Source organism: Falco biarmicus, chromosome Z, assembly GCF_023638135.1.
Source record: "Falco biarmicus isolate bFalBia1 chromosome Z, bFalBia1.pri, whole genome shotgun sequence".
In the NCBI taxonomy this organism is placed as follows: domain Eukaryota; kingdom Metazoa; phylum Chordata; class Aves; order Falconiformes; family Falconidae; genus Falco; species Falco biarmicus.
In genome coordinates, this window is record NC_079311.1 from 9,807,858 (window position 1) to 9,879,946 (window position 72,089).

Below are 72,089 nucleotides of genomic sequence, written 5' to 3' on the forward strand. Positions count from 1 at the left end.
TAAATTGAATTTATTGTATTTTAATTTGTGCCTTTGGTCCCTGGTCCTGTCACTGGGTACCACTGAGAAGTACCTCACTCTAATACCTCATTCAAATGTACGTTTGGATAAGATCCCCCTTGAGTCATCTCTCCTCCAGGCTGAACAGTTCCAGATCTTTCAGTCTCTCCTTGTATGCCAGATGCTCACGTCTCTCCATCATCTTTGTGGCTCTAAAATATGTTTTCAGCTCAGACACGTTAGAACTGAAGCACTAATGGAAATAGCGCCTACTTTGTCATAACTGGAGGCCTCAGTTATGTCTTTTTTCTGAATAACAAATCACTAATGATCCTCAGTTGGGTCATATGCCCTAATGAATGTAGTAGTAAATGGCTCACAAATGGGGAAATTGGACAAGCACCATTGACCTACATAAATAAGGCACTGTGCAGAAACCTGCTGGACCCAGCTAATTACTGCAATTTCTCCTTCAATGATAGAAGAAGTACTATGGTCCCAGAGCTGTTATTCTTATTAATTCTTTCAAGGTCATAAGTTGGGTTTTTTTCTTCCTGTTTATTAAAAATAACTTTAAAGAATGATTAGGCTGGATTTGAAAAAAAAATATTTGGGCTATTGGACATAGATTTATTAATATTATTATTAATAATATTAAAAAAACCAAAAACACCACCACCATAAACTAGCATCAGTTTTTTTCCTTTTTTCCTGAAGACAATAAAGAGGGAAGAGGAAACCAAGAATTATTGAATTATTTTGGGAAGAAATAGGGATCACCTTCCAGCATGCAGATCCCTGGAGGCTGATTCTTTCCTTTTGTAGGCTAAGGCTCTAGCAACATAGTTAGACTAATATCTAACTTCTAGGCACATAAATTTGTAATATATTGATACATATATTGCACCAGGTGATTTAAGAAGACACATAAATACTGTGTTTTGAGCATGGATGTGAATTTGTGGTCTGGTGCAGGCTGGTCTAATCTGAGTTTATTTTTGGGAAGAAAGAAGGTACTTTCTAGTACAGTTAAAGGCAAAGTGAAATGGTAGGTAAGCATGGAGGGGAAGTGTGATTCAAGTAACAATGGGGATAGATGACAGAGGCCAAAGGAAAATCTGACAAAGTAAGAATAAATTACATTCATTCAGAAATACTCTACTCACATCTGAACAGCTCCAAACGAGGAAATAAGTGGTTAAGAATACTGTAAATTAATATATTATGACATGCTTCACATCTTGTATTGTGCAGGTACCGGAGTTATTTCCATTTTATATTTCTTGATATAACTAGTCAAGAGTTGTATATTAACACGCTTTCAGCTACAGGAATGAACAATTGCAAACACTCAAGACCACAAATTTCCCAGTATGAATGCTGCAAAAGTCATACGAGGGTGTAATAAATATAATCCTTAGATTTTTGTATAATGTTGTCAAAAATCTGACCACCAGACTGAGGATATAAAAAAAATAATAAAAAAATACTATCTTAGCTTCCCTGTAATATTTGCTTCACCTAATTGTCTCACAGAATGAGCCAATGGCCAACAGGATGCAAAATGTCTCACTCCAAGTTTCTTTTTCTTTATCATTTTGTATTTGCAGTTCTCAGCTTTCACATGAGTATTGTCATGATGAAAGTGGTGTAAGTTGCATAGTACAATTTAGAAACATTTGGTCTGTAAGTCAGTTTGCTTTTATTGTTATACCTTTCAAAGTACTACATTAATTCATTATGTTGTTTGTAGAAAGTTCTTATAGACTACATATCCTCTTCTGCAAATTCTTAAGCAATAGTCTATGAAGCATCATCAAAACCTCCTGTCTGAATTCAGCCAGTTCCTCTACTGCCAAGTACAGCTGTGCTTGGCAGTTGTCTCTAAAGCAACAATAATCTAGATGCTTTTTACCTGCTACCCATACCTATTCCCCATGCAATTGACAACTATAGCAGAAAATATATCCTTAGGGCTGAGAGCCAAAAGATATTCAACCATCAGCATCTTCCTCTTCAGCATTTGTAGCTGATTTGGACCCATTTACGTTCTTGTCGAAGTGCTTCCACACAGTTAAGACACTGCTGGGCAGCTTCCAGATTATGCTTCATTTTTCTTGTGTGCTAAGCACTCAATAACAGAGGTTGAACTTGCAGACTCTGTCTTTCATCAGCACTTTTGCCAATGCAGGCTGATTGGGGAAAAAAAAAATCATGGTGCTGATATTAAAGTCAAACAATTTAATTTTCCTTTTGACTCTCAATCTAAATGGATCATGATCATGAGCTCTTCTCTACCACTGCAAATCTACAAATGCTGGGAATGTGTTTTATCTGTTCTTTCTCCAATGACAGGTAAGGTAATAATTTTGTGTCTTTGGGACCTGAGATTCGGGGGCAGGGGGTGGGATGAGGGGGGTGGGGGTGGGTAGCAGTGTGTGTGTGTGTGTGTGTGTGTGTTGCACAGCTTTCAAGTGTTTCTGAGATAGTGATATTTTGGTAGTAATACAGTAATTCCCCTTCTATATAAGCAGTGCACCATCCAAGATAAGAAAGCATCTGTCTTCACATCCCTGAGGTCATTGCAGCACTTGAAATAGGACTGGGACTTGTATAGAGAGAATATAAGAATATTAAAGCTCTTTGGGGTGAGGAAAATGTACTAGATTTATGAGCATGCAGAAGCAAAGAGTAAGTGTAAAGACATGAGTTACTGACAAAATTTTATTTCCTCATAAGAAGCAGGATAATGAATATATTTTAATTTTGTTTTTAGCTTGCCTAATTTACTATGATTAGGTGCAATGGAGTAAAGTGAAACTAGAGCATGTTCAGAGAATGAACCATTTGGCTGTTAGCATTACTATTAATTGGGTAAACCGCTCACATAAAAGCATAGGTGGCCACTAGCCACACAACTTGGAAGCCATAAAAATGGGAAAGCTAAAGCTCACCTTGATTTCAGGGGTTATTTGGCACAGAGAGACAGAAAAGAAGCTGAAATTCAAGGCGAGTGGTACTGAAGCTTATAATTCATGAGGATATCCACTCTCTTGATTGAGATTTCTTGATAGAAAAATGCAGGTGAGAAAAGAGCGAAGACCTCATACATCAGGCTCATAAAACTAAAACATTAATACTTTTTGGATTGTAAATTAAAATTTAATAACAAAAGGAATCAAAATTGAGTGTACATATTCCACATAGTAATTATTTCTTATTTTATTACTTAGAGATTGAAAGCTGATATCAGTGTAGTGTTGGGACTTCCTGGTTTTCATGTTGCTAAGCCTTGCTACAGTACCTGATCTTTATTATAATGAACCACTATACTTGCATGGAGAGCTGAAAATGGGGTCTAAAACTACAGTAGTTTTGATTTACAGCCCAGTGAATTAAAACGAGCAATTTGGAAACACTTCAGTGTGAATGGAAAACTTGTCATTGGCATGTATTCAACTGAAGAGGAGAAAGCAGCTACACACAGAGCTGATGACTGATCTCTATTTCCTTCAGCTGTGTTCCTTTCCACACAATGGTTACACAACTGAATAAAACTCATGCCCACTCGGTGCCTGTGTCCACCTGGTTGTGATTAAGACAGGACTACTCTTGGCCCATGCTGGTAAGTAATGGGTGCCTGGTCTTGTGTTCAGAGTATAGCAATAATACACTTTTCCACATTGCAATGAAGAAATAGCAAATATTTCCTGATAGGAGAAGAGGGAAAATTAATTCTCTGTTTTCTCATAGCAATCTATGGTTCCCAAATAATTTCCCATTTTTTTAATTGTAAAGAAATGAAGGTTTTATTTTCCTTATAGTCTTACAATTTTCATGTTAGCCTTAAAAACAGCTTTCTGAAAATACAAAAGGAAAGTTTCAAAAAGCTTTACGGGCTGCTTAGTCTTTAGGGTAAGAGACTTTGCTTTTGGTTGCTTTGAGAAGACTGTTTAACACTAATTGCCATCAGATGGGGATGTTGTGGTTGCATCAGTAAAGACTTTTTGAAAACTCAGTAAAAAACATATCTGTTTGAAAATACTTCTGAAAGTACAATCACAGATTCTTAACACAGACCACAGGAAGAAAAGCAAATGGCAGAAATTATTTTTACTACAAACCACTAAAGTACAAAAGGATCTATCAGGCTAGAAATCAATTGCAAGCAATCAGCCAAATCTTAGTTGTTATTAATTCAGCAACTTACTCTTCACAACATATGAAAAGCTAAATTTAAAAGATATTTCAGCACAGTCAAGATTACATTTTAGGGATTTTATGGTAACGAGTAGGATCCTTAGTTGGCAACTTTTGCTAATTGAAAAACTTAATTTCAACTGTAAAGGTAAAAATTAATTTGCCTATTTCCTTTGTCTTTTAGACATATTTGCAAACATGAAGCAATGCAGTGCTTATAAATCAGTCTAATTTTTATTATTGCTTCCAGAAATGAGAGTTGAACTAATATAGTTGGCTCCAGCTGGTGCTATGCCATTGTTCTTCTCCACAATTGCATAAATTACTGGTAACTCTGAGGTAGTAGGAATGGAATAACACTGACGACCCAATAAGGATGAAGTGTACAAATTCTTGAAATAAATATGTAGGGATTTGACTATCCAAGTTGCTTAGGACTCCAGCCCTTCAACTGAAAACGTTGCATCCACTTCCTTGTTATTACGATCTTCCGTGGACATCTGTTATTGGCTGGTTGAAGCAACTGAGTTAGCTGGATCTCTGCAACAGTATGGTTATTACTGAGCTCCCAAGAAGATGGCTAGAATGTCTCTCTTGTTGCAGTGCCTTAAGCCAGAAGTGCAAAGCTTACTGCTTCTTAAAATTTACTTATTTTAACTATTTTCTTTCTTAGAAAATGGACAGGAAAGTAACCTTATTATTAAGATGCTGAGTAAGAACATAATTTTATCTGATGAAAGAAAATGAACTTTCTTTCCTGATTTTGTTGTTACACTCTTATGAAAGCTAAACCCCTCTCCCCTGGAAGCTCTTCTTAACCTGAGGCATGACCCTGTCTGTGCTACATCACAGCTGTGTAAGTAGATGTGTAGGCACCCCAGTTCTCACCTTGACCCAGACCTGCTAGCTGGGCTGGCTCAACCTCTGACTGCCTTGTTACTCAGCTGTGCCTGACCCTGACCACACTCTCTGGCTCTGATCCTGACCTGGTATTGCTGCTTTTCATCCTGACTCCTTGTTGGTCAGCTCACTGCTCACACCAGCCAAAGCACGGCTCCCTGCTCATCTGCCCTGGCAGAGCACCTAGACCCTTCCCTCACACCCTTCTGCATGGCCATCTAGAAATGGCTTTTTAAAGTGGGGTCAGGAGCAGAGGCAGAAATTCTGGTGCTGAAAACAGTCCATAACATTTTGTCGATAACACAGGGCTCCTTCACTTTTGATACTTGCTCATTGGAAAGCTTTGGGCTAGATTTTATGTGTCAGGGATGAATGTTGATATTAGACTGTAGTGGCTTAGAAGTGGAATAAGCTGTATATGTGAGAGCATACTGAAGTGCTTCAACTTCATCTACCTTTGTATTAAATTAACTTCTCTGTGGAGATCAAAATATTATCTTGTTGGGGCTGTGGGTTTCTTGCTTGTTTGGTTTTGCTAAGGAAAACCCCATAGAAAGCAGTGAGTTTTAGTTAGCATTTCTACACACACAACCAAACATAGATATGCTATATAAAAATTGAAAGTGACTAGGTTTGCACAGCTGAAGACGACTGTGAACTGGCAAAGGATAATCTCAAAACTGTGATCCATACATTTTACTCCACATATCTAACATGTTTTTCATGGTAGTTTGATTTACAAAAGAGATTAAACATTTAAATAGCAAAATCCACTATGATCCTAATGAGTTAAGTAAGGCTCAATGGAGCAAGATAACACAGTCTACGGAGTTGTGTTTTCAACATTTTGATTTTTGATAATGTTCAGGGAAGGCAGTAAAAACACTTTCAAGCAAAGATACTTGAGACCTACATGAACTCAGGATGAGGAAAGATTAATAAAACTTGTGTTTATTCTTTCCTTTGACAGGCAAAGCTGAGACAAAAAAAATCTGAAATGCATCCCAGATTCATAAGAGCACTATGGGTCTCCAAAACATATTTTGGTGAGTATGTACTAAGTTTTAACTAGGAGGTACAGTTTGACACCCCCTCATCTGATGGTGGGTTTGTGAGAGCTTCAGCCATCACAATTCCTTTTCCCTGAAACTGGCTCATGAATTTTATCAAGGACTCATGTTTCTCTTCCCCACTGAGGCTTGAGTGCAGTAATTCAGAGTAAGGCATCATTACCATTTGCACAGTTTAAAATTTTTCCTGGTTTCTGTATGCATTTCAGAATTCCTTGTCTCCAACATCCATATATTAATGGACAGCTGCTATACTACTGGAAATCTGACCAATGGCTTTCTGAAATCTGTGAACTTCAGTGTTAAATCCCTCTTTTAGTTGACATAGCATGTATCTTTCACTTCTTTGTTTTGACACTTCTTTGACTTTGATACTTACAATACCATAACGTTTTAGAGTCTTCTGCTTGGTATTCAAACAATGTGTTCAAACAATATTTGTGCATCCATGTTTTGAAATGCATTCTGCAGGAATTCTTCCAGCTGTAAAAACAGGCTGCACTTCATATCTTCCCTCATTTTCTGTCTTCTGGCAGTTATTAGAAGATACTGAACCAGGTTGCACATGCACACTTCCAAGAGACGACGCCTACATGTTACTGTATACTTTTATTGTGTTGTCCTTTTGATGTGTTTGTAAACAGCTGTGAACCATAGGGTACATATGTTTTTTTAAATCATCCATCAGATGATTCTTTCACTGTCCTTTTGAAGGGAGTGGAGGGGACAGAGCTGGTATAATCTGTTCCCTTTTTGCTCTTTTTTCACCTGAAGTTCTTGAACTTTAGCTCTTCTTCAACTTCATATCTGCTTAATCTTTCTTGCACCCTGTTATCTTCTATGGCTAATCTCCTCGTAACTACTGTCTTGCTGTCTAAAATTCCACTCATTTTTGCATTCCATAAATTATCACCACAATAGTTTTCTTATTCCTTGCTTTTATTATGCTTTGAGCTCTTTCTACATAAATACTTCCCTTACACAACTATGGTAAGTTAGGTGGTATCCGTGATTACTAATGCTTGAGCTTAATTTTCTTTTTCAATTAAAACCATTAAATTGATTGGCCAGGGAATCTATTAAATATTGCTCATATACTATAGCCAAACTAGAGAAGACTTTTGAATAGCAGTCAGTCAGGAAATATGTTAACTTCTGAGTGTACTGGAAGTTTATCTTGTAAGGGTAGTAGATACATCCCATGCTATTACCGCTTTTACAATTAACATAAAATTTAACCACACATAAAAAAGTTGGCCAGCGAGTTGGATGAAGTGTTTTTCTAACACCAAGGCACGTATGACATTTGTATTGCAATGATTGTAAGTTCATTGGTAAGAGAAGGAGTTTGCCTTCCATTTGGAGAAAGTTCACTCTGGGTCTCCAAATACCAAAAGAATAAAAATGGAATGGAACATGAACAAGACATTTCCAAGAGGAAAGCATGAAGCAAGGCAAAAAAACCTGTCCTGGAAGATGCAAGGTGCTTGATAATTTGGGTCTAACTAAAGACATGACATCAAAGCACCAGAGAATGAGAGCTTGGCACTTAGTACTAGCACAAATTTCGTCACTAAGTAAATTTGAATCAAAGTTAATAGCACTTCATACTGATAAGATTTCAATCAGACTTCACTAAATGAAATGACGATGGTGTTTGCTGCCGAATGTTCTTTGAGTTTCTTATTAGAAATTAACATAAAGCCTTTTTAAAAATGACATCTACCAGAGGGAAGGAAACTGTTACTTCGTTACTCTTGAGAATGTTCCTGACTTTGTTTATAGTTTTGTAAGCAGAATATTTTCAACTTTTTAAGAGCGGAAAAATCTTTTACAGTATATTTTCCCCATTTGTAAAGCTTAGGCCTGCTTGTAAATAATTTTGAAGGTGGATGACTGATATGGGAAGAAAAAGCAGCTGTAGCAGGCTAGCTTTTCCACTTCCTTTTGAGAAACGGGGCAAAGCAAGCAGTTTTTCATTTACATACAGAACCTTCTTCCACATAATTTCTGCTTTTTTATTATGAATGTTGCACATGATAGACCTAAGTTCTGAGACTGTTTCACTGCAGAAGATAGGTGTTGTTTCAGGAAATGTCACCACTTCATAAGAGGAGGACTCTCTTTCCTCAAATGTTAAACCTTGTAGTTAGGACTAAGAATTCCTGGAATGAAAGCTGGAAAGATATCCTTGTTTTTCAGCTAGTCAGTTCTAATTAATTACCTGTAGAGCATTTTCTGTTTTCTCTTACTCTAAAGAGTGTAAATTCACTTCAATCAAAGCAGTGCAAGACATCCCTTACCTCAATAGAGAAGCTTCATCCATTTTACAGAAATACAGTGATAACTGGAGGCTTGGGAGACCTCTTGCTATCACAGAAGTTTCCTTCTCTGAAACAAGAATTGCAAATCTATTTTAGGGGTACACAAAACTAAAACCAAAATGGAAAACAAAACCAAAACACAAAACCAACAACAAAAAAACACTTCAGGAAATAAACAAACTTGTTCGTTCAAGGACAGCATATATAGTGTTTCTATGACACTGTTTCTCAGCACTTTCACTGTCCTTCACTGCTTTACTGGTTCATGAATGTATGATCTGGAGTGGATTTGTCTTTGATGAGCAGGTCATTTGTAGCAGAGTAAAAAGGATATTTATTCGTCTGCATGTATTTTCTCACAGGGAAAACGGTTCCTTTCTAATGTCTGATATGTGGACACTCACTGGAGACTCAACTAAGTATGTATCAGGATACAAAGCTTAATACATAGTGAAACTTCCACAGTAAAAATAAACTATTGAAGGTAACAGATGCATCAGAAAGTGTATAATGCACAGGAAACATAATGGCAAACCCAGTTAGGCGGAGAGCTTCTGATTGTTTTGTTTGGGTTTTTTTTTTTTTTCATTGTGCTAATTGTGAATAGGGACACAGAGGTGATATACCCTGGATTAAGGCTCATTGATATAATCTTTGCTGATCATAGTAACAGTTACTGCCACACTGTAGACATGGATGACCTGAGGAAATGGCAGTCCATTACAACAACCACATGAATAAATATCTCATGATTCTGATTATATTTCTTCTTCTCACAACCGGGTTCCTTTTTTCCTGTGTGGGAGGTATAAATTAGTCTTTAAATAGGTGCTGTCCAGAGACACTCTTCAGTCATTTAGCTGATCTGCCATGTCATAGGTCGAAGAGCTTTGTTCAGTAACATATATATTGCACTAACAACTCCTTTTCAAAGAGACATCTAACCTTAGTGTATTTGCCTCTGCTTTCAAATGGCTTTCAAACCTTTTCTGGTTCGTCATAGACACTTTCTCTTCTGACCCTTTCAGTCAGGGTCAGAATCTCAGTCTCAGATGTCAGCTTCTCTGTAAACATGGACTGTTCCTGTTTGGATTCCCTTAAGCAATGTACTGAGAGACTCATCAATTATTACTGTGCATTAAACAGACACGAGGCTGCTGACAGAGAAGACCAAGTGTTACTCAATTCCTACACATACTATTAAGAATAAAGGGAAACCTCTGGAACTGGCTTATCAACACATGTTGCTGTACTGGAACCCTCCTGCAATTATTTTCCTTTTGTGCTTTCTTATTTGAACCAGCTGGATTGATGTTGTGCTATTAGAGACACTCAGCAACATCCACCCTGTATTTGAATTGATGTCTCATCCTGTCTGTCAATAAAGTGCTGCAGAGTTAGACGATACAGTAATGATGTCAAAGAAAGAATGTTATGTTTAACAGTGAGTTCAAAGGCATCTGGCCTTATGTATGTGTCAATATAATGAGCTATGGAAGACATTATTTGGACAAAGGACAGACCTATTATAACTTTTTTCTTTGGGAAAGCACCTGGGAGGTTTTTAATTCAATGAAAACATAAACATATGTTTTCTACAAAGTTTGTTCTTCTTTCACGTAGTTGTTTCTTCAAATCTGTTTCCTAGGTTGATACATGTATTGTTTATAAACTCTTTCTGGTATTTTTTTATGCTTTATAGAGACTATAGAACTCAGGAGCTAAAAAGAGAGGCTTTAATTTCTGTGTTGCCCATTCCATATGGTCCCTGTGTGTGTAACCCAAAATCATAAATATTGTATGAGACCTGGTAGTTTTATTGAAGCAATTTGTTATGCTTCTTCTATTTTGATTAGAGAGCATCACATGGGAAAGAGACTGGCAAATGGTCTTGGTAACATTATATTTGAAGGTCTTTACGGGCCCAGAATGAGAATGATGCTCTAGATAGAAGCCACAGACTTATATTGTCTTTAAAGTTCATGGGTATCCCACTGGTATAATGACATTGCCACACTACTGGCTTACTCATTCAGCTCATAACTTCTTGTTGTCTGAGCTGGCCTTTTCCAGTGCCTCTTTTGCCTGGGGGACAGAAAGAGCAGAGACTAATACAGGTTACTCTCCCTGTCTCTGGTCAATTCATGGTCCTTCGGCTGTTGGGTTTCTATGAAACTTAGAAATGTTGTAAGTTTTAATTCTTATTGAAGTGGAAGGAAAAACGTTTTTTAATTTGATGCAGTCAAAATGGGTGAGGAAAGCATGAAAAATCAGTGTTTTTATTTCATTTACCACCATACTTATCTGACAAGATCATTACACTTTTCTGTTCTTATTTCTTCCTTAAACTATTGAACACTGAACTGTCAGTTTCTAGCTGGAGGGATGTCATATTTATTCCCTTACTGCAACATATAATTGACAGTTAAATTCATTGCTGAAATAATAATTTTTACAAGTGCTTACATTCTGATACAAATAAGATTGGATTTAACCTTTCCAAAGAATAGGTTTTAGCTTCCTGTTGCAGCCTTGTGAATGAGGGAGAAAATGCCAGTCATTGTCTTCCCAATTCTATGAATTGTTATAGCATACTATCATGTCAGCCATTTCCTATTTGGGTCTAACTAACAGCTGGACATCATTATTATAATGATTTCATATAGCTAATAAACTAAAAGTGGGAACACTTAACAGCTGGATAGAATGCATGAGGCTTGATACTACATGTTTATTGAAGAGTTGCTTTGTCTTCAATTTTCTTATCACAGTCCTGCATCCTCATGGTATGTCTTGACCTAGACATGAACTACCAGCCCATCACTATGTCATTTGCTTCCACTTCATCACTGGACAAAAATAATTAATTAATGGAGCTGATAATAATACTTTAAAATGTTTGGATATTATGTTAGAAAATTTTGTGTAAAAATGCCTAGAAGAGTTCACTTCTTTAAAATCCAGGTAAATAAGGTAGACTGAAAACAGTGTGGTTCCCATTGAGAAAATATTTGTGTGTGTGATATTTTTTTTCTAGATACAGGAAGAACACCCTTGACACACAGACACACACACACACCAGCCTCCATCTTAATCAAGCAAGGGATCTCTTGAAAAAAACAGAGAAACCCTCAGGTAGTGTCCCAGTGTATTGGGTCCAGTTGTGATGGAGACTGTAATCATTACAGATTCACATTCTGGCCATACAGGCAACTGAACTGAACTGAGCATAGCAACACTCCTGTTGGTTTCTTTTCCTTTTGGTCAGACTTTGTGAAACCTACTGACGATCTGTCTTTCCTCCACTCCTCCTCAGTGGATATTCAGTGTCAACTCATTTTAAATTTTCTGTATAGCTTCAACAGTGGAGAATGCTTTGGATCTTACTGCACAACACTGCCTGACTGCATCTGCTCTCTATTACCCTCACAGGCTAAGTGATGCTGACATAGCACAGTTATCTGTTACTTCCTAACAGATTAGGAAGTAAAGCTCCTAAACTCAGTGAGCAGAGCTCTGTGATGTAGACTGCAAAGTCTAAACCTTACCAGTAACCAAAGATGACGGGGAAATAAAGCAATTCAGAAATATTATTTATACTTTCTTCTGCAATTCTGAATACTAAATTATCATTCAAGATATACCATCAATTAAAGTTGCCTGGCCAACCTTGATTCTGCTCTGGAGTGTGTATGCATGTTATGATAGCCCTTAGTGGTTTCATCCAAGACTGTTTACTGTCAGGACTTCTATCTCACTTAGTACTTGGAGCAGTTGGTTCGCACCCTGTGTAAGTATAATCAAAGAATTACAGAATGCTTGACATTGAAAGGAACCTCTGGAGGTTATCTGGTCCAACACACATACTCTAGCACGGACACGTAGAGCACACTGCCCAAAATAATGTCCATGTGTTTTTTTCACTGTCTCCAAAGACAGAAACTCTACAATATCCATGGGCAACCTGTGCCAGTGCTCAGTCACCTTCCAGTAAAGAAAGTTCTTCCTTATGTCCAGAGGGAACTTGATGTGCTTCAGGTCATGCCCATTGCTCCTTGTACTGTCAATGGGTATCACCTGAAGGAGTTAGACTCCAGCTTCTTTGCACCTTCACTTCAGGTATTTATAGACCTTGATAAGATCCCCCCTTCCTCCTCAGCCTCCTCATTGCAAGGTTAAACTGTCCCAGCTGTCTCAGCCTTTCCTCCTAGCAGAGCAGAAAGGCCCTTGGTCATCTTCACGGCCCTTCCCTGGACTCGCTCCAGGATGTGCACATCTCTCTTGTACCAGGGAGGCCAGAACTGGGCACAGTGCTCCAGGTGTGGCCTCAGCAGCGCTGAGCAGAGGGGAAGGACCACCTCCCTCAACCTGCTGGCAATCCTTTGCCTAGTGCAGCCCAGGATGCTGTTAACCTTCATTGCTACAGGGGCGCCTTCCTGGCTCACGTGTGGCTTTGTGTCTTCCGGGAGACCCAGGTCCTTTTCTGCAAAGCTGCTTCCCAGCTGTGTGACCCCCAGCATTATTGGCGCCAGGGCTTGTTCCTCCCCAGGTGCAGGACTTTACACTTCCCTTTGTTGAACTTCATGGGGCTCCTGTGGGCCCATTTCTCCAGCCTGTTGAGGGCCCTCTGGATGGCAGCACAATCCTCTGGTGATACCAGCTACTCCCCCCAGGTTTGTGTCAACAGCAGACTTTTGGAGGGCACGCCCTGCCCCATCATCCAGGTCATTAATGAAAATGCTGAACAGGATTAGGAACTGATGGGAGGCTGCCTGGCCTGTACTTCCCTGAGTTCTCCTTCTTTGCCATTTAGAGGACAAGAGATTAATTTGCTTTTGTCAGTGTTTTCTGGATATTGGGGTACCTTTTACCTCTTTCCCTGCCATGAATCAAGCCCCTGGAGTCTCAGGTAAAACATTCAGAAAAGAAATTCAGCAGATGTATTGTGAATGCAATAAGAAGAATTTTCACCCAGTAGTTCTGGAAGATTACATGAAAACAAAATTTTTAATTTTTTAGTTATTTCTGTGTAATGATCTTGTGACAAATGTACATTATACCACTAGTATGAGGGATTATCTACACAGGATAAGCATCTGCTATGGTAAGTGTGTAGCAGGTAGCAATCACAAGGACGTGGGCAGTAGCACACAGAAAAGTGCGTTCCAGCACACACTTTAACATAAGAGAAAAGTATCCACCTCAAAACCTTCTTTAGCTGAAAAAGAGCCAAATATTGATCTTGTGTAAAAAGATTTTCTGAGTTGTCTGAGATACAGAATCAATTGTCTGGGGAAGAACTTGGTAAGTGATGGGGTGGGTTGGTTTTAAAATCAAAATTTGATTTTTATTTTAAAAGTGAAAAAATGTGCATGTAAGCAAATTGCAAAAGGAGAAATAAATATTAACAAAATGCTTACTATAGACCATTTAATTAAAATTTAGGAGACTGCTCATGAGCAGAATAGATTCTTCAGTCAAGTATTCACAAAAGTGTTTTCAGTGCTTACTTCATTTTGTATGTCTTTACATAAGTTCTTAAGAGATAGTAAAACTTTTCTCAAAGGCATTTTCAGACATCTTTGATACTGAGTTGTTTTGTGGAAGCATGCTTAAGGCACAATGTGTTCCTTTCAACACAACATACTTAAAATTACTTTTTTTATGCCTTAAATCTGTTAGTTGACACATTCTGTTGACCAGGATTTGGCAAGCATGGTTGAATTTGTCCATTTTGTCACGGAGTGTGGTGAGGATCTTATATACCGCATTTCAAAGGAACATCACTGGAGGGACGTGTGGGAAAAGAATTAAATGAAGGGTTTGATATTTCCCAAACAAAACCAGATATTTTTCTCAGAAATCCTTCTTTCTGTCTTCTATGCTTGCCATTACCTATGACAACTGGGTTTGATGTGGAGGTTAAGCTGAGAAACTACATGGCAAAGAACAGTCTTATTAGAAGATTATTTCTTCACATGTGATGGACTCTTAGTGCCACTGAAATTAAAAATAACTTTACTCAGAACTTCTAATTTTCATCTGTCTCTACAAAGCAATCTGCTACTCAGCTGCTCATGAATGCGTTCAAAATGAGGTTATTTTCTTGTTTGTTTCTTTCCTTTTCCATGAACTATGGAAACATGATCTCCTATTTTGAGGCAAACTAATTGGTGACTTAAATTTAGATCTACTGTTCAACGGCATAAGCAGCAGTCATTTCCTAACTGGAGATGAGTATTACAGACACATGCCATAAGTATGTTTATAATGGCATACTTAAGAGTAATCACCTTGCTTAGTCTTTACCATTATTTGAAATTATGCACTGGTTCTCTGCACAACTTGAATATTGCATACTTTTTGTTCTGCTCATCTATCTGAACCCAGTTTTGTGACAGAAAAAGCTGGCTTTGTATTGAAGTAGAAGAATGGAAGAAAACTCCTGTGTCTTAAGCAGGTGTAGGAGGGCTGAATTTCCTTAGTATATGAATGAGTTGGATCTCATAGAATCTTAGAATCATTTAAGTTGGAAAAGACCCTCAAGATCATGGAGTCCAGCCATAAACCTAACACTGCCAAGTCCACCACTAAACCATGTCTCTAAGCTCCACATCTTCAAGTCCTTCAAATACCTCTAGGGATGGTGACTCAACCACTTCCCTTGGCAGGCTGTTCCAATGCTTGACACCTCTTTCAGTGAAGAATTTTTTCCTAATATCCAGTTTAAACCTCTCCTTGTGCAGCCTGAGGCCATTTCCTCTGGTTTTATTGCTTGTTACTTGAGAGAAGAGGCAAACACACACCTCACTACGATCTCTTTCGGGTAGATTATCTATACTCTGCAACCCCTGATACCAACTTTCCATGAAAACATGGTGTGGCTACTTTTCAGGTTGGGAAATGGCAACTCTAAGAATTTCACTTAACAACCATCCAAAAAGAAACATTGTCTTGGGGAAGAGACTACAGAAAGCATATCTGTGTACTTCCTTGAAAAAGCAGGGGGACAAAACCCACCAAAATTGTTTGATTAGCTTTTAGGAAGCAAAGTGAAGGGTGTATCAGTGCTAGTGTTAATCATCTCAGGGGAATGCAGGGGTGAAATAGAAGGACAAAGCCATACAGCTCAAGGACTTTAAAGTGTATTTATGAGGTGAAATGGGTAATAGCAGGTTGATTTCTAATCTAAGGTTTTCATTCTCTCTCTCTCACACACACACACATGCAGACACACACACAAGCTTTGTAGAGAAGGCACACTAGTCAAGGCATAAGGTCAGCTTGTGAGCAGCACTACATACTTGGGCAAACAGGACACTCATTCCAGCCAGTTGAAGTGTGTGTTCAACATATGGCCTGCCTTTTATGTGTTTCTCCTTGGGGTCAGCTCTGTGCAAGATATTGGATGTCTGTGGATGTATGCCCCATGAGAAAGCCTTTTGGTTTTATTATTTTTTGCCTTCTCCCTGAGATGATTGGCGTAAGGCACAAGATCATTGGTATCTGGGCCATTACCACTTTCTTCCCTCCATTCCAAATGCATCATGAGGATGTGATGGTATTCAGAGTTCATCTGCACTTCTTTGTTTCTTTCCTGTGCATATCTCAATGATCAGAGCATAGCAGATGTTGTACAGAGGTTTTGCTAAGCCTTCCTCATAACAACTGGCTGTGCTCTGCAGTTCTTTCCAGCATATACAAGAACAATCTGCTGAGTTACAGTGGGTAGATACACACAAGGCCCATTTTGCATGTGACATTCTCAGAGAGGATTTACCTTGTGACACCAACTGCACAGAAAAACACAGTGTATTTTTTTTAAATGCCATCTCTTTCTTCTTCACGTCATCTCTCCCTTGAGATTACCTTGTTCATACCTATACCACTCAAGACACTAGAACATCGAGGTCTCTGTAAAAGCTGCTACAAATAACTCCACTGCTGGTAGCTGTGTCAAGTCATGCTAATGACATACAGACATTGCCAATAAAGCCCTTTGCTGCCTATATGTTAAGGTTAATAATAAATTTCTTAGGATTTTGATATTTATATACAATCCTCAATTTATTGTAACGCAAATCATAGAGTCATAAAATAGTTCAGTTTGTAAAGGACCTCTGGAGGTCATCATATACAGCCTTTCTGCTCATAGCAGGAACAACCTGGGAAGTTTCATCAGGTTGCTCAAGTCATGTCCAGCTGGACTTTGAGTATGTCCAAGGATAGAGACCTACCAGCTTCTCTGAGCTCTTGTCCCACTGTTTGACCTACTCATGGCAAAGAATGTTTTTCTTTAGCTAATCAGAATTTTTCCTGCCACAGCTTGCATTTGTTCCCTCACATCTCTTTGCTGAGCATTTATAAGAAGACTCTGGCTCCACTTTCTTCATAGCTACTCACAGTGAGGTGAATATACCAATTTATTCCCCCCTTAGCTTTCTCTTCTTTCCACACAAAAATAATCCTCAGCTGCCCCGTACTGTTACATGCTACACAGTCCTGCAACCATCATTGTAGCCCTTGACTGGATTCACCCCAGTTTGTCAAAATCTGTGTGATTCTGGACACAGAACTACAGATATGGTCTTACAAGTGTTGAATAGAGGGGAACTGTGGGTTTCTATTGCCTTTGACTCTTTTATCTATAATTTTCATAGCTATGTGTATGTAAGGTATATACACACACCTAGTCATACATGAATATTTTATCAGCCTTCTGACTCAGAAGATCTAGTAATTTCTAGTAATGTTATTTGTCAAGAAGGTATATATGTTAAGGTTCATATGTCATTGTCAGCATCACAAACTTATTGAAACTGCAAAGAAAAAGAACCAGATGACATTAAAAAGAATGAACATATGGATTGTTGAAGGGACTATAGTAATTCTATAACTGAGTCACAGTATAGAATTTACAGCCCACTGTATAGAATTTACAAATAGAAAAAGGCATATCAAGAGTTCTGAACCTGAGATAAAAAGGTGATGTGTGCCTTAAAATGCTGGAGGAATATCTGAATATGTTCACAATAATAAATGGGTGCGGGTAATGACATTTATCCCAATCGGGACTGATATAAAGTATAAATGTTTTAAAGAACATTAGTTTAAAAGAAAAAGAGAAATATCAAAAAGTAAATAAACTGTAACTGAAGTGACTGCTCCTCTGCAAATGACTATGTGATTTTATTGAAAAATTAAAAAAGGAGTATTTTTTGTCTGTTTCATTTGTTTCAACAAAATTTAGCTGCCCCTTTTCTTTATTCATAGAAAATGAAATAATTTTTTAAGGATTAAATCTGTACTTTTGTGGCATTTATTAACTTGACTAGAAAAAGAAAAGTAGATTATATTGCTATACCAGGATTTTAGTGATTTTCTGTCTTCTAATCTCTTACTGTTACTGTTACTAATTACTGAGAACATGCTACTTTTACTGGAATCTCTCAAGACAAGCTAATTACATGGCTCTAATGAAGGGATTTGTTATGCAGATTTTAAACATTTCCTATTTCATAAAAGTGGCTTCATAATATTGTGAGAAAGAGGAAGTAGGTAATTCTAATGTAAGCAAATCTTGATTTTGCCTCAAAAGAAACAAATAGGAATATAAGATACTTCAGTGATACTTTTCTTCCTGAAGACAGTAGGATACTGACCGTATCCTGCTATTCAGTGTGTTTTTCACTTAGTAAATTCTGATCTTTCTAAGTGGAGGAATTTATAGAAACACAATGTAGTGAGAAAGATTTAAATGAGCTTTAACTCACATGACATCCTTAAGAGTGAGATATCTGAGGAGAAATTACCTATTAATCTGAACTTAATTTCTACTTACAAAGCATAACTCCTTCTGACATCACGTGCAAGGATTCCTCCTAAAAATGACTGGGAGACATAGGAGAGGTATTATGCATTACATTTTTTCCACGTCTTGGAAGTCTAGGGAAAAATAAAGTACATGTGTTTTTGAAAAATGGCTTTTAGATCAATGACATATATATAAAGATACTACATGAAATCATGTTATTATTACTGTAAGCAACTTTTCGAAAACTATTTCTATAATTAACAAGGTTTAAAATGAAGAAGTGTTAGTAGTAGTGTTTAGAAATGATACTTACATGATATGGCTACATCTTTCATATAGCAACATACATCCCTATAATGCCTTTATTAACACTTCTTATTTAACTTACATGTTTGCAATATAGCTAGCCTTGTCTCAAATTAATGTACGCTACATTACAATGATGTTGCAACATTAAAGACATTTATTACGAAATTAAGATACAGACTTATATATACCATTAAATCTTAATATGTGATGTGTTAACTCCATTAAAATGGTATCTACATATCATATAGACACAGCTTCTTTGTAGAAGAGTAGATCTCTGCTTGCACAACATTTTTGAATGCTTCAGATGTTCAGACCTTGGCATACAACTTTGTTCCAGTATATATACAAATAATTGTCTCACACAGCTTTATGCAATGATACTTATCCTTGGTATAAGAACATAAGTGAAAATCACAACCGGTATGTCTTTACCAGTTCTTTACTGGAACTAGATAGGAAGGCAAGCAAGTATTCTTGAATAATAATGGGTTTACGGTAGATGACACATAACCTGTGACATGACTATTGGCACTCAGATTTTTTTAAATTTGTCAGGATTTCTTTCCTTTTAAGACAGTCTAGAAACAACTTGTCTGATGGGAAAAGCTTGGAAAAGAGAGTTTTAAGTTGTAACAAGTTCACATCATTTATTTCCTTTTGTTCTTTTTCTTTTTTTATATTCTGTATTCTTTCTTTACCAAAGTAACAACATGCTGCTTTGCTGAGCTATTTGGTGTAAAGTGTAGGTATTTCATCACCCAGGTGAAGATCTATAAACATGAACTGTAAGTACTAATAGTATTTACTAGGCATTGATCATGATTTTTCCTAGTGTAAAAGGGTAATAAAAATGTTGTAGCAGATCAGCAGGTTTTGATTCAATGTAAGACTTACCTGACACACTGATGTTTTGTCAAATTATGTCATCTAAATTCAGTGGGTGTCTATGAAAACAAAAGCAGTATTAGAAAAAGAGGGGAGAAAAAAAATTGTTCTAAACAAGGAGGAATTATGATGAAGAAGACTGGAACTGAATTATGGGCTGTAAACAATGATGTTTTGGAAGATTATAGGTAATTGGCATCTTCCCTACAGACATCTCAAGGGAACTTCTAGCTGAACTCTAAATCTATGGAAAAGGTTAACCCTCATCCCTTCACTCTCTTTAGAGACAAGAAGCATGGTCTTCGAAATGGTTTTGTTTGGGATGGGGGGGGGGGCGGGGGGAAGGGGGGGCGGGGGGGCGGGGAGAGAATTACTGTTAACCTTTAAAGAATGTGTCCTTCACATCTCCAGCATTTATCAGATATTAGAGAAATCATATTAGACAAATGCTAAATTTCATCATGTAATATACTAGGAATTAATTCTAGGTGTTGGAGTGAAAAGCCTGATGTGTGTCATTGTGAGTCTTTACAGTCCCTCTCTTTATAGAGCATAATATTTGAGCTTTTATGCCTTTTTGATTTATTAATCTATACATAGCGATGATTAATTTGCATAAATGTGTGTTTGGATACCTAATCCTAAGTATTTCCCATCAAATGGGACCAATCAAATCCAGCACTTCAATGTTCTGCAGAACCAGTCTTACTGAAACTTTCCATTCTCATCTAGCTCAGCAGATGCATTGATATTATTATAAATATAATTATATTTATATTATATAGAAATATAAAATAATATATATAGAAATAAATTATAAATAATAAAGACTAAGTAAATTTTGTATTTTACATAAGAAACTAAAACTTTAATGTTATAACTCCCTTACAAAATGAATCCATTTTATTCCAACTGAATACCTTCTAAAGAGAGTGTTTCATACCTTCCCTAATGTGTATGTATAGTAATAGAGAGTAAGGATAAGTACTTTTACTCACTTTAGCAGTAAAATTCCTACAACATGCTGTGAGTGGGAATGAACTTGGATAGGAACACAAAATAAGTGCCCAGCTCAACAGGGTGCAAACAGTACCACAAGGTGAGGAATGAGTAAGTCTGTGGAGGCTGAGATTGCATTGTGATGGGAATATTTCTGATCCTGTCTCGTTCTCATGTGAACACCCACATAGGAGACACTGGTAAAAGGCAAGAGTGCTGTCTGGGAGTCAGAGGATTTTGATGCTTCTGACAACTTTTGTGCTCATCTTAGGCAGTTTTATGTCACATTCTGAGACATTTTTTCTATCACTTAAATTTGAAATCATAATTCTTTTGTGACATGGCCTGTTCATTGGTATCTCCTGTAAATTACTAACACTCCAGGGTCTCTTGTTGACTGAAGTCTCTGAAGTGCAACAGAATGCATTTTTCTTACCAATGTAGGTTGTTATATTCTTTTAAGTTAATATATAATATGGTTGTAGATGTTGAACTTCATCTGGTGTTGGGTGAATAAAAAGATGACTTTCTTTTGCTAAGAAAATGCCATCAGAGAGGTTTTATTTCCATCATTGGAACAGAATTGGTACCTCTTAAGTAGGGAAAGATTAATTTCTCTGAAACATCACCACACTGCTGGGGAAATCTAAGATACAGTCACTGATGAACTGTTCATCTTCACAAATGTGTGCTCCATTGGAAGAAAGGCTGGCAGCATTTGCAACGATCTCTCTGTGTTTGCCATGAGACTTCTGTTGAGATGTGTTACCATCTGTTTCTTGCAAAAAAACAGGCTAAATGCTCCTGTTTTCTTTTTCCACACATACTAGGACAGTAAAACTTGGTATTGCAAATATTTTTGTTCTCTAGTTCACTTGGGTACACCAGCGATTTGTAAGCAACAACGTGTGGGCCAGCATGACAGCTGTCACAATCAGCTTGTTTGAATTCTAGTGATTTCTACCTCTTCTTTTGGAATAAGGATATTAATGGATCATGCATGAGATCCAGCTTATTAGCTGAACCAAACTAAGATGCTGGTTTTACCTCATGTGTTATTACTATTTTAAATTTGTCAAAAACAAAACTTACCATAACCACACTACATAAAAATACCCACAGATATCTTGACAGCAAAACAAAGTAGTTTTGCACATACAAGGACTATTCCACCCTAGATACCTAAAGAAATGGCAGCACAAATGATGACTTTGTATTCATTATAAACTACTTTAACAAGTGTGTTTGTGTGTTCTGACGTTAGTTAATGGTTTTTATTTGGTGCTGTGAGGGAACGAAGCCAAAGAATTTGGCCTCAGTATATGTTCTGGGACTCCAGGGACACCCACACATCAAACACCAGCTAAGCATACCTTTACTTTTACTAATTCTTTATCAGACCAACCTTGGACATACCCCTTGCTTGATGAAGTATGAAGGGAAGTTTTGGGGGGACTAGATTTTAGTAATGGCCTTGTTTCAGTCAATATATCTATGTATATTTTGCAGTCTTAGAGATTTTTTCAGGAGAACTTAAAGAATGAAACAGGTTTTGTATTTTCTACCTCCTTCAAAAGCCCTGAGGTTTTTATTAATGTGTCTACATTTTGATGTCTCTGTTTTATGGAAAGGACAAGAGAAAACCCAATCAACAGCACATTGCTATGCATTTTTCAACAGAGAAAAAAAAAAAAAGTTTTCTGTGTTCTGTTCATATATTTGGGAGGAAAATAGGTAAGAATCAGAAAAATACAGAAAGTTTCCAAAGTGTTTCAGAGGTGTTAGGAGGAAAAACAAGTTTACAAAGAGTACAGACTATGTCTTATCACTTGAATGTAGCTGGGTTTTGCCAGACCTTCAACTTGGAGAGATTCACTTTGGGAGTTAATTTTCAAAACCATTCCTTAGGAAACAGATGTAATTTATAAGCAGAAAGTTTCAATGACAATCTTAAAAACTGTCTACTTTCTACCCTCAGGAAGACTTGGTACTACTGGTGAAATTGTAACAGATGGAGGTGAAATGGAAATGTTTTGTACTACCTTAGAAAATAAGCAGCTGCTGTGCTTGAAACTCTCACAGTGAGGAAGAGGGAACTTCAAAAGCCTTTGTACAGACTTCCTGGAAGGATATTTTTTTTAAACCACAATATAATAAAGCAATATTTAATACGCTGATCTCAGAGTGTTTAAGCAATAACATAGATCAGTAAGAGGCATAACAAAAACAAAGAAGTGAATCCTGCTGTTTTGAGAAAAGATTTAAACTCTTAATTCCAATACAAGAATTGTTTTTTAACAAAGAAAATTTGACTACAGCCTCCTGGGAGCTGACTGGATTTTGACTCAAAGACATAGAAGAAGTTCTGAAATTCTCATCCACTTCCTTCAAGTTCAAAGCAACAAGCTTCACCCTTTGTAAGGATGAAAACCAGGTAGAAGATCTGACTATGGAGGCAAATCAAGGTGGCTAGGCTAGGGTGACTGATTTTTTAATTATTATTTGTTTAGAAATCCACTGTAGTCAGTAGAGAGAAACAAATATTTTTAAGGCACTTCAGGAACTCAGTTTAGCACCTTTGCATTGCCATTAGTGCTACAGGGGATCTCAGAAAATTGCCTTCACTAAGAGAAATTTTGGTTTGTCATAACTGACACTGTGCTTGAAAAGAGATTGCTGTAATAATTAGCTCATTATTGGTTGTAGTACTGTTAAAAAGATCAAATACAACAAGAAAACAAAAGTTTATTAAAGCAAAATCATCTACAAATGGTGGGATTTTTGTGTATGTGTAATATCAGCTTGGAAAATAAGGGCTGTATCAATTAATACAGTTCATAAAGCATTAGACTCCTTTTAAACTCTTGGATCTATCTCTCTATTCTTTATTCTCTATCCAAGAGAAATGGAGAAGTCAAACATAACATCAATAGATTTCAAAAGTATAAGTAATTTTATAATTCCCCTAGCTGGATAACAGAAATTTAGGAAATAGGAACTTGAGTATCACACATCTTCAGTGTTACAATTAAATGTATTTTTAAAAAAAATTATAATCCCAAGTTTTATGGAAAATTACTTAGAATCAGAAAAATTGTATTTCTAGTTAGTCTAAAACCAGGTCACTTTATTATATGAGATTCTTAAGAGGGGTGATTTTATGTTCTCTCAGTGCTTGTGCCTGAAAATAAAATAAATAAAATCCCTGAGTTTGTTTAGCAATAAATTGAAACTTGCTTGGTTCAGTGTGTAGTAGTGACACAGAAGAGTTAATGTTATTTTGGGAGAATGTGGGGTCTTGGCAACAAAGTCCTTAATTCCTTAAGAATTAATAACTATTCAGAAGGAGATTTTTCAGTGGAGAAATATCCATCCTAAAAATGCTCTCCCCTCTCCTGCTCTCACTAGTACAGGTAATTGACTGACTTTGGTGGAACTGCATTATGCATAGTAATGCTATCGATTCCTGCGAAAGCAACACATCTGAAAGCGATTTTTTTTTCTCCTCATTTCAATTGTGCAGTTCAGAGAAACCTATCTAAAGTTAACTTCAAAACTTAGATTAAAATTTTAAATTTTACATAGTTAAATATTTTTTTTAAATTAAAACTATTGTGTTCAACTTTTGTTCAGCTATATGTACAAGGAATTGAAATAGTTAAACCCCAATATTTCTACTCATTTCTGATGGCTTTATCTCTCTTCCATAAGAGCACAGCCCCCTTTTTCCCTTTTGAGGTGAAGGTTGGATGAGTTTTTGACAGGTTTGGGTTTTTTTTTGTTTTACTTTGGTTGTCTAGCTGTGTTGTTTCAGAGTAGTATCTTCAAAAATAAAAGTGTGGAAAATGTCCTTTATCAATATAGAAAATATCACAGAATCATTTTGAATACTGCAGAATTATTTTAATGTTTCATAAAATCCTTGACTATGAATTCAAATGTTAATTCTCTCTTGTAAAAGGGAGTTAAATTTCCATTATTTTCATAAGAACCTGATAAAAGTTTTCTGAGCTTTTCAGAGTTAATGGCATCTTAAAACTCTACATATTCCATTGCAAGAAAAATACAAAGTTAAATTTGCCAACAGATGGACTGACCTTTTATAAAAACAACAGCAGTGGTGCACTGTAGTTATGGCTATTCATTTAAAATTATAATTGAATTTTGGGGAAATATCAAGTTTATAAATATTTTATATAGGCAGCACTCTGTAGAAAAAAAGCAATGCAGCTGGAAGGGACTTTTGGTATAGTTTTTTAACCTAAATTTCCATTTTAGAAAATGTACATTTTCCTTTCTGAGAGTTCCTTCTTTTGTGTGGAACTGTGATTTCACTTCATTTAAACATGTCTAGTTAGGTGAAATCACCCCAATAGTCTAAAAATCAAAGTTTAACCTTGAGTTCTACATAGAGAGAATCTGCCTTGGTTTTTTTTGGGTTTTTTTGGTTTTTTTGTTGCATACATGCATTGTGTGTTCATTTCTTTTAAGAAAATAACAAGAGTTATGTTACACCAGAAATAAAAGACCATTACATTAATTATGAATTTCTAACTTGGTTCAGCAAATCTTCATTGTTGAATATTAGATTAAGACTAATGCAAATGTGCATTTCCTAGAGACCTAGCCCCTCTCTGAATTTACACAGATAAATAAACATTACTGATTTGTAACTCTAATTTATCATTTAATTGTTTTCATAACATAATTGACACTTTTGCAACTGTTTTTTGCAGTCCCATAGTAGTACTGGAAACAACCAAATGTCTTTTTGTATCTCAGTGATAAAATCCGTTTCTCTCTCTGTCCTCTGTCTTCCTTGCTGCAAATCCAGGGTGTGCACTGATTTGGAGAGAGGCTGTTCCTCCTGCAACATTTAGTCAACACGCAGAACAAAGGAGCACATTTGTCACGGTTTAACCCAAGCGGCAACTAAGTACCCCACAGCTGCTCGCTTACTACAGTCTACAGCAGGATGAAGGAAGAAGGGTGAAGCTGAGAAAACTCATGGGTTGAGATAAGAAGTTTAATAATTGAAAATAAGAAAAAAATATTATGATGATAATAATAGTAATAATAATAACAGTAATAATAAAATTGTAATGAAAATAAAAATAACAAAGAGAGAGAAATAAACCCCAAGAACGATAAGTAATGCAAATTAAAACAATTGCTCCAACCACCAACCTAGCAATGCCCAGCCAGTCCCCAGGCAGCAGCCTCCCCACCAACCTTCGCCCTATTTTTATTGCTGAGTATCACGTCATATGGTATGGAATGCCCCTTGGGTTGGCTAGGGTCAGCTGTCCTGGCTGTATCCCCTCCCAAATTCTTGTGCATCCCCACCTGCTCACTAGTGCGGTGGTTTGAGAAGCAGAAATGGTCTTGGTGTTGTGTTAACACTGCTCAGCAGTAATGAAAACAATGTTATCAACACTGTTTCCAGCACAAAACCAAAACACAACCCATGCTGGCTACTAGGGAGAAAATTAACTGTATCCCAGCCAAAACCAGGACAGCATCCAACAACCACTGTCAAATCTGTAAGGAAAGAATCTTGTCTAACGCTAACAATTTATGCAAAGGATCACATCATAGGACAGCATCAGTATACTCTGGGTTGTAACTGCTTCTCCATGACAATATTAATTTGGTGACTTTTTGATGGCCTTTTGTTGTGACAACTGATTTTCTTACCACTTTAGCCATCTTCCCTAGGGGCCTTCAACAAGTGTGAAATGAAGTCCTTGCATAGGTTGGGAAACTCTCAGACAGAAGTTTCCAAGCTGTAGGTTCACAAGACCAGGTAGGAATCAGTGCCCAAAACATGTTGGCCAAGCTCAGGTTGTCCAAGGTGTGCCTGTGTCAAACATCAGACACAGCAGTGACGTGATGACAACTCCTCAGTGTGATGAGGATGCAGAGCCTAAGGCTAGAGAAGAACTCCTTCTGAGTTGCAAAGTACAAAAGTCAGCAGTAGTAAGCGGGAGCAGAGCACATGACATATGATGAGAGGTGCTGGCCTTGTTTAACCTAGAAAAGGCTAGGGTGGACATTGTAGCTGCCTTCAGTAACCTGTTATGAAGGTGGTAGAGCCAGAGCAGAGGGAAGAGGACAAGAGACACTGGCCTCAAGTTGCAGCAAGAGAAATCCTGATTGTACACCAGAAGAAAAAAAAATCTACAATGAGGTTATGTTAGCAGACACCGAGAATATCAGTGGATTCTTTCCCTTTAGGGAATTTCAAAAGTGAATGAGGCCCTGACAAAAAGGATGCCTTTTTGAATTTGATCATGCTTTCAGGAGGAACTTTGGTTAGAAATGTCCAAACGTGCTTTCCAATCTAAATGATGCTATGAATCTCTGGCACATTGAAAGGCCTTTCACTAAAACTGTCAACCCTTATTGGTACTTAGGTAGAAAAGGTATCACACACTCCACATGACTCAAACAAGAAATGTGAGGTCTCTGTGGAGGAAAAAAACAGCAAAAGGCAAAGTACATGGTCTCTGCAATTATCTGAGATTCTGAGCTCACTGCTTTATCTCCTAGGAGTAGGGAAAAGCGATCCCAGCAACGAGATTACATGTCTAGTTTTAGGCAGTGCATTTTATTTCATGTTCATTAGAACAACTGGAAAAACATAATGGGAGGTGAAGTTTTCTAAGGCATTTAGCATTTGTTGAAATCCTGTTGCTGGCTAGTCTTTTTCCAGTTAGGCCCTTTCCTTGTCATTGTTGATAGTGATATTGTAGTGCTTAGAATGGCAGCCATCAATAAAGGGTTGGTGAGACCACCTGCTGAATAATGTGTGTGTTAAAGATTAACAGTTTGGAAAAATAGACTCTAAGAGCAATGCCTGATGGCTGTTCATCAAGACCAGTTCACTGGTAGTCCAATGTATCTGATCTCAAGAGTGCAGAAAAAACAGCTCAAGACATTTCTTTATATAAGTAGTACTATCTAAAAATGCTGTTCCTTGGGGCACATAAAAGTCTATTTACCTGAAAGATGCAGTCACCCTCATACAAATGACACAGGCAAAGGTCCTCTAACCCTTGTGATCTGAATGTGGAAAAGAAGGTGAAAGAATGTGCCAAGCTGAACACTAACAGGTTGAGCCAGCTTTCTCCATGTTGGCAGCTGGGATGCTTACAGCCTGTTCAGGTAGAACAATATTCACTCACTAACCGTATGACAACCAAAGAGGAACTTTGCCAAAAAAAACCCTCCTTTGGCAGCTTCCCAAGTCTCTGATGTGGCCAAAGGCCAGTCTGGAAAAGGTCCTAGGAAGCAAGCCAAAGCAAATGAGTTTGAGACACTGGTAACAACTGGGAGACAGTCAATAAATGTCAATGTTTCTGAAACATTCCTATGATGCATACAGAGAATGAAAATCTGAAATATTTCAGAGCTGGAGCCTTAGCAGAACTTCCAGCCTATTCTGCCTACCCTTAAAATGGGTTTGCACTTGAAAAACTGTCACCCATCTACTTAAACTGTGTCTCACTTTGACATTTTTTTTAAATTAACTCTAAACAAATCTGTCTCTGATATTCTGCAGAGGTGTAACCATAGCTGGAGAGGCAATCTGTGCCTCAGGGATGTGTCACCAGGCTCTGCTGTAGGTTGCTTTTCCACTTATTCTTTGGAATATCTCTCCTAGATATCTTGTTCTTTAGTATTATGTATTTTGTGCATTTGTTTTTCTATTTTATTTCTTTTTTGAAATTTACATCAGGCACCCAGTTTTGAAGCAGATTTCTAGAGCTATTAGGAAGCCATTGCATGTTACCAGTCCTATATGTAAAGGCACAACGTGTGCTTGTACCCAGAAAGCCAATGACATCTTGCAGTGCATCAAAAGAAGTGTGACGAGCAGGTCAAGGGAGGTGATTCTCCCCTCTTCTTTTGTGAGACCCCACCTGGAGTACTGCATCCAGCTCTGAGGTGCTCAGCACAAGAAAGACATGGACTTGTTTGAGTGGGTCCAGAGGACAGCACAAAAATGATCGGAGGGCTGGAACAACTCTCCTATGAGGACAAGCTGACAGAGTTGGGTTTGTTCAGCCTGGAGGAGGCTTCTGGAAGACTTTATTGAGGCCTTTCAACATGTAGGCGGGGCTTGTAAGAAACATGGAGAGAGGTTTTTACCATTTCCTAGAGTGACAAGACAAGGGACAATGGTTTTAAAGTGAAAGCAGGTAGATTTAGATTGGACATAATATTTTTTTCATTATGAAAGTGGTAAGATACTGAAACAGGTTGCCCAGAGATGCTGTAGATGCCCCATCACAAGAAGTGTTCAAGCCCAGGCTGGATAGGGCTTTGAGAAACAATCTAGTGAAAGATGTCCCTGTCCCTGGCACAGGAGTTGGGCTGGAAGATCTTTAAAGTCCCCTTCCAGTTCAAACCTTTATATGGTTTGGCATGTCTACTTTAAGTCCTAAACACAGTGTTTCTAATACTTAGCACTACTCATGCTCCCAAACCAGCCACAACAGTAACCGTGAGGTAAAGCACAAGCACTGAATGCCTCATAAGACACAGCCTGTCAGCATTCACAGGTACACCACTGCTATTAACTTGATTTTTATTTACATAGCTTCATAAGAAGCTCTCCAGAGAAGACCCATATAGTTACCTATTCAGCTGTCATGGTAATAGCTCTCCTAAGTCTGTTCTTTAATTATAACACTCACACTGCATTAGCAATCACCCCAACACCAAACTCCACGGCACACGTTGGACAGGGACATTCCAGGGATGTTGCAAAACATGACCCACTACAGTCATTGCTGCAGTCTCTTTCTACCTTCTTCCTATCTTTCCCCCCTGCAATTCTGACCATTATATAGAAAGTTAGGATGGAGCCATGTAAGCCAAGAATCTTCAAAGCCTTATGCAAAACGAAAAAAGCACCCCTGTTTTCCATGGCCTGGCTTCTTCACTGTTACTCTCTTTTGCCAGCATTCACATTCTTACAAGCTCGCGTTCAAATGGGTCTGCCAGCACAAGGCGTATAATTACTCACACCCTGACAGTCGCTTCATGGCTGCTAGCAAACTTAACAAAGGTAGCACTACTACCAACAACTGGCCCAGTGGAACTAGTACTGATGTCTCCCTACTTAATTGACCTGACTTCACAATTCCTGTGAGAAGACAAGTAGCCCTAAATACCATCTAAGTTTCCTTTTCCACATTGCCCGTGATGCGGTGATGTTAAACCTCCATTCATGGAGTATCTATTCCAAATTCCCACACATGAGAACACCTCTGCATGTTATTGCCCAAGCCCTCCTTACTCCAAATCCAGAATACTGTGCCTACACTTTCAGCACCAGCATTAGATTCTAGCTCTAAAAAGACTAAAACCCAAGGTCTTCTTTCTGCAGATGCACCGAGTTTGGCTTTGAAATGGCTTTCCTTTCAAATCAGAAGGAGAAAAAAAAAAAGCTTGATACTGCAAATAAAGAAAATTAAAATAGCTGAAAGGCTTGCTTAGGCTCTTAATGCAAAAATATTGAAAGCATGTTTCAGGTGAAATGCCAGTCTCTTTCATACCTCAGTTGAGAAGCTGCGCACTTGTAGCTCTCTGATCAATACATCAGAGTGGATTCTGCAGAGTAAGGAGCGGCTGAGGAGCAACTCCCTTTTGCGTTTTTTGCAATATGCAATATCAGACAATGAAGTTATCCATTATCCATCCTGCTGGTAGGTTTTCTTTACTGAATTAAAATGGCTGCTCTTCTCTGCCTTGTATTTTAAAATACTTTACAAGAACAAGATTTTTAAAATCACTTTTTACCTCCTTGCAGAAAAGGTGATTTTCTTAGGTCATATTAGAAGGCAACGTGACTTCTAAAATGTGCTCACTTATTATGTTGTTCAACATAGTAGATCCCTCTTCTGCTAAACTCCTGGGGCCCCATTATCTCTGTCATGTACACTCCTGCCAGATCTATGATTCTCATTCTGCAGTACTGTGTTAGTTTCTTTTTACAACAAGTAATCCATATTCTGCTCTCTTGGGATACCGTATCTTCTTCAGAAACAAACTCAGTAAACTCCCTCAAATGGGTCTACTCCGGCCTTTGTATTAATAGGAAATGAAGAGTATTGCTTTATAAAGTGGTTTTCCAAGATTTAATAGTGGCTGCAGCCAAAGCTATTACTGGCTCTTTTAAAAAATATTGTTCAATAACCATAAATCCATATGGAAACAAATTTATTTGTTTGGAACATGGGGATACAATTATGAGGCAGGATCAAATTCCCGCTGGACCCCGCTTGTTTGCTAGAATATTTGGTCTCTGCTCAGAAGAACAGAATGAAATTTGGCACTGACTCATGTTTTGTAGACATTACTTGCACACAGTATTTCTCTGTGCTGCAAAGTGCAGAGACCTCTCTTTAAACCTATGCAAATGGAGGATGTCCGCTACCATACGCGGGGGTTTAACAATCTCTGTGTGGACAAAGATGGCATTTTGGTCATGAGGACTTTTTTCTGCTGTTATTGGGAAGGGTATTTCTCTTTGCTTGAGCAAGGGCTTGCTGAAGCAAGCCATTTGCATTTCTTTTCATTTAGAATTGAAGTTTGACTTGCTTTGAAGAGTTGCAAGGTCTAAAGATGCAAGCAGTACCTGGAATTTCAGAGTACCAGCGTACCTGGGAGCTAAAGTCCACAGATACCGCAGGAGGTGCATTTCATACTCTGAAAGGATTCTGCCCCAAGGTGCTATGAAAATCTTGAGTTCTTTAAAGTTACGTATCCCAGAAGATACCCCTGTTAGCTCACTATCATGATCACATTTTCTCTCTTTTCCTCTCCTGCCCCATCTGCCCTGAAATCGTAAAATGGTAGGAAGGTAGGGGCTGGAAGGCACCTTTAAAAATCACTTAGACCAACCCCTGTGCTATGGGCAGGGGCATCTTTCAGTAGATGAGATTGCTCAAAGCCTTGTCTAACCTGACCTTGAACGCTGCCAATGATGGTGTATCCACAACTCCTGTGGGTAACCTGTTCCAGTGTCTCACTGGAGTAGAGGGAGAATCACCGGCCTCGACCTGCTGGTCATCCGCTTTCTGATGCAGCCCAGGACACAGTTGTCCTTCTGGGCTGCAAGCGCACACTGCCAGCCCATGTCCAGTTTTTCATTCACCAGTATCCCCCAGTCCTGCCCTGCAGGGCTGCTCTCGATCCATTCATCACCCATGCCGATTTGTTACCTTCAGGAAGATACCTTGACAAAAGAGAAGGCATTTCACAAACTGGGGGGAAAGTGGTAGCTCTAAGGAAGAGAGGCGCAGCCAACTGGCAGCTTCAAAGTAAGCTTGGCGTAGATATTCACCCCTGACCAAATGAATGGTTTGCAGGTTTGGGGTGCAAAGCGTAACGTTTAGGAGAGAAGGACGTGGAAATTCCAGTTTCCAGCAGCTGCCAAAGAGCAGTATTAGAAAATGCAGCAATAAGTGAAAGACATGCATCTTACTCAGGATTGTCCTGTAAGTGGGAATCCAGCGAGAGTTCCGCAGGCTGCCTTCAGCTTTTGCTGGAAGGATGATCTATAACAGATGACAGCAGCAAGCTGCAATGGTAGGTGAGAAATGGGCGGAGTGCCTAACAGGGTGGAACAGCTGTGGCAATGCAGCATTGCAAAGAACGGTGGAGGTGAGGAGAGCTGGCACCACTTGGTAAGTGGCAACTGGATTTAGGCCTGGCTGCCTACCAGGAAAGAAGACAGACCTCAGGGCTGTAAGTGAGTGCTACTGAAGAGCATGAGAAGAAAACTCGACCCACAAAGTGTCTTGCCCCAGAACTGGCAAAAGGGGCTGTGAAATCTTTGTACTCTGGTACTGAATGTTTTGCTATTTATCTGCTGTGCTGGGGGGTTGTTTCCCCTTCAGACTGACTGGCCTGACAAACAAGGGCTTGTTAATGTTTGTAAGTAGGGAAGAAAAGGCCAGGGAATATCACGAAGCTTCACTTCTTTTCTTTTTCATGTTTCTGGACAGGAATTCAAGACAGTGTCTTAGCTGTGATCCAGCACCCGTATGCCAACTCCTGGCAGAAAGTAACACAAATAAAGGATAATTTGCCTAAGGGGATTGGTAGGAAACGTCTTGAAACTATGTGGAAAGATGGTACTTCTGAATGCAAATACTTCTTAAAGCCAATAAATCACAGGAAAGCTATCATGTGGCCTGCTGAAGATCTGCAGTGGGCCAATGCAGACAACAGACAGGCTGAGGTCTGTTAGGTAAAGGGTGCTCAGAGCCCGTCCCTAGGTGGCATTTGCAAAGTGGTCCCTTAGCATGACAGAAACTAAAGTAGCTGTGACTTTCCTGTTGGGAAGACATGCAGGAATGTCAAATTTTTTTTAAGAATTTGCCACTTGCCAAAAAGGAACAAAACTAAAGCACTTTCAAGACGACAGACCAAAATCTGACAATTCACTTGGAGCTCAGCAAACAGTTTCAGAGAGGGAGGAAGAGATTACTGGGCTTGGGGATCCACTCCTTATTTTGGTTCCACCACGTAAGGAATTAAACATTTGCCTTCGTTTCCGCATGCATTCCTGAAAGGCTGATGCAAAAGAAAGATATTCTGAGAAATTTCTGTTTCCCCTTAGCTGCCTAAGATTTCTTTTTTTCCTTCTCCTCATTCAACCTCTAAACCAGAAGGCAGAGGGGAGGGGAAACCTGGTCATTCGTTTCAGCTGGCAATGGGTGGCCTGGTAGTGGAAAGCAAACCAGTTAATCAGGTGGAATCATAACTGGGAGTCAAATGCTCACTTCTATAAAGCCCCCACTATAAAGCACACATCTGTATTTTTCTGAGTTGCAGCAGATCTGCCCCGGACTAAGACAACTGACTAGGAAAATGGCGTCATTTCTACCAACGGAAAAACAACCTAGTCGATGTGATTGATGTCTTCATGGTGTCATTTACATCATCAAGTGAAAGGAAAAGGAGGTAATGCCAAGGTGAGATGGTAACTCAGGTGCTGCCCAGTGTTGCCTGGCCTTGAACTCCCTCTTGCTCTGCTTACAAAAGCTTTCTAAAAGTGCTATAACGCAGCTTACGGTACAGTAATTCAATGTTGTTCAGCGTGTTCCATCCCGGAACAGGACACATGCCCCACCCAGCCAGGATGGCAGTACTGCCTGCCGGGCATTAATGGGGATGATTTGCACGGGGTTCCACTCTGGTCCTGCTTCACTTGAAATATTTTGTTTCCAGTGTCATTCCGGAAAATGCTGCAAGGCATCTCTTTACAGAGTGCTGCTCCACAGGCCTTTCTCCTTTCCTTTGACCACAGAGCTCTGCCGTGTGTAATTGCATACGTAAGCCTTGATGCCAGTAATCCTTACTCAAGTACTTTGGCATTTAATTTTTCAGACAGACTGATGTGATTGAGTTGCATCGAGCTTCAGGACTGTGTCTGTCTCTTTATTGTAGTTTTGACTTACCCTGTGGAGACCAAGGGTTATTTCTCAAACAGCAGATTACTGCAGGGTGGAAAGACAACAAAAGACTTAACGGGAAAGCTGATAAGTCTCCCAGGCATTTTTCAGTTACAATTTATGTGAGTGCTTTCAGTCCCTGTCTAATTCTATTTACCTGCTGGCCAGGCAGCTTGGTCATTTGTCAGGGAGAGCTTCTGTTTTCACAGCCTGCTCCTTACTAGACATTCCTTTCCAAGAAGGAAGACTCCTGACTCCTGGAACCTCAGGTATTTCCTCCTCTTTATGCAGGCACGTTGAAAGGGTGATCAGATAAATTTCCCTGCGTTCTTCTCTAAAACAATCTCTGTGAGGTTTGGGGGGTTTGTTGGGTCATTTTCCCCCTCACATCTCTTATTAGGAAAAAAGATTCCCTCCTCTGCCGCTGTTCCAAGTCATCTTGCAGAGTTCCTTTGTGACATTCCTGGTTACTTATCACTGTTGAATGTGTGGTTGGATCTTCTTGCGATAATGAGTACAAGGATGGAAGTGGATACATGCAGTCTTGCGTGTGAAGCTCGTTTTACGGTATGGACTAGTCATTGGGCAGATATCATAGGTTTTGTTTGCATAAAATGCTTTCCATTTCTGGATGTTCTGTCTCCAAAGCTTTGAAAAAAGCTTTCTGAAAATGGCTCCATAGGGAATTGAGGCAGAGCCTGGTTTTACATACACACATACGTATGCATGAAGTGGACCTCTTCAGTTTTCACAGAAAGGACAAGTCACTTGCATGCCCGGGTCAACTCAGGCAAAAGACAGTTAACTCTGCTCTAGCTGAAATGAACAGTATCATCTTCAGTTCAAGCATAAAAGATCTAAGCTGAGACAGCACCCATGATTTTAACTGTGGAGCAGCACTGATGGAAAGGATGAGTCCATGGGTGCACCTCCTTGGGGCATAAGTCAGACTGCTAGTCTTCCTGGTTTGAATTAATCCCAGTGGTAGGAGACATTAAAATGATTCATGCACTTTCACCTGATTCTCCCCTTTCCACTCCTTCCCGCTTTGTAATCTGACTCTTCCGCTTCTTCTTGCGAACATGGAGGTTTGTGGTTCATGATTTATTTCCCCAGAGTGGGTGGCAAGTCTAATTTGACGTGATTTCTTTGGTGGTTCATGAAAACCAGCCTGTATGTTAAAACACATCTAGCAGCCAAACGATGCCTAAATTGAATTTGAAAGCAGGGGTATTTAAATGCATAGCAAAATTTACCGTGTCTGCCATCGGCCCATGTAAATGGACCGGTGATTCCTCAGCAAAGCCATCAGCTTTGTTTTTTGGGTGTAAACAGAGGAAGAGATGTTGCCCAACATCTAAGTATATCGGTCATTGGAGAATTTCAGAACAGCCATTTCAGCTCCTTTGCCTGCTTAGGAAGCCCATTAAAGCATGCCCTTTGTTTCCTCAACAAGAAAATGAGTGAGAAGAATAAGCCTCATTTGCTAGGACTTGTCCCTTGAAATGAAAAGCAGATCGATTAAGATGATGCATGTAGACACACTTCCTCAGTTATGAGCACAAAAAAGACCTCTGAGACTGATACCTGTGGTTCATAAAGGTCCTGTTATGGAGATTCCCACAGCCATAAATCCTGACAGAAAGGCACTCCTGAGATAAATAAGTGTATGTGGGAAATGGGACACGCTGTGGAGTTCTGAGAAATACAAATCCTTTTCTTGGCTCCTCTTCAGGGTTACTCTTGTGATCTCAATTCCCTAGCAAGTTTTCAGATGGGGACCATACAACCTGCTGCCGTCACTTCAAGAATGCTGCATGACCCCGACAGCTGGACCTTGCTGAGAAGCCTCCTTCTGCAAGCCTGATTCTCTGCGTGCAAGCTGCTTTACTCCTGGGAGTACTTATGGCTTTCACTCCAAAAGACAGCTGGTAGGAATGAAGCTGGCTTCTGTTTGGCCAGTTTTAGCAGTCTGTCACTTGGGCAGCAATGCTGAAACTGAACCTGTGCACCTGGAATCACAGAATAAATCAGGTGGGATGGGACCTCAGGAGGTCGGCTTCTAACTGAACACAGCATCAGCCATGACACGAGATCAGGTTGGCCAGGGCTTTGTCCAGCTGGGTCTTGAAAACCCCAAGGGTGGAGAGTGCACAGCCTGTCTGGGGTGCATGCACAGAACTGCACGTTAGACTCTGCTTAGTCACGGGCAAGGTCTGACCAGCTGAATGGAAGTCTCCTGTGTAACCATGGTGGAATGTAAATGCTGATTTGTGAACAAAGGACTGTGAAAATTGCTTCTGTCAGACTGAGATTTCAGACTGATTTCAAGGACAGAGTGGCCAGCATTTTTTTAAAACTCTGCATTTAACTGCTTGCAATTGAATGTTTAACAGACACCAATCCAGCCTTGCCTGTTACACGATTTATGTCAAATAGTATCCTTGGAGTTTGTACTGAAAAAGAACTTGTGCGAGTGATTTTGCTTTCAAACGTTCAATGTCAGATCAGGTTATGTGTGTCTGACAAATGCTGATATATAATTGTTAGATAAAGTGCCAATCATTTAAGGCAGGGGTCCTCAAACGTTTTAACCAGGGGGCCGGCATGCGGACAAAGTGGCAGGGGCAGGCCGTCATCTGCGGCTGCCTGGTTTCCCCCCCCAAACCCCCGGTGGGGGTGGGGGTGTGTGGGGGGGTGGGGGGGCAGGGCGGTTCTGTAAATACCAGGGGCCGGATTGAGGACCCTGGGGGGCCGTATCTGGCCTGCAGGCCATAGTTTGAGGACCACTGATTTGAGGAGAGAGTACAGGCTTTGTCCCTGCCTGCAGGTCTTTGGAGCTGAGTAAAAGCAAAGAGGGCCATGCTTGTTGTTACAGCCTTCAGAGAGCAGGAAGGGATGCTTTACACTCTTTCTCTGTGTCTGCCGTGCAAGTCAGAGTGCACACTGGTGAAGAGCACCATGCCACCCACAGGAGGAACAATTCCAAAGCCTCTGTGCTGTGACACGGTGAAAGAAAGTTGGAATAGACTGCAAATTAGCTCCAGACCAGAGATGAGACCTCATCTCCCTCACTGACCTCTCATAAACTTCGAGTGTTGCTGTGTGTCTCACAGGAGTCTTATTTGCTCTAAGCTTTTAGGGAATTGCCTTTTCCTTACTCCATGTTTTACCTTGCCTTCTGAATTCAGTTCTGCATTTAAGCACTCAAAAAACCTCACAGAAACCTATACCTCGCTGTTATGGGCAGGCAAACTATCACGTAAGCATCTACCCTTCTCTCTCCTGTTAAATCCTTTCTAGGGAAAGAAATTTCTTCCACTCTTGTCCCTACAGTACTCTCAGTCTTCTGCTCTATCTTTCATATTTCTAGAAGGCTACTTAACTTGAGGTTCTCAATATGCTGAGACTGTCTAGACAGGAACTGGGGACTGCCATTGTCCCTGGAGCAAATTTTGACTTGGCACGTTTACATCTGGCAATGGGGTGGCGAGCAGGAAGATCCTATAAAATAATGCATGGCATTGACACATGCAAGCGGTGTCACCCACTGAACTACATGACTTTGCATAGTCTTGTCCATTTGTAAGAATTCAGAGATTAAAAAGAGTATGGAAGGACAAGTTGTTGGCAAATGTTCCAAATTAATGGCATTTGAGCTCAAAAGGAAAAGTATGCTTTTGCTTGTGGGAGACAAATAAATTCATTGTAACGTGTTCACACTGTGCATGTGGGTTGTTTTCCTTCAATTCCACTGTTATCCCCGTGTAGGAACATCAGTCAAGAGTAAAACAAATAGTTCTTCCCACAGCAGGGAGGAGGAAGTGTGTTCATCATTTAGATGATCAGATCCTCTGCATGCTGACAGCCTTAGTCTGAACGCCATTTGCTACACAGTCAGTGATGGGCAGAGAAAGAGCAGCACAGACAGACTGAGAGTGTCTTCCCTCTGCTCCCGCAAAAGCACGCAAAATTAGATGGCAATGGGACAGCTACGTAATGTAGAAGCAATTTGATGGAAGATATCTGACCACTCCACTTTCTTGTGCAAACCAATTTGCATATACCACCTGACAACCAACAGATATTTGTTTCAACTTCCTTGGACAATGACTCAAACATCTAAAAAAAAAAAGGGAATTTGCTATAGGTTGGTTTTACTCTTTAATCACAGAATTAAGGAAGGAAAAGGTGCCTGAGAGGTTGCTTAATTCCTTCCTGAAAGCACCAGAGCTGTACCAGATGTGCATTCCTAATATCCACCCTGCACAACTTCCAGGCAGGCAGGGAACAAGCAGCTCCCTGGTCATTAGGAAACTTTTTTTCAGTCTTTGGCACAGGTTGAGGGAGGTGTGTGTGTGTGCCTCTATGTGTGTGTCTGCTCTCTAAATCATTAACATTAATAACAGAGGAAACAAAACCTTAAAGCTAAGATTTTTGACATTGCTCTTTCAAAAAGACTGTTAAATGTTCTTAAAAACTGGATTATCTGGACACACTGTTTAAATTTGGGTTGGTTAGTTTCTTTTCCCTTACGCTCCTTGATATTGTTATTTTAGCTGTAAGGTCCAGTAATGTGAAATGGGCAAGCTTTGTACTTGGAGGTGAAATCTTTTATGAAACCATTGATAGCGTAGGGGCAACAAAACAAAACCAAGCCGATGAGCTGTAAGATTTGGTCCTCACAGGAGGTCTAATAACTAGCTGAAACATTCAAACTAAATACACAAGTGTCATGTTATGGTTTGGGGTGGGGGGTTTGTTGTTTGTTTGTTTCCTACTCCCAAATAACTTTCTGTTGACTTGCATCAATAGAACCTTACTGAGAAGAACCTAGTGACCAAGCTCCTACGGTATTCAGAAACAACATCCTGATTCTGAAATGCGAAGAGGTTAATAACTCTCGAGTGTGTAATGAATGTCCTGCTCCGGTTGCTCAACGTTAACCTTTCCAAGTGGAGAGGCTTTCTGGACAGATCAATCCCTGAACTGCTGAGGCCTGGAGACACTTTCCCAGAGGGATGTTCAGAACAGAACCTAGGACCGAAAGGCTAAATGCAGTTAACAGGCCTCATATCATTTTAATAGGGGGGAAAAAAAAAGTAATAAAAAAAAGTTCAGTCATTATTTCATAACATTGCAGCACTGGGATTTTAAGGTTCAAAGCACTGAGTAGTCACTGCTCAGGCCTGGCCTGCCTGTCTGGATGATAGGTCAGGAAATATCTGCCTCAGGGGGCAATTCTGAAGTAGAAATTGGCCATGTAAAGTTCAAAGGGTCATGCGGAAAATCCTGGCTCTGCCCACAGCTGGGCTACGAAACCTCCTGATGGTTTGTCCTGTGTTCCTTATGGATTCAACCATGTCCGTCTGGTTTCAGAACCCATCCTCATTCTCAGGGTCTGAGCTTCTTCTGACACAGGCAACTCACCTCTGAAAGCACAGCACCGGCGTCAGAACCACTGGTACCGCACGAGCTGTTAGGCCTCGGTCTATGGCTAAAGAGGATTACATGGTTTTATACAGGAGCTTTGGCTCTGCATGCTTCTAAAACAATGTTGTTACGCATCAGGTACTCAAAGAAATGTGGAAGTCTTTCACCCTGAAATCTGTCTTTACCTAAGGCTTCTGTAAGTGAGAGTCCTGAGGCAACATGCATTTGGTTAGCATCCTGTCCCATTCTTTTTTGAAGAAAAAATCACGTTTGCTTACTGTCTAGATTCATAGCACCGGTACCCGACTTACCTGAGGTACAGTACTCTGCACAAAATAGTTGCCTGTGTGAAATGACATACATGTTCTCTTTACATGTGTGCACAACTAATTTTAGAACACACTGTATATTCTTATAAAAAGAAAATGTTTGGGGTCTAGCAAATTGTCTGTTACCAAAGGACTGTGGTAACTTCTGAACAGGTTTCAAAAGGGATTATAGAGCTGAGGTAGAGAGAGAGAGAGCAAGGAAATGTTGCCAGGGAATGCTTCACTAACAGTGAATTTCTCTTCTGGAGTATGCAGATAGTGGTTCATTGCTTCAATGATCTTGAGCAGAAAGCAGAAAAAGGGCAGGGTAGTGTAATGAAGAAAGTATGGCAAACAGTTTTGCAGCACTTGTTCCTCTTCTCTTCCCTGTGGCTCTTTACAGTTCAAAAGCAAAGAGTTAATGCAAGGAACTGGTCAGGGGGAGGGAACAAGCTCTCTTATGTGGAATTTCTTATGATTCCTCCATGGCTTACAAAATTGGATGCATAGTGTTTTGAATGCTATTAACGATGTTAGCCAAGTTTACTGCCTGCACTGATTGCTTTTATCCTCCAGGGAGAAGAAAGCCACGATACACTCTTTCTCATCCAGTCTCTTTGGTACGGTGTCTTGGAGTAGTACATGCAGGAATGCACACAGCAGTTAGTTGAATGTGATGGCTGCTAGAACCCACTTATTAAAAGAAACCTGTCTCTCAGGTGCCAGGTCTGGAGCACTTGTCTTTTGAATTCAACCTTCAAAATCTTTGAATTCCTGACAGAACAGAACCAGCACTCATCTTTTCTTAGGAGGCAAAATTCTTAGAATCTCAGGCTCATCAAGCACTTCAGGGCTGAGGATTGTAATGAAGCTGGAAACAAACGGGCACTTTTCTCAGTGGCACTTGGCAACAGGCCTGGGAGCTTGGAAGAGGCATCAAGTACCCTCTGCTTTGCAAACTTCTTTCTGCACATCCAAGGATGGGCAATGGCTGCACTAACTTTGCCCCATCTCCTGCATCTGTAGGTAAATGGAAAGCTTGTGTCTCAAGACTTGCCAGTCAGAATGAGTGCAAGTGAAACCAGAGCTACACATCAGCCATGAATTGGTTATGTAAACTCTAAAAGAACATAACCAACCACTATTCTCTGTGTTTGAAGCATGTTGGTGCCTCCTTCTTGTACTTTCTTGAGAGGTATCTGGAATGGAAATGTCTGTTGTGGTTAAAGACAGAGCAAGTGCCTTCCCTTCCCAGACCAGGCCTTTTATACCTCTGCCTCTGAGTATCTCTGTGGAAAGACATAGGTGCCATTTGAAATCCTCAGATGATTCTGAAAGAAAACCAATGCCCTTTGATTCCTTCAAATTTTTACCCAATTCTTACACGAGGTTTCGTAAATGCAGCCAGAGCCCAAGGACTTCAGATCTTCAGATGTCATCAGGCTTCTGAAAACCTTAGTTCTTCTTGATTCTGTGTGTTTGCTTTGCATTTCTTCTTGAGCTGAAAAATGACACATGCTGAAAAGGGAAGGAGATGAGCTACCTGTAATATTTCACATTTTAGAAGAATGCATTGGTAGGCCACAGTGTTTAAAACCACAAGCAGGGATTGGCTTTGATTTGTTTCCAGTGAGTGACAATAATCAGCTTTCTTCTCTCAGTCACTACAGCTGATTTTTACCTTAAACTTGCTCTGCACCCTCTTGTTAAATACTATTCTTGTGTGTGGCTGCTCAGGGAGACAGATAGGCTGAAGTATGCTGTGGCACTTCTAGATCTAAACTCTGCTGGGAGGTTTATTTTTTTCATTGCTAGCAGAAGTGTTTTCCATTTCTTCTTCCTAGGGTCAGTTACACCATGTGCTACGTATAGGAAGGAAAAGAAATCCTTCCAGAATGGGAAAGGCAGATGGAATTTCACTTGATGGGTTTTGCAGGCCATTGTTCTGAAAGCTAACCTAGGTGCTGGCATATTCCTATCTTGGAAGCAAGTTACAACCTGCTAAAGTTTGTTCAGTGACTGAGTCAAACCCTACTAAGCTCTGTCATTCTGAATAAATATTCCTGGTGACTCCTTTCTGTCAAGGAGCTGGACTAAAACTGCCACGCTAAATGTGAATCCATGCTAGGCTAACCAAAATAAAACAACCGCGTTGGCCTGAATTTCATAGAATGAGTGATGATTTTACTTGACATGGGAAACTAAAAACACCTGGAAGGCCTGATGAAGATCTAGCATTTAAATCTTATCTTTTGGCTTCCTAGATGAAGCCTTTCCTTGGCCCTGGAGTGCTAACAATTTCAACCTACATTAGCTTTCTGATTTATAAACTTCCACTAGTTTCTTTTTCTCTTTGCTATGTTGTACCTGTACGCACTTTTCTACAAAATCTACCCTAGCACATTTTATATATTACTCATTTTTGCTAGGTAAGGGAGAAATTAAAAGTCTCACCAACTCTTCATAAAATAACCTGTCCTTTTTTTAAGTAGATGCACAGGCTATTTGTGCCTTTTGCTAACTGCTCAGCATTTTGTCTTTTTATAAAAGCCATAGAGTCTATCTTGTTGCAATGAAAGTTTTGAGTGAAATGTCCTTTAAGTTACTCCAGGTCCAGATGGTCTACATTTAATAAAATTATATGAAACTGAGATTTTTTTATAAGCCATCTTGGTGTTCCCCCACCCCATGTAAAGCCAAATAATCCAGAACTGTCTCTCCTTTTCCCTGGGGCATTGCACTTGCCTTAAAAACTTCCCACAATTTGGTGAAATTTAGGGAAGCCCTTGCATAAATGACCCTGGAGAAATGGGAAGTGTTAAAACCAACTTGAGATCTGCTGGTTGCTCTCTGGTACCGGCAGCCTGACAACGCATGGTACAGGACACGCTGAGCTTTCAAAGGAGTAGAAGTATTAACAGCTGTACTAATTGCAGTGGTCATTTGTACCCAATGATGACAACTTAGCTCTGAGGTTTCAAGGAGTAATGCTATAAATTACAATATTGATATATAATATCCATTCATTAAGCACAGAGCAGCCTCTGACGAGGGATGTCACTGATCTATTATTAGGAGCAGGACAAAGGCCTTTGCACATTTAAGTGGGTCTTCAGACCAGGAGACATACTGTTGAGATAGATAGGTGGTCATGGTCTGCTTGCAGAGGCAGGGTTCCCAGTCTGAGCATGAGAAAGATTTCCATGACTTCTCAGCTCTGAGCTCCGTGTCAGCTCTTCTCATCCTCTTCACTCCATCTTCTTCTCTCTGTTGTGGAAATATATGCATATCCAAAATGCACAGACATTGACAAGACTGAAAATGTTCATTCCATTACCACCAAATTAAAGAGGACACCTGAAAATCCATCAAGACATGTAGGTGAAAGAACAGATCTTATAATAAAGAGGTGGCAACTATTGAGATATAAAACAATGGAACTGCTATGTTCATGGCAATCTAGGGGAATGCTCTTTTTTACTCTTTTCCTAACCAGTATTTGCAGCATGATAATAAAATTGTACCCACTTAATGGAGTCTCCTTAAATCCCTCTGGCAGGCTTTTGTGTTCCTGTAACTGACGTCGCCTTCTTAAAGGGTAAGTAGACTTCTGAACTGGGTAAGGCTTCAGAAGTGATCAAACTTCCCTTCAGAAAGTGACCAAACTCTTTTTTTGATCTTGCAACATGTTCTTTTGGAAAGGTTACCTTTAGAAAATTAGCAAAATTGGAGGTGGAGGTGGGGTGGGTGAGAAGAAGAAGGAAAAAAACAAACGACCCAAAACCCAAACCAACTCTCTAATTGAACTATAGCATTACAATTTGGGGAAAACAAACCCGAACTCTGATTGAATTATGGTATTTTTTATCTATATCCTTTCACTAAAAAGCAAGCAAGACAATAATTTTCTGTTGAGAGTTGTCTTGATATGATTGACCTGTCTCAGAGCAGACGAACTAAATCACCTAATTATCTTGGGGTAATTTTGCCAGTACTGCGTTTGCGTAAGCTTATACACTTTTAAAAGTTTACTTTTATGGAAAATTTATGGAAGTTTTCATGGTATACTTCTCCACCCAACACACACACAGAGGCACACAAACACACGCTTGCACACATGGAGGATACTTTTACAAGAAGCGTTTGTTGGAAGCAGCAGTTGCTTCTTACTCAATGAAGAACATCAGCAGAAGAAATTTCCTTACACACCTGGTAGATAGTTATCTTGTTGGGATCAGACGTTTGCCAAAATTACTCTGACTCTATTTCTTTATATTCAGTCTTACAGAGCCCGGTTCTGAGCTTTCTTCACTAAGGATATGGGAGATAATGGCAATGCAGGGAATCAAAAAGTACGTTAAAAGCCTTGCATTTTGCCTACACTCTATTATGTCTTCAGTTCCAAGGGAGCTGTGAAGGCCAGGCCCACATACGCTAAGGCAGCTCACTCACGGCTCAGAGAAACAGGCTGGACTGCCTTGCACAGGTGGCAGAGATGTGCCACTGAGCCTGTGGTGCTTGAGCACTCACTGAAGACCCAGGGCACAGGGTCACGGTGGCTCCTGGAAACTCTTGGCTCGGTTCCTTCATACACCTTCCCACGGTAAACATTCAGGAGATTGCCGTAAATCCTGTGACAGATCATGCAGGCGGGCATGGTCTCTGCAGCGGGTCTGTGCACTGAGAGCCCAGAGCTCTGAAGGACTCATGCAGAGGCAAATTGTCGCCATCACAGGGCCTTTCTTCTGTGAGCAAGGGGAAGGCGTGTTTTAGAAGGACAAGCTGCTCTTGTTTTCTTGCCTGCTAACGTATCAGGCCTGAATTTCTTCAGTGATGACCATGAAGGCTGGAAGCGCCACTCCTAAGGCAGTTCAGATAAACTGAGCTTTGATGTCTTAACTGAGAGGTTTCCAGAAGTACATGACATACAGGAGCCTTGAGAGCAATTGGAAGAAGTTAGAGGAGCAGCCATTGCCTTCTAGACTACCCGCAAATCACATTTCCTGCCTGTGCTCATCTGGACACGCTCTGAATGTTACTGACAACACTTTGCTCAACAGCGTTGTCAAAATCAGGCACGCAGTGACCACCTCTCACCGGCCTGGTGGGTGCCCTTCAGCAGAAGCTGCTGTGATTGATCATGCACCGCTGCAGAGCCCTTTCAGGCTTTGCCAAATGGCCTCTCTCCCATCTGGGCTGTTATTTTCATTTTTGCCCCTCCTAAAGCTGATCTGAAGCAAAGCTGGTCTCCTGATTTTTGTGCGTCTTATTGTAGATTGGCTGAGGGGAAGAGGGAAGCAAAAGACTGTTTTATGTCAGTTCAGCACTTCAAGGTACTCAAAATACTATTAGCAAAGTAAATAAACCTGGTAGCTTAACATTAGGCAGCCACTTCCTGTGTTTTAAATGTGGCTTCTAAAAGGATTATTTATTCCTTGGGAATATTTGGCTTAGAGCATACAGTCAGAGTATTGGCATAGCATTATGCTCTGTTCCTTGCTTTATATTGTATTTTTTATATTTGTATATATATATTAATATTTTTTTAAATGTATCTGTATAAATGTATTGGTAAAGATATGGTTGCACACTAATAATGTGCCAAAAAATAATTTGGTCTCTCATAGAGGAATGAAGCTGGGTTAATTAACGTTGATAACATACAGCTGTGGGCTGGCTTCAGGGGCGGTGGGTTGGCGGATGTAGGTAAGGCGCAGCTGTGGCTGGTTCTGGGAAGTGGTTGGGCAGCCAGTGAAGGGAGAGCAGCCGAGGAAGAAGCAAGGAGAGGAAGAAGCAAGAGAAGAGAGAGCAGGCTCTGGATGAGGAGAGACGAGGAGAAGGCAGCAGGGGGACTGTATGAAGAGTATGCTGGTGTGAGATGGTTAAAGACCTTGTTGCAGCTTGATAGTTTGGGGAGTGCTGTGACAGTCTCTGGATCTGATTTCAAATGTGGTCTACTGTTGGCCAATCATTTTTTTTTTTTTTTTTTTTTTTTGATAGGCCACACTCTTGTTTTTTAAAAACTGTTTTGGCTTTTCTAATGCAAACCAGAACTCTCGTTCTCTTGCACTAAGCTGAAGGTTTAACCAATTCCTTTGGAGTAGCAACACACATGAACTTAGGAACAGCACGCATGGAACTTTTCTAGGTAGGTCTGGAAGGCCAGGACACACAGTCTGCCTTTCAGGAGGGAGTTCAGGACCGGGAGTGGAAGATGCCTTCCTCTCGCTAAGAGTCAGGTCCTCAAGACCCAAAGGACAGAAGTCTTTTGCTTGGTGGTGTTAGGTGATGCTACACTTTACACACAGACTTGGTTCTCTGACAGGAAACTGAGGAGAAAAGGAGATGGTGGTTTGCTGCACATTGCTCGTCATAAGGTCCAGAAAAAGCAAAGAGCGAAGGTTTGCTTGTCTACAGTTTGTACTGAGCCTCACCGGCAGATTTGCCTTGAGCATCAAGAATGCAGCTCATCTTTGGGAACACCATAGGCAAAAAGGATGTAGGTTATGTTTTTACACCATCAGTTAGAATAACAGAGCAAGAGATAAGGTGTCACAGTAGGCCTTTGATGCTTTTATGTTGGCAGCTCCGCACTGAGAGAGCGTGGGGAAGGGAAAATTGCACCGCAGAAGGGAGAAGCATGAGCCATCGCCAGTAACTGCTGCACATGTTGCCTCCTGCCCAACACCTGTGGACTGTAACACAGATTGTGTGGACATGGCTTCCAGATCCCGATCAGCTGCTTTACATGGTCAGTTATGGCAGCCGCTCTGTTTTATATGCCTTTGGTGACACTTGACAATTAAATAAACACAGATGCCAGGCACTTGACTGCAATGAGGATGTAAAGAGACACAAATTAAAGCAGCCATGCTCAAGAAATGATAAGCGTACTCTGTTGTTTTCATTACACAGGGAGAACTATGGAATCCTAAAGCCTTTTGGGCAGGTCATCATCTCCCTGAAGAGCAGGGCTTGAAACTTGTCTGCACCCATGCAGTACTCCCTTCAGAGAGATCCTTGGAGCTGGCACCCTGTATAATAATTCTATACCTCTTCTCCCTAATGTACGATGGTTCTGATGATACTTTCAACAGACTGGCAGAGCTCAAACCACGGTACTTGTTAGATGGTCCACAAAGTCAGTCAGCTACTCCTGCTTTTCCTGCCATCTGGTCCATTGCCCTTTTGGGGACCGACACCTGAGTTTGCAGAACTCATGTGCATCCTTGCATGTAAGAAAACCCCAAGCTTTGTTTGTCCTCTTGTACAGACTGTGCAAAGAAAGTGCAAGGCAGCTCACACTCATAGTCCTGTGCTGCTGCTGCTGCTACAGAAGGGTCACAGCTAATGAACAGTGAGCAAGATAATGATCGCTTAACAGCACGTTAGTCATTTCATTAGGCACACCCCTCCTACAGAATGTGTAATACAACATCAATTTTATGATTAGCCAGGAAAGGACTGTCAGCTTTGCACATGTCTGAATTTCTGATGTGATCTGGTAAAGGATACCCGAGATAGCTGGCTTCTCTTTTTTCTTTCTTTGTTTCTTTGTTTCTTTTCTCTTTTATCTTTTAATTTGGTGCTTCACCTCTCTCCTTAAATGTGTGAGTCTACTTCAGCTACAGAAGGAGCTAATCATCCAAATTACAGTCCTGTTAATGTTGATTTTTGGAATATCAGATATTGTTGGGGTTTGTAATATCAGATATTATCACTTTTTTTGCTGAATTGGACAGTGGTTTCCTAAGAGGTTTGGGGAATAAACCCACTGAGTTGGTGTACACTATTTCTGAGCATGACTGCAATAGCAATGAGAAATTTCTTTTTTCTTTTCTTTTTTCCTTGTGTGATCTCTGTGCTAAAGAGTTACTCTCTTTATATTTCACACTGCAACAAAAGGAGCTTTTGCTCTCAAAAAAATCCATGAAGAGCGATGCTGCCGTTTGTCTGGTTCAAGAGTGTTCTGGCCCAGCTCACGAACAAAGAATTATTGAAACTGGCACTGCACAAACACAGGGAACAAGAGCACACCGTGTGTTGCCTGCTGCCTTGCGGGCGGCTGGCATGAGAATATCGGCTTTGCACGACCAGGCTCTGGCTGCCGGGCGGCCCTGCGCGCAGCCGCGGGCGCTGCCCCCGTGCCCGGGGGAGCCCATGGCCGCCGGCTGCCAGACGGGCCCGGCGCTGGCCACGGCCCGGCCCGGCAGCCACGGCGGGAGCCCCTCGGGGGCAGCGCGGCTGAGGAGGGGGGGAAATGGCCCACGGAGCTGCGGCAGAGAGGAGAGAGCCTGCCTGAGAGCAGCGGCCCTGCAGCCCCCGGGCCGCGCCGGGCAGCGGGGGGCCGGGGGGGACCGGCCCGGAGCAGAGACCCCCCGCAGGGCAGGGCAGGGCCGGGCAGGGGGAGGCCGGGGGGGACCGTCCCCGGCGGAGGGACCCCGGGCTGGAGCGGGGCAGAGGGTGAGGAGCCCTGTCCTCGCGGGGGAGGGCGGCAGGGACAGCGGGGGAGGGACCGGCCGCAGCCCGGTTCCCGGCCCCTGCGCCGCCGGGCGGGAGGGGGAGCGAGTGCGGGAGGGCAGCTGCGCCCGGCAGGGAGGAGAGCGGTGGAGGAGGGGCGGTGTTAGGTTTGGGGTTATTTCTCACTATCCCACTCTGATCTGATAGTGAATTAAACTAACTGGCGCAAGTCCAGCCTGTTTCGCCCGTGACGGCAGTTGCCGAGCGCTGCCCTGGCCTCGACCCAGGAGCTTTTCATTCTATTTGCTCGCCCCTGCCCAGCTGAGGCGGGGAGGGATGGAGCGGCTGTGGTGGGCGCAGTGTCCAGCCAGGGCCAGCCCAGCACAACGCCTCAGCAGGGAAGGACGATGCACCGATGAGCGGCTACAGCTCAGGCAGTTGAAAGTGACCCATGTTGAAATGACAAAATTACGTTACTACCCTCTGCCTACTATGCATATGAGAATCTTCAATACTCTCCCAAGACATCACGCTGTTAAATTATAATGGAGTAGGGCTGTTACAACTGATTCAATTCAACCGCTGTTAAATGCTCAGTGACACCAAAGGGACATGTACGGGATTATGCCAGACTTGCAGTAACACTAATGAGAGCCGACTCTTTCATAGAATCATAGACTCATTTAGGTTAAAAATCACAGAATCATTTGGGTTGGAAAAGACCTATAAGGTCATCAAGTCCAGCTGTTAAACCAGCACTGCCAAGTCCATTGCTAAGCCATGTCCCTAAACACCACACCCATGTGTTCTTTAAACACCTGCAGGGATGGTGATTGCACCCCCTTCCAGGACAGCCTGTTCCAGTGCTTCACCAGCCTTCCAGCGAAGAAAATTTCCCTAATATCCAAACCTAAACTTCCCCTGGCACAACTTGAGGCCATTTCTTCTTGTCCTGTCACTCACTATCTGGGAGAAGAGACCAACCGCCCCTGCCTACAACCTCCTTTCAAGTAGTTGTAGGGAGCAACAAGGTCCCCCTTGAGCCTTCTCCAGGCTAAACAACTCCAGTTCCCTCAGCTGCTCCTCATAAGCCTTATTCTCCAGAGCCTTCACCAGCTTTGCTGTCCTTCTCTGGACACAGTCCAACAGCTCTATGTCCCTCATGAAGTGAGGGGTCCAAACCCGAACACAGGATCCCAGGTGCAGCCTCACCGGTGCCAAGTACAGGGGGACGATCCCTGCCCTGGTCCTGCTGGCCACACTGTTTCAGATACAAGCCAGGATGCTGTTGGCTGCCTTGGCCACCTGGGCACACACCGCTGGCTCATGTTCAGCTGGCTGTCACCCAGCACCCCCAGGTTCTTTTCGCCAGGCAGCTTCTCGGCCACTGTGCCCTAGCCTGTAGCGCTGCGTGGGGCTGGTGTGACACAAGGGCAGGACCCGGGACTTCTCTGGCCTTAAGCATTAAAGCATCTGGTATTGCAAATGCAGCCTGAATGTAACTATTTCTACTATTTTGCCCAATTTTTTTTCATGGGTTGAAAACGTCAGTTGTAACTTGCTTTATAGCATTCTTTGTAATTGTGGGCCTGAAAAAAACTCAAGAGGAATTCCTCCCACCGATAGAAAGTACTTTAGCATGGTAGTATAGAGACTCTCTGGCAGTGCTGATGATTTCCTTCCTATGTAAATGAATTAAATCTACACTTTGGAATACATTTTAGGTAGCTGGCTTTCCGTTCAATTATAGCAATTGTTTTTGAGCAGGCTGATTTTTCTGTAGAACTAGACAAGGAAAGGAATCACTTAGAAAAATGAGTATTCCATGTACATGTGCAGTAGTGTCATGGCCGGTTTCATCTTGAGAAGTTCTAGAATGGCTCCATCTTTGTTCAGTCAGCTTATGAGAAGTTTAATCTTTTAGGATAAGGGATGCATGTGAACAATTGCATTGCAAAATGACCCTTCAGACGTCAGCGCAAGGTCATTTAGGCCAAATCATATGCAAAGGATTATGGTCCATTGTGTTCTTTGCATCGTGGTATTATTTATGGATTGGTTATCTTGAACAGTTTCAAAATCCACAGGTTTCCTTGGGCATATTACAACAAAGGCAGGGAGACACAAAGCAAGGAAGAACAGAGAGACATAATCTGAGCAGCTAAAAAAAGATGGACAGTATCATCCTTCTGGGATGATTCTTGGAAGCAATCAAAGAATACAGGCAGAAAGTGTGGTTTGAGGAGTTTGCAGTAGAGGAAGTTGTAAGGTTTGTAGGAGGACAAAGCAATCAATTCTTTGTGAAATCTTTCCATGTTATCTCCCGCTTACCTTTACTTAATTTACAACTAAATATTGTTTAATTTTTAATTCTTAAAATTAAATTATATTTCTTTTAATATATAAACTTAAATATATAAAATATTTTTATATAATATATATAATGTTTAATTGTAAGAATTTAAAAAAATAAACATTTGTCTCCTGTGACTCCCTGATACACAAGTGCATCCCTTTTCCAGAAAGGAAGAAGGAAACTTCATGAGCCTCAGAAACAGCAAGTAGCTGTGTTCTCCTAGAAGTGAGGCTTAGTAAGAGTGCAGTGAAGCTGCGGAAGGGTTGTCTGGCAGGTATGTTTCTGCGCAGGTCAAGTGTCAGAGTCCAATACTCTGTGACAACGTGCATTTAGATATTCCACACATGGAGGGTATAATGTTTAATACCAAATTTACTTATCTGAAGATATTTGCTACTACATGGGATTTCTGACTTAGCAGAGTGATACAAAGTATACAGAACACACAAGAGAAATCTAAGTTACACTTCACAAAATATAGTGATTGCCGTTACTTGTCTTTAGAATTTGCTCACTGACAGGACGCTGGGCATCCCCATCATTGGGAAAGAATATGTGCGTTGAGGCCAGCTCAAGCCCATCGATGTCATCAACATTCTTTTGTTCATTTTATTTAACACTGTGTCGGGCCAAGCCAGGAATTCACTCCCTTGATGCTAGTCTGGCTAACTCTGGGAAACATTCACACTCCTTCAGCGAACTCAAGGAGAAACATTTACACCACCAGCTGATCCATTCCCCTTTTTGCTAGCTGTTTATTTAAAATAAAGGCCACCCTCCAGTGGTCTCTTTTGTATCAAGACATAGTCAGGTTTCTTTGAAACAGCTGCGGTCAGCCACACACTGCATTATTCCATGAGCTTCAAGAGCACAACACCCTTGCCCATCGCCACTGAGTCTCCTTCAATTTTAGGGGTTTGCTGTTCAGTCGCAGTAGGCTGAGTCCAGCGTTTTCAGAGTAATACCCTGTTAGTCACTTCTTTGCAGAGCTTGAGGGGGATATTGCAGAGATCCTGAGGCCAGATGGCTGGAGAGAGAAGACTGAGATGGTGACAAGGAGCCAGCGTCTGCTTCAATTTTTTAAGGAGAAGATTATAGCAAAGAGTTTTCTATGGATGCTACCAACCAGCCTAGGAAATAGGTGGTGAAATCTGAGCCAAAATCCATGAGGAAGGGACAAAAAGAGACACAGAATGAAAAAAACATGTATGGGAAGAAAAAGCTGCAGCTTTGCTCTTTGTGCTGTTGGGCTAGAAAGTAAGGGAAGCACGGGCTGTGAAAAGATTCACGGTGTGATAGGGAACATCCACCAAAGCTGGAGGGAGCTCTGTTAGTTACTTGCTTGGACAGACAGCATCACAAGGATGCTTGCATTGGTATTTCTCATTTCTGCCAGCCTTTTCCAAATCTTTCTTTGCATGCACATTTGTAACTGTCTAAGAGGCCATGTGCTCTGGAACACGCTTGGAGGTCTGCTTTCCACCTAAGTGGAAAAGTTCCTCTAAGGGAAAGGGATTGCTTCTTTTTGTTTAAACATTTCAAGGATGGGAGCCGTTTATCTGATTAGGTTGCAAACTGCTTCCTTTGCCACAGATTGTGAGATCCTGGCACTGGATCCTAGTGAGCTCTCAGCTGAAATGGTGCTTTAGTCAGTGTTGCACAGTTTGTGTAAAGCCTTTCATTATACCTCCCTCTCAGTCATTTTTAACATCTGTACAATGCAGACCTTTTTGCTTTTATGTTTTCTTCCTCACAGCTTTTCTTACCTTCACGAAGTCTTCCTTACAAAAGGTAGAGAGTTCCCTTCTAGCTCTTGTGGGTCTTGTAGCAAACCCTCTCATTTGTGATGCTGAGAAAATGGAAAGCATTTAATTGTCTAAAAGTCCATATTCTTGTTGGTTTTGTTCTGGTGAAGTTCCAGCTAAAGTTCTTGGTCCCTCTAGGGTATTGCACTTACAGAACTATGTGTCCCTAAATGGTGAGTCCAACGTAGAGTCAGCAGGAGTGACCATCTGCAACAGAAGACTCAGCTAGCTGATCCCACAAATCCAGAATGGAGCACAAGGAAGTAAGAGTGGTTTTATGATGTGAGACTGGACATTTGTTTAACCCTGTCATTCATTCTCCTGCCTCCTAGGACATTTGTTTAACCCTGTCATTCATTACCCTGCCTCCCAAAGGGACAAACAACGGATAAAGAGAAAAAGCCTGAAGAGCAGGGCAAGCATGTTATCCTACATTTTTGCCTTCATCCAGTGGTCTATAGGTCAAGCATATCCTCAGTTACTTAGGATGCTTTCTTATTAAAAGAAAATAAAAATCAGCATTTTTAGAGGGTTTTTTTTTTTTTAGAGTTCATTTAAAAACTACCGTGTGTGAAACCTCCATACATCAAGAAAGCATCCTAGAACGAAACCTCACCCGAGGGAAAGACCTGAAAATGGGTTGCAGACAACTTTCAGAAGATGCATGCTGTTCAAGCCATGACAGCAAAAGCGCTGATGGCTACTGACCTTTTTCCATGGCACGCCTTTTGAGACCAAAGGATTATTCCAGCAACAACTGAGGGTCCTGAGATTTTCAGAACCCCAGCTCTGCAGCAAAGAGCCAGGAAACCTGAGCCTGACTGACACTCTGGGAACCTCAGGTCATCATCGGTTGACAGACTGGAAACTGGGAGATGGGGGCACCCTGCCCCTGAAACATTGCCCCAGCGTACTATGTACTCCTACAACCGACAGTTACAGGGTGGATTCATGCAGTAGATGGGATTCCTCAGAATTAATATCAGGTGTCCTAGGGGCTCTGGAGTCTGACTCCAGAGAAGTCAAGGTTGAAAGCTGCACCATAGCTCCCACCAGTTTCAAAATAAAATAAAAATCCTTCATACATGTGCATTTTACTTTGTGAATAAGCTTCTTTAACTCTGAGCTGACTGTGACCTTTTGCCATGTTGTGTGTAGTGATATCCTGTGTATGTTCATGCACATGTTAAATGCTATGCCTGTCAAAGCAAAAAAAGCAGACAACCAGGATCTACAAAGTTAAACATTAAAATCAGTTTCCAGGACCTGCAAACACACTTGTGCCTGAAAAGCTTTGAGAGGAGGAGGGGAAGAGATGCGCATGAAGGCTTTGAGAGGAGGAGGGAAGACACATTAAACAACTACTCATGCCTGTCCATTATTCCACTTGAGTGAGCAACTTGCTATGCAGTAATTACAGCGTGTATATAACAAAATTGTCAGCAAGTGTCTTCAAGATTAAAAGGTTAATTTACTCTATCAGTTAAGTTCTTTCTGTCCTGCACCATGGCTGTGGGAATTGCCATATTGTTACTGCTTGCTAATATGGTAAGGTAATATACTATTTCGAGTGGATTCTGTCCAGCCACACAGACTATGAATAGCATGCACCATTCTCTGGGAGATATATTGGGGTGTCATTGCAATTTTAAGCAACTTCTGGTAGTAAAACTGTTAATAAGATTCCGGTGACCATTTTGTATTTGAATGAACTCTCTGTCAACATTGTTATCAATCCTCGCCCATTACCTAATATTTCTGATACTACCTCATGGAATTATGAAGTAAATCAAGATATTTAAGACCAATGCGCCTGGTCTTGAGCTTCCAAGGAGATTAAAGGAGAAAGACTGCAACGTATTTGAGTGGAAGCAGAATGAGGGCAAAGCTGACTAGTTTTCCAGATGCTACTAAAAACCATAATAAATCAAGTAGCTAAATGTTGTCTTCTCAGTTTCCTAGAGAGACAAAAAGTACAAATGCCGACAAAGGCAGATGAGGAAGCTGGAGTCAGTAATCCACAGCCAGTGTGTCTAACTTAACATACAGAGCAGGTTACAAAGGGTCTATATAGCATCATACTCATTAAAGATATAGGCAGTTGGTTTTCCTTTGAAATTACTGTAACTTCTGTGACTGTTTCTTTTCTTATTCCCTTTTGTTAGAAAAAAGAAAAAACACTTTTAATTAGGAAGAAAATTCTAACTGTGGGATTTTTTTTCCCAGGAGAAAGTAATTTTAAAGTAAGATCTTGGTCTCTGATTGCTGCCTCATACCCTGATGGTGCCACAGACTTCTGCAAGACATGCTGATCTCTGAATGCCAGTTGTCACACTGTGTTACTGTGAGGACCTAAAACCAGGCCAATCAGAAATGCTGTGGACAAGCAATTGCATAATGTAAAAAGATAAAATATCGATGTCAGCCACTACTTTCTCCGCATCTTAGCTACACTGTTTAGGAAGGAATAGCAGAGGGAAGCAGCATATTAAGACGGTGAATACTCAGGAAGGTACTTGGATACTCATCATAAGGTGACCAAAAAAGCTGTAGAAGTGAGCTGGAACCACCCATGTTCTTCACGTATCTCTTCTAGCAGTAAGGGCAACATGATAAAATGGTAAAAGTGGGAGCAGATTCATCTGGATCCACTACAGGCAAACATAACCAGGCACGGTTGGCCTGAAACTCTCACGTTATTAGCAAATGTTATGGCTGGATTGTGAGATTTGAAAGATCATGGTGATCAGGAGTGTGGCCTAAGGACCGAAGGAAAGCAAGCATCACTCCTATCTTCTAAATGGCAAAGAAGGAGAACTCAGGGAAGTACAGGCCAGGCAGCCTCCCATCAGTTCCTAATCCTGTTCAGCATTTTCATTAATGACCTGGATGATGGAGCAGGGCGTGCCCTCCAAAAGTCTGCTGTTGACACAAACCTGGGGGGAGTAGCTGGTATCACCAGAGGATTGTGCTGCCATCCAGAGGGCCCTCAACAGGCTGGAGAAATGGGCCCACAGGAGCCCCATGAAGTTCAGCAAAGGGAAGTGTAAAGTCCTGCACCTGGGGAGGAACAAGCCCTGGCGCCAATAATGCTGGGGGTCACACAGCTGGGAAGCAGCTTTGCAGAAAAGGACCTGGGTCTCCCGGAAGACACAAAGCCACACGTGAGCCAGGAAGGCGCCCCTGTAGCAATGAAGGTTAACAGTATCCTGGGCTGCACTAGGCAAAGGATTGCCAGCAGGTTGAGGGAGGTGGTCCTTCCCCTCTGCTCAGCGCTGCTGAGGCCACACCTGGAGCACTGTGCCCAGTTCTGGCCTCCCTGGTACAAGAGAGATGTGCACATCCTGGAGAGAGTCCAGGGAAGGGCCGTGAAGATGACCAAGGGCCTTTCTGCTCTGCTAGGAGGAAAGGCTGAGACAGCTGGGACAGTTTAACCTTGCAATGAGGAGGCTGAGGAGGAAGGGGGGATCTTATCAAGGTCTATAAATACCTGAAGTGAAGGTGCAAAGAAGCTGGAGTCTAACTCCTTCAGGTGATACCCATTGACAGTACAAGGAGCAATGGGCATGACCTGAAGCACATCAGGTTCCCTCTGAACATAAGGAAGAACTTTCTTTACTGGAAGGTGACTGAGCACTGGCACAGGATGCCCACGGAGGCTGCGGAGCCTCCGTTCTTGGAGGTATTCAGTGCCTTTCTGATGCCACACACTGAAAGGGACAGGGTAGCCCACTTGTTGCATATCTGATCTCCTCCTTAAGGCTTCAAAAATGTGGTTTGGAAGGGCTTTTAATTTGTCACACAAGCTCTCCTTTACACTTCCAAATATTTAAGCAAGCCTCTGCAGAGATGCTTTTATTTAGTAGCACTGCCTATAGCTACTGCAAGTGTGATTTGGCCAGGATTTCAAAACTTAAATTTATCAGTATGAAATCTCGAACTTTCTTGTGCCTGGCTTGATAACCCTCTTCCTGCAGCAGCACAAGTGCCTCAGGTCCAGAATGCAGTGGTTAGGATCAAAACCTTCACTTTCACCTTGTCTGGCAGGTTTTGGCCTCTTGGCTTTAGAGATCATTGATGAACGCCTGTTGTGCTGACTGGAACCAAGCAATTGAATCAAGCAGCTCAGACTGTTTTCCCTTGAGCTCCCATTCACAGAAGAGTCTTTGTGGGGCAATGTCACTGCCATACAAGCAAGTATTGGGTTCTTACTTAAGTCCTTAAAACAAGACAGAAACAAAGTATTTCTAACTCATATTTACAGTTGCAAGAACTAAAAACTGTATTGGAACACTATTTTCTCCATACAGTTCTTTGTTTCTTGATCCAAATTTCACTTACATAAGCCAAATTCTGTGACGGACTAGCTTTTCAGCCCTTTCTGTCTCTGAAGGACTCAGACATTTATACAGGCGTAAAGATCTCCTGAATGTGCAGACAAGACGACTGCACAAAGATCTTCCTGTCAACACCAGCTCCTGAACCCTTCCCTACCTTTGGAATCAATGAGAGCTTTGCATGCTGGTTTTAGTCAGTCCAGATTTAGAAGCATTGCCTCCAGCACCTGTATGTGAGTGCACTTGGCTGTTACTATGCTTTCAAGGCAAAACCGGACATTGGAGAGCAAACTGGCTTGTTGATCACTCTGAGCTGGGATCGGCAAGGAGCAAGCTCTGAATTCTACAGTCAAGAGAAAATTTTGTCTTATTATTGTTGTTGTTACAGAAAAGCCCCTGGGTGGGTTCCTGACATGAAGGAGCGTACTGACACAAAATAGGTCTTACATCCCATTCTTTTGAGGCATTGCTTCCAGAATCTTCCAATTAACAAAATACAGGCAGATTTTCTATAGCCATCATTGATTCTCGTCTCTTCCTTAAGAATAATTAGAAAGCTCTGAAGGCAGAGAGGAACTGTTATAATCACTGTTGTCGAATGTTAATCCCATTTCAGTAGGTGGACATAGGCGAGACAGAAACTCAAGAAATAAGCATTTTAATTGCTCTGAAACTCCTTAAGCTTGGCTTAGCTGTGCTTCTGTGAAACAGTCCCCAGTTCGTGTCCCAAAAAATGCTTGCTAAGACTCACTTGTCTTGAGACAGCACCATGACATCATCAGTTCTATCTCCATATGGGAATGCTCTCAAGCAGAGAAAAGTGGAGCTTTTAGAAAGCGATAGGCTAAGAGGAACCCACCAGGACTCTCTCTGGCTTTGTTAATTTCTGTGAACAGGATTTGTCTTCATTCTTGGTGGAGGAGTCTGAAAATTCAGGTAGGATCCTGTGGCGTTCACTTGCATTGGCATGGCACATGCTCTGTGTCCCAGAGAGCAGAACTTTCCCACCTCTCTTCACTCCTTACTCCCAGTTAAGGCATATTATGAAGAAAGATTTTGCTCATTGTCTTGCTTTGAATTGTGCAGGAGAGTAAAACCTGTTGATTTGAGATCAGACTTCAGGAGAAGTTCTTTGGGGGTTGAAAAAGAAGTAATCCAGCAGCAGCTGCTGTGCTTCAGGTGACAAAGAGTTTTTCTCCAACTCAGGTTAACCTCTGCTGTAATAACTGCCAAGGGGAACACAGACAGATCAGGTGCAATCGGCTGTCATGCTCATTTGTTACACAAGCAGCTTTAAGAGCGTCGAAACCTAACCATGTAACCGTGCAGGAATCAGATACTGACAGGCAAGGCTGTGACTGAATCTCTGCTTCAGATGACTTGACTAATAAACAGCACTGGATTTCTCATAGTGTGCAAATATGATGACCTCCATCTCAGAACTCTCCTGAAGAAATTATCCATATATTAACAGGTCATAGGTGAGTCCCGTTTCCCCTCCATGCTTGTTTTCAAAGCAGTAAGTTGGCAGTGAGAATGGAATGGAATGGAATGAATGGAATGGAATAGAACAGAGCAGAACAGACTAGACTATGTCAGTTGGAAGGGACGTACAACGGTCATCTAGTCCAACTGCCTGGCCATTTCAAGGCTGACCAAAGGTTAAACATGCTATTCAGGGCACTGTCCAAATGCCTCTTGAGCACTGACAGGCTTGGGGCAGTGACCACCTCCCTAGGAAGCCTGTTCCAGTGTTTGACCACCCTCTCATTAAAGAAATGCTTCCTGAGGTCAAGTGTGAACCTCCCATGGTGCAGCTCTGAACCATTGCCACGCATCCTGTCACAGCATCCCAGGGAGAAGAGATCAACACCTCCCTCTCGACTTCCTCTCTCCAGGAATCTGTGGAGAGCAATGAGGTTGCCCCTCAGCCTCCTTTTCTCCAAACTAGACAAGCCCAGAGTCCTCAGTGACTCCTCACGGGACATGCCTTCCAGCCCTTTCACCAGCGGTTGCCTTCCTCTGGATGCACGCAAGTACTTCACATCCTTCTCACCAATATTGTGAGGCCCAGAACTGCACACAGCACTCCCGGTGAGGTTGTACCAATGCCGAACATGGTGGGATAACCACGTCTTTTGATGGGCTGGCTAGGCTGTGTTTGATGCACCCCATGATGCGGGTTGCCCTCTTGGCTGCCAGGGCAGACTGCTGGCTCGTATTCAGCCTGTTGCCAGCCAGCACCCCCAGATGCCTATCTGCAGAGCTGCCCTGCAGCTGCTCCTCTCCCAGTTTGTGCTTGTGCCTGGCTTTATTCTGTCCCAGGTGAAGAATCTGGCATTTCTTCTTGGAATCGGGCATTTTTTCTTGCATTCTTGACTACTTCGGTCCCTTCTTGTTGGGCATCTTCCACCAAACCCTGTTTAATACTGGAGACAAATCCCAACATGAAATTATGCGCTGTGATGTGACTGGATTAGAAAAATCTGTCGCCTGCAGTTTCTGGGAATTATTTGTAAACCCCAATTCAATGTTTTTACTTTTTCAGAAGCTAGATTGTCATTCTTACCCAGTAGGAGTAACAAGTATAGCCAAAGCTTTCCAGCATGATTCTCATCAATGTATCAGATAGCTGCAGCTGGGGGACGTTACCATCCAGGTGTAACTGTCTGTTTTGATTGCAGGCTCGACGCATAACTGGTTTAACAGACTATAGTGTTTAGTGGCTAAGCACCACATTACTGAGAAACTAATTAAGTAAATTACAGCCTTATCAACAAATACACACTACCAATACTAATTGACATTTACATCATTTTTGCACACACAAAAATAAAGCCATTAGCTATTGCCGTGAAACCTTAACAAATTGCTGATGGATTACAGTTCTGCCACCCTTCCCTTCCCACACCTCCACACTCTTACCATCAAAACATCCCCCTTCTTTCCCTGCCTGCTATTCGAACTTTTCTTTGCACTTGTCCCCTCCCTCCATGCACCTCTTTGCCACCCTTGTACCTCCCTTTCTCCACCTAAACCTCCCCAAATGAAAACAACTCCTAATTGCTTTCCCCTCACTGATCCAAATTCTGCTATGTTTGCACCATAACCTCCTATTTCCAGGACTGTAAATTAGAGACCCTCAGTCTCGTGTGCTATTCCTGATGTGGTTGTGTGGGTACGGGTGAACCTCACGTGGTTTTGCATCCCATAATTCTCTTAAAATTATCTGTTTGAAACTTGCAGTATTTGTGTGCTGATGTTCACCTTACATGAGGTGGACACATGGTTCAGACATGTCAGTCCATGTCAGACATGGACAAATAGTTCCTCTGCCTAACTGCAAACAAGTGCAAGGTCAGTGGTGCAACTGCACAACAGCGTTACCTTCTTTTCACCCCATGTTTCCTTGCTCACACAGGATCTTTGCCCTTGAATGGTTTTAAGCACTGTCACGGTTCCCAGCAAAGGTCTCGGTGATAGAGGTCTGGTGCTCCAGCAAGACCTGGTGCTCAGCAGGGTGGGGATTTGGCTTCTCCTGCTTTGATTACCTCCCGTGTTTTAACGGCAACCTTACATTTTTCTTCTCTCTTCATATATTGGGATTTGACCTCACAAGTCTTACATCCTACTTTGCCTGCCACCTGTAACACTCTTTTCTGAAAGATACAGGATGGATCTTTGCTCAAGACAAAGCTTGCTGAGAAGCCGGTTTGTGGCTTGAGAAGAACTAAAATAGCCTGTAAATGTACCCAGAGTGAGGCTGGAGGTAGAACCCACCAGTGGAAGTGGGAGTATTTCCAGTATCTTCTTGAACTCTGTATGTGTTTACCCTCTCACTTCATATTTTGACCTCAGACAGGAGTTTGTCATTTCCCTGGTCAGCAGAGTATGAGAAACGAGTGCTGACACACAGGCTGACAGGTGTGTATGTGCTGTCCATCAGCAAGCAACCTTACAAATACCCCGAGGAGATGGTCACTGCCCCTTGGAAGAGGTGACTCCATTGGGATTGAGAGAACAGGAAGGATATAAAGTCAGAATTTTCTGGCCTGTCTTTTGTTGCATTGGGCATTGTAAGAGCTCAGACTGGTTGCTCATAGCGAGTGCCTCTGCGGTTAGATCTGCTGCTAAAACCTCTTTGGAGACAATGTGAAAAGGAAGTCAGAGAAATGTCACCTGGGCCTTACTCCATAGCGGAGCGCTCAGAAGAGGGAATACCAAATAATTCACCCCCCAAATAAAATGAGGCAGCGGCACTCTTCCTGAAATAGTCCTGGAAAGGGGTCCTTGGGAATAATAATTTTTGTCCTAACCACAGGGAGCCGAGTTTGTGTGACCATCTAGGCAGTGGGGTTTCAGAAGTGCTCGGCCTTACCCGGACTCCTTCCCTCTGACACTGACAGTCCAGTTCCCAGTGTGAGGCAGCTTCTGCAGGACTTCAGCCATGGGTTAGAGCCAGGGTTTCCCACATGATGAGATAACACCAGCAGTTGAAGTACCTCTGGTTGAAGTATCTCTACACGTTAGAAGGTGTCCATTGAAGACACACATGGATAGGTATACTTCCCGTATAATGGAGGCCGGGTAGCTGACTGGCATCTGGCGTTCAGATGGTGATCTGAGAACTACTTACGTGCTTAATAGTAGAACTGACAAAATTAACGATTTAGAAACTGACCCACCTCTAAGACGGCATTTTGGTTTTCTGAGCATCAGGAATTGCTAGCTCATAATGAAAACACCGAGGCAATCAAGACAATTTGTTCTCAATAATACTGGAAGAATATGTTGCAGCAATAAACACACAATTCAGTTCTTTCTCTTTCAATTGTGTTGAAGGCTGAAACAGACCACTCCCTTTTGAATCATCAGTTTTTTGTTCTGGTGAGATCTGGCTTCTGACAGTGTGTGCTCATTGCTCCCTCAGATGCAACAGACCAAAGCAATACGTATTCTGTGCCCTGCTAAATGTCACTTCATTACATTATTACAAGTGAGACTCCAGACACATAAAATGGGCCAGTCTCAGCTGCAATGGCATTTTTGGAATAGCATTAACATATTTTTTCAAAAGTCTGTTTCAGCACTTGTCTCCAGTGTACTGCAAATATATTACCCATCTGGTAGGTATCTTGTAATCATGTGCTTTTCTGCTGTAAAGTGTTTCAGACGTGGAAGGGAATAAATAGCACGTTTTGTCCCTAACCTAACCTCTGGATTTTCAAGGTTCTCTTCAAGGAGACCTAATGAAAAAAGACAGGTAAAAATTAATATTTTACGGATGAACACACTAAAATAGCTCTTGGTCACGATCTCCTTTTTATTCCAGCTTGGAGAAGCAGTAGATGGCCTTTCTTGGTAAACTTTTACCTGAAATCTGTGAATGGCTCATATTTGGTATAGAGAATTTTGTCACTGGAGCACATTGAAAGGTTGTGTTGAAATTTCTTAGGGCGGGGTGGGGTGGGGAAAGTAGAGTTGTCTTTTTCTGAATCTTTTCTCTCCTGCTGTTCTGTTTTTAATTCCCAGCAAGGCAAGGCTCGATACAGCTTTGCAGAAAGTACGGTGAGAAAGGAGCGACAGTTTGTTTTGTCATGACAGGCAGTGTCCCTTGGTGCCAGCAGCATGACTCTTGACTGCACGATGCAAAGGCTGACTCCTCAGTGCTGGAATGCCAGTTCATGATGCTTCCCAAACTGGAAATCTCCAAAGCCACCAGAATTAGATGATAATTCTGAGGGAAGAATGACTTCTACCAGTCTCTAGAGAGAAAGGCCGAAATGACTAGCATAAACTGCAGCAAAAGAAGACCTAAGGGCAGGTAAGACTCTCCTTTGTGGAAGGAAGGGGGAAAAGCCACTCCATACCATTCAGTGATGGTGAATTATAATCTTATTCACTCCTTGCTCTGGCTACTGGGTTTTGTTGCATCAGCTGTTTCTAAATGTAAATGTGGTAATACATGGACGTTATCACAAAGTTCTTCAGAAAGTATAGGAGTTGTGAAGCCTAGCTGAGTAACAAAACAGAGCATGCAGGACGTGTGCTGTCCTGGATAAGGGGAGAAAAAAATCCCGGGTGGCAAAGGTCTCTTTCGCTTAGAGCTTTCTTCCCTGCAAAGGTTTCTACAGAGAAAATGATATTGGTGGTAGAGCAGCGGGTTCCACTTCACACTGAAAACCGCTGTCTTCATGACTGATTTGCGTCCTATTCGAAGCCTGTGGTGGGGATAAAGCCATATCTACTATTACTGGGGTAGACTAATTCATTTAGTGTGAGAGCAGAGGCTAGTAGAACATTTCTCTACGGACTGGGGCAGACTAGCAGCCTTTCTGTCGGACACCCTGGCTGTGTCAATCATGTAGGAAGGGAGAGGTGCCATCCACCTGCATTCCAGAACCCCATAATTTAAGTAATTTAAGCACTTACTAGTAAGGGCTGAAGGAGTGAAAAAACCTGCATTTCTTGCTCAGGATAGCTCGCAGAAAAATTATGCCAGGTTTTTTCTTTTTGCTTTGAAGCTGTGGTAATTTCTGCCTAATAGAGAGATTAGTGTTTTCTGTGCAGTCCTTTTAAAGAGACTGACTCTGGAAGAGGAAGAAGGGCGCTTACTTCTTTGGAGTCAGAGGTGTGTGACTCAGGATGAGAATTTGCTCTGGGATCAAGAGTTTGTGAAAAGAATCAGTAGAAGGGCAATACTTCTCTAATTGCACAATGGGATTTTAGTTCAGAGCTGGAATTAATTAAATGGTGTTAAACACAGGCTATGTCCCTTTCTTCCTGTTTTACTTCAGAAACTACCAAAACAGCAAACATGCTGTGTGATTGACATACTCCTCACTCCTTTCTATCAAATGCTGAAGGCAGTTTGCGTAAGTTTAAATCCAGTCTTCTTTCCCTTTTTACAATATAATTTGAGCTACAGACAGTGAAACCTCTTGACACTTTGCTTGCATGCAAACGTCAGGCGGTAAAACGTGACAGTTAATAGAGGCATTTTCAAGACTTTCCCAACCATTTTTCCATGTTTGGACCAATCATTACCAATTTTACTAATAATACTTCTATTAGTACGCATATAATAAACAGACATTCTCACCTTCATTTAGCAGAAGCGTCTGTCTGAGGGCTTTCAAAGAAGAGTGCTTAAGAAAATTATACTCATAGAGCCTCTGTATGGCTGCACATATCGGGAAAAAACCCTCTAAACTTCCAGATGTTGGGCATTCAGCAAAGACAAGGGGACGCGCTCTGATTTTCAAAGTCTTGTTTCCAGAACATTGTGCCCGATCAATAGGAGTACCAAGATTATGCGAGGTTGGAATGAAAGCTGCTGAAATCAAAGGAAAGCATCCAATTAATCTCTGAGGGTTTCAGAGCAGGATTTTTCAATTCTTGTATTACTTCATGTGTGTAAGACTCTCATGCTGTCAGTTTTGAAAGTTTTTATTAGAAATCCCTCTATTCCCTTAGCTGCACGCGATCTTTTGTGGAGGAGGATCTAGGTTTTCCTGCTTGAGTTTGTGAGACATTCACTAGTGGGTAGAAGGTACAAAAATAAGAAAAGGGGGTGAAAATGGTAGTGCTAGACAAGCTGTCTCTGTAACAGGGGATCTGTGGGATTTCTTCCCCCCACTTCTGGGGGGAAGAAAAACAGGGATGAAGAATTGCAAGGCAGTCTCCTCAATTCCTAATTTTAGGAGAAAAATTGGGGGGTTGGGAGGTGGGGTGGGGCTTAATTTCTATTTCACTGGCAGTCGATGTGTTTCTAAGAATGTAGCATAATATGAGAAAGTCAGTAGCAGTCAACAGGGATTTGAGAGTTTTCGGGGGGGGGGGGTGGCGGTTTGGTTGTTTTTGGTTTTGTTTTGTGTTTGTTGTTTTTGGGGTTTGGGGCTTTTTTCACAAATCCATTTCGTTTTCCTAGACAGCGTATGCATGTAGAAGGTAGTACTTTCTCCTCATTTCTGTGGCTTATGCCCACTATTGATCAGCCTTGATGGCTTACATCGAAAAGTTCTGTTAACAGAGGATATTCAATCCTCTGCTTAATGCACAGTGCAGTCCCAGTCTCATGGGAATATCACTATTTTGTAACTGCTGGAGGTGTGTACACAGTGAACTTTATTTCGTTCATACTTGTTTCTGGTCAAAGTAACAGCAGGTGTTGTCCTCTCCTTGCGGCAGGTTTTGTCTCTAAAGACCTGCACACAAAATGTTCTGTTCCTTACACCTGAAGCAAGGGGCATACACGTTGACCTGGAAACTAAGTTAAACAAAAGCACTTTACTGGGCAGCCGAGCCCCTGGGGCAGAACTGCAAGGAGTGTTTCTGCCAGCAAAAGGTCAAAGTCCTGAGCAGATGCTTCTGCACCACAGGTTATTCCAGCTGCACCTGTCAGAGGATTTTTTTCCACATAATTCCTTACAGCTGTATCAGCAGCTGAAGAAAAGTGAAGTGAAGGAGAAAGGAGTGAAATCCCATGTTTCAGAGATTTAAACTCCTTAGCGTGGGACAAGAAATTGAAATTAACTGTCAATGAGCTTTCTCTTCAATGGAAGATGTCAGGATCGATCTTTGAGCCTTCAAACTGGGTGCGTTGTCTACAGAAGAGACGAGCATGTGCAGGCAAGACAGTTGAGCAAAGGAGTAAACATTGAAACCCAGAGGCCTGCAGAACGGAGACTGAACTTTTCAAGGCTACTGTAAGGAATAATCTTTGGGAAATAATCTGTCTTTATAGTTCACTCTTCCAGCGTTGCACTAGAGTGACCCTTCAATATACACCTTACCAGAAATGTAGTTTCCCTGCATGTAAGAGACATTCTCCTGGTTTTTAAATTACAGAAATCACACCTTTCTTATCACACACACATCTGCTTGACCTGTAAACAAAATGGTAGAGAAGAATCATGTTAACTCAGTGTCCATTGTGCCTTCAGAGCCAATTAGAAAAACATGAGACAGTCCAGTTAGCAACGCATGTGCTTGCCTTATAGGAAAAGATGCTAGCTTTGATCACTACAGCTTTACACTGGGAAAAACCAAATTATTCTGGTTTTAAATGGACTTTTCATTCTTTAAATGTCCTTTGAAGTGTCTCAAATTTATCTGCAGGGAGTAGTCAGAATTCAGCCCTTTGGTTTTAGCCCAACTGGACAAAAAGCCCCCTCCTCCCGCTGCCACAAGCCCCTGAAACACTCTGCTTGGGAAACCATGTGACACAACACAGAATATTTGAGGAGGTTTTGCATACCGTTAAAAACCATCAAATAGCAGTTATTAGCAGGCTGGCTGAACCGGGATTCAGGAGGAGCCTCAATACTCCAGGGCACAGGTCTCAGTGGACCACTCTATGAAGGACCTCTTTCACTCTTTGCTACTTGAGTAAGAAAGTTAGTTGCTCAGAAGTTTTTTCAGAGAAGTGTATATTGGAAGATGCTACTTTTTGGCAACACTAAAAGCGTGGGATTTTGCTGCAATAGTGGTAAGTGACATGTGTGTCATGTGACTGAGGAAAAACCTGCCTTTCCCCTCCTTTAGGGGAGCTCTGCATCATATACTTAGTTGTGCTAAGTTTAAGGGTGGGAAGAATATGCCTAAAATGAGTGAGAAGTGAGAGCATATGAAGAATTTTCTCTCTTAATCTCATCATGTGTGTTCATGCTCTCAAAGACATTTTTTTTTCCCCCCCTGTTTCCACTGGAAGGTTCTGTGTCACCACGCTGCTGCTCTCTTCTTTCTCCGGTAATGCTCTCCCTGGGGCAGTGACACTGGGGCTTGTCATTCTCCTGCAGAAGAATGTGAAGGAGTGCTTCCTGATCTCCTGGGATTTAGTATGCTTCTAGGCGAAAGCAACTCCTGTGATCTAAAATTATCTGATCTCCTTTCCTGGGTGCTGTTTCCCCTGGGGAGCTGGTCAAAATGCCCTTTTGGTACTTCAATTAGAGCTGAGCTGAGCACAGCATGGGGAATGAATTTAGTTCTAAACTCGGAATATTCTGCTTGAGAATAGAAGGTCATATTCTTCCTTTTTTGTGATTTTTAGACATAGGAATTCTGGTTCCTGTGAAAGAAAGCATTGTCTAATCCACAGTCATTTTATTGCCAGCAGAGACCATCATCACGATGCCTCAGGGAAGAGGCAAAAACCTTGTAACTGAAAGCAGCTGCTTAACTAAAGGGCTGAGTTTTGCTCTGGGTCACATCAGATCTTCCTGTGGGGTACCATGACCTTTTCTCTGGTTCTGACACCACCTTTAAGATGCCTCACTTCTCATACATTCTCGTCTGGTGACAGGTGACACATTGACATTGCCCTCTGAACAGTTGTGCTCTGAATGGTGGCATCTGATGTCCTGTGCTGGATTCCCATCACTGATCTTCAGTCCCTTTTGATCACAGCAGCAGATGCTTAGTCCAGCAGCCTCCAGAGTGAATCCCACTGTTCTCGCAGCCATCTTCAAGACTGGGAAAGTGAATGTGTCAGGGCAATAAGCTATGAATGCTTTGCAGCATGGTGAAATAGACAGGTGCGCACAGGAACGGTGGTGTTAGCAACCAGCTGTAATGAGAAGTACTGGGGTAGCTGGGCTGGGGGCTGATTTGGGAGAATGATGGCTGTTTTTTCCCTGTGAATCAACCCCTTCTTCTGTGGCTGTTAATTAAAATTGCTACAGACATATGAGTCAGGGACATAAAACAAGATTAAAGAAACACACGCAGTGTAATAAAAGACTCTCAAGAAAGTGTGGTAGCTGATTACAGCAAAAATATGCTTCTGGAGCCTAAAGGAGCATAATTTCTACATGACCAAGTTATGTAACTGGTCACGTAAATGCTCAAACTGCTCCTCCTCCCTCTGGGAGTTGGATCTTTCCAAGCAGTTCCCACTGTCATTTTTGCCATGTTCTGTGTAACACCGCATCCATTTCCTTTCAAGTTGAAATCAGTTAGTCTCAGTGCTCACATCTGCTTTCATTTTTTTTTCCCCAAAACAAATAAATAAATGAAAATATTCCCAGTGTTGTTTTTTTTGGTTTTTTTAAGAAAAACAAACCCATACTTCAGCATATATTCTGACTGTCCTACAACAAAAGCTCTTACAATCCTTGTTTAAATCCTAGCGTAATTTGTTAAGCTAATTTTTGTCTTTGTTGGCAAGACAAACATACACTTTCCTTTTGATTATAAATGAACTTGGAGAGATTTTATCTAGAAGTAATTTTATTTTCCGGTACTACAGCATGACCCGTGATTATTTTCATTTCTCTTGTTCTAGTGTTTTCTTAGAAGACTCGTCCAGCGTACCTGAAGACTACCTGATCAAGACATGAATCAGCATGGCTTTTCCTAACACAGAATCTTCTACTTTTATTGCTATTCCACCAAGCTGAGGAAAGAGTTTAATGCCTTTGGCTGACATTTATTCACAAGAATAAGCTGATCTGCACTGCAAAATGGGGAAGGCATATCTGAGTCATCACATAGGCTAAATGACAACACCAGTCAGACTGGATTGCTTAGGCAAATGTGTCTTGTCACTTAACCCATGGCTCACTGAACTCTGAGGAGACTTTCTAGCACCTGCCCCATAAATTGATCATAACTCAGGTCTATTGGTAACAGAACAACAATATTGCGAAGGCACCGATCCTGCGAGGAATGGGAGGTGTGCTTTATTTCATGCAGTGGATGGTAACCCCATTGAATTCCTCTAGCCTTTCAGTGCACAAATCTAGAGACATTTCCTTTTGGGATTCAAAGATCACTTGGGTGTCAGCTGTTGAGGGGTAGGAGGCAGGATCTCTCCTGCACAGCAACCTGACCTGTGGAAGGGGGCCTTCACCAGCATCTGTGAGAAAAATACTGGTACCCCTGGACTGATAACATTACACAGGCTGGTTGCTTGGAACCAAGATTACAGAACTAGTTTCTCTATAATTCACTGCCTAATCCCTTTGCTCTCTGAGATACAGCCCCACAGGTCATTAGCAACTAAAATGTGCCCTGAAATGCTCTTCTCTGAGCAGAAGATGCAGTGACAATGAAAGCTGAAGAATATTCCTGGGGCTGGAGGATTAAAAGTCTTGCCAGTACAAGGGAGTCAGCAGACTTCACCGGCAGAGAGAGCAGGGCTGAGATGGTCTCCTTGCATTGCTGTTGCTAACTGAAACTGGTCACAGACATGCCAGTTTTGTCCTATCACCCCCATGTACAGCACATACGAGGAAGAATGGTAGAAAACAACCCATAAAAGCAAAAAGGTTAAAACGAGCTAAACAGAATGTCAATGGCAAGTACAATTAACCACACACAAAATACATTAAGCTTGTAATTTAAATGTCTGAGATTGATTTTACATTAAATCCCTTCAGCAGATGGATCTGTGGTGGGAACGTATTGAATCCCCTGAAAGAAAGGCAAGCGTGTGTCTGGTGGTTTTCTCCTTGCTGTCCCAGTACAGCATCAGGTTATCACAGGAGCAATTTACACATTTAAGCGCGTGTACTGAAGTAAATCGGACATTTGCATGATTCTATGGAAAATCTGAAGCCCATAAAGAAGCAGAATACTGCTTGCATGAGGATCTACAGTGTTTCCACCTGTCTGAAGAAGGGAAAGAGAAATGTCCTGGGAAGCAGTTATAACTAAAGAAAGAAATTTACACAGCCATGGGTTGCAGGTATCTGGTTTACAAGGTGCTTCCTTAGCTTGCTCACCTGCTATACAATTCCACAAACAGGGCTGCATTTCTGCTTGGCATTAATGTTAGCTCATCTTACACAGGGCTGAACTGAGCTTTGAATGAATTGCACGTGATTGCGCACACCAAGTATATGGTTTTTAATTCTTTTCTTCTTCCTCCAGGCTCCTCTCTTTGCCCACCCACTTCTACCTCTACTCCTTTTGAGCTATGCCCTGTTTAATGTGCAATTTCAACACGCCCAACCTACTCAACATACTTCTAATTATTGGGGGTGGGGTGTGTGTGGAATATTAACTAGGAATATATATTTTAATAGTGCCTACAGTTGTGACCTTGGTAAAGAAGGGGGTTTTTAGCTAACATAAAAAATATTTTAAAGAAGAGTGCCATTAAATGCAGAAGTGTTTCTTCATTACTTTAATATTTATTTTCTGCTGATGGTTTTCATATCTTTTTAAATGCTGCTGTCTAGCTCTTCATCACACAGAAATAAAACATGTGCTTCACCATAGCATGTGCTGTATACAACTCCAAGTACCTGAAAAATATGTCCTAGATATTTTATTGACATTCTGCTATGTTTCTCATTTTGCCAAGGAACAGCAGCAAAACGTTGACATCAGAGGCACCAAGTCTATACATCACCCTGCCACTAAGGTTGCACACATATCCCTGCTTCACTAAAGTTGATGGGAAACAGGTTTGTCCTACAGTTATTTCTTTTCTGAATACAGACTGTTCCTTTCAAACAGGAGGGGAAGGGAAATACTCCCTCTTACCTTTCTATGTCTGAGAGCTACTTCAAAACCACTTCACACTTTCACCTCAAGTGTAACTGGGTGGTGCAAAGGAAAAGAGACAGTTCCTGGGAAACAGGACAAGCTTCAATTCAAGCACCTGGGAACGTGGATTTGCTTTGAATGAAAAGCTAAAGGCTGAAAAAATGGCTTTGTACAATGTCTCCTCCAACAGCAAACTCCAAGGCCTCACTGGGCTCCACCCTTGGTTATGGTGGTGGTTCAGTAACATATATCCCTGGGCAATGGGATGGTCTCAGACCTCTGAGAGACAGGATGGGGACAGACATCTTCTCCTTGAGGCAGTAGAAGTTTCCAAGGATCCTGATGGAATAAGTCATAAAGACATCTTTGAGGGTAATATAGAAAGTCTTCCAAACACTGTGCATTTGGATGTCAGCACAGGAATTATAGATGGTGAAGAGGTTAACATGTGACCCTGGGCTATTAAAGGTCACAGGATTTTATATTCTACCATGACTACTTCTGTGACCTTGAGGGAATCTTTTCTTATCTTAGGCAACATTCCTCCAGAGGTGAGCTATCTCTGAGACAGAGATAGATTAGCACCCTTTAGGATACCTGTATTAATTACATGAGATGCTCAGATACATGAGAGGAGTATTTAACACATATAAATATTGCTCCTAGGTGTGACTGAGACACTTTCCAGAGCTTGACTTTATGCAAATGGTGATCTTGTATAAGGGACTGTGCCGGTGAGACCCACCATCGCCACAGCAGATGTGTTGTCTCAACATTGCTATGTCAGGAAACTCATGCCATCACCACAATGAATGATCTATCTATACATTGTTAAGGCAGGAAGATGACACCACTGCCACAGAAGGGATTTACTTCTGCGTTGTTAAAGGAGGAGACCGACTGACACCATGGAGCAATGGGGGAGGCTGATCCTGCAAAACTCAACCAAACCCCTGTGCATGTGCACAGACCTGGGGTCAGGGGGGTCAAGGTGCCCAAAGGCCCCTGAGGAATGTTGGGCACATACACCATTGCTGGGTGGAAGGTGTGGTTGAGCAGAACAGCTTGTAACAACTCTAAAAAACTGGAACCAACTAACATGGGACATGGAACATTCCCCCACCAGACTTGGAAACGAATCGAGCTATCGGGATGCCGCAGCTCTGGGGTGGTAGCTATTGCTGTAATTCTTTCCTTTCTTTCCATCTTTCTTTCCTTCCTTTCTCTCTTTATCTCTCACTCTCTCTCCCTTTGCATTCACAGATTTATCGTTGGGCAAATAAAGTTCCTTGGCTCTTGCCTCCATTTTGAGTCTTAATTCTGTTCCCGAGAATATAAATAGATCCATGCTCCGGCCTCAGACTAGCATGCCACATCATGACAGAAAAAAACTGTTGTATTCTGTCACCCTTTCACATTGAGTATAATAGGCAGCAATGTACAAGTAGAAAGACGACCTCTTTGACTTTACCTTCTATACAACGTACTACCGCTGCATACCTGCAAAAGGCTATCACGTATTGTTGAGAGAAGCCCAGGGCAAGTTTCACAAGAGAAGTCTGTTTTATGTCTTTATCAAAGAACGATGCCGTGGGAAAGTGAACCAGAAATGCCACAAGGAGGTGTTGCAGGCAATTAAGTAAGCAGTGTTCTTGTTTGCATCCCAGCAGAGGAGACATGGAATTAACTGTAGAGGAGATTTTTCAAGGCTTCTAACTCCATGCATGCCTTGCAGTGAAGTTGTCATGATGAAAAAGCAAACACAAGGTGGTGTGATGTGAAGGGAAGCAGCATAGGGTGTGGATGCTTAAATAGGTCTGTCCACACAGGGATAACAGGAATAATTTCAATCTTGGCTTTTATACTGTGCTTTGTGCTGTTTCTCTGGGCCCTTTTGCATGAGGCAGACTCCAGCTTTTC